Source organism: Myodes glareolus, chromosome 5 (genome assembly GCF_982192425.1).
Source record: "Myodes glareolus chromosome 5, mMyoGla1.1, whole genome shotgun sequence".
In the NCBI taxonomy this organism is placed as follows: domain Eukaryota; kingdom Metazoa; phylum Chordata; class Mammalia; order Rodentia; family Cricetidae; genus Myodes; species Myodes glareolus.
The window spans coordinates 28,705,309-28,766,475 of record NC_142030.1 but is presented as its reverse complement, the minus strand read 5'-3'; the positions used below and the strand labels follow the sequence as shown (position 1 = coordinate 28,766,475).

Below are 61,167 nucleotides of genomic sequence, written 5' to 3'. Positions count from 1 at the left end.
TAGCTAGGACCTCAGCCCAGCAGACTTATCAATGCACGGTAGTATCCAGAGGGTGTGTGCCCACTTTTGTGAGCTTTCGTCCCACCCATGCATCGGAGGACTCCTTCTACAATTCTTTCCACCCCTGGCATCTAGTCGCTACTCAGTCATATTGCTGGACTAACACAGCCACGCCATCAGGATCTGGCCAACCCAGTCCTAACTCAACACGGAGAGGACTGGCATGCCGTTAGAGCCTGGCTAGCGAGCGGCTGGATATCTGGAGTATGTGCTGAGTTAGCTAACACTAAACACATGAATGGAGAGCGAATGGCACACCGATGGCATCTACAGCCATGTCTTCTCGCGGGTTTTAAGCTGCTCTGTGATTTATGTTTCTGTATCCATAATACAGCCCCAACAAACTGCCTCACTAAATTTATGATTTGCTTTTATGTCCTGTTGCTGAATTTTGAAATAGAGGCTGGCTTCCTATGCATTGAATCCTGTTTTCAAATAGTCAAGAGATATTTTCAAACCTCCCTGAACAGAGTAGGCAAGACAAGGGAGGGATGGCCCTTACGTACCAGCTAATCTCTGTTATGACATATCTGCATGAGTAAGGAGTGGGGGCCATGGGGGTGGGATCGTGCCCCTGGGCTGAGTAGAAGAGGGTTGTCCAACGATGACACATGAGCGGAGCCATCGTGTTCCTGTATATACTCGGTAGATATATGTACCCGCCGGAATAGGTAAATCTAATCCTTTGCCATTTTTCACTTCACTTTCTTGAATTCTGTGGTCTTACCAAGGAGCAACTGCTTTTCTTCTGGGTGAAGTAGAGATCTTTGCTTAATTCAAAACCACTTACATTAATACATGCAGCCACACAGGGATCTTTTGCAGAGGGAATGTTATTGATGCCTTTCAAAGTCAATGAATCGTCACTTGACCTTAGTGGATACGTAGAGATCACTGCATTGGAAATTAAACTAAGTGAGAAAAAAAAGCAGCGTTAACTCAAAATTAAATTGTTTATTGATATATATTTGGGAAGTCATAACAGAGTCTCATTTTTGGACACGACAATGGCAAAGTATACAAAATTAAAATGACTCAGGATCCACTCTGCTACTTAGAATTATGTGACATTCCTCCAGAGTATGCTGGAAATCTTCATATAAACTAAAACTGCTATTAAAATAACTCCGCCTAAGATTCAATTAAATAGGAACTTGATGTAATAAATCATAATTTTAAAGCTGGGCAAGTTTTAAAATACAGTCCACTTCCTGGATATTTTACATAATGTTGGGGTCAAGAAGACCAAATATTTGACCCAAATGTTGCTAGTGTGTGGCCCTTTTTTAACATTTTTTTCTACAATGGACTTGGTACCAAAAATTAAAGGTCAGGACTAGAAAGATGCTCATTCAAACATGAGGAGCCAGGTTCAATCTTCAAAACCCATTAAAAGCCCAGGCACCATACACCTGGAATCCTAATGGATCCCAGTGCTCACTGGTCCACCACTCAGACTAGCTGAGGTTTAGTGAGAGACCCTTTCTCAAAAAATAATGTGGAGATTGAGGAAGACCGCTGTCATGTTTGGCCTCTGCATGAGTGGACCCATTTTCACACACTCCTGCATGTACTACAACAATAAACACGTTTTAGATGTGGGCCAGTCAGGTGGCTCAGTGGTAAGAACACATGTTGTGCTTGATGAGGACCTGGGTTCAGTTCCCAGTACCCACATCAGGCAGCTCCCAGCTGCTAGAACTATAGTTCCAGGGGATCTGATTCCCTCTGGCCTCCCCAGGTACCTCTACAACACAGCAAGCACAAATCCATGCAGGTACACATAAACACACTTTTAAAAAAATGACCTTTTCCAAAAACTTGAATGAAAATTGGTGTGACCAGTATAGACAGTATGGACAAGGATATTTCTGAAAAAAGACTAATAGGAAAAGCTAACGTGCTGTCTTAGTTACTTTTCTATTGCTGTGAAGAGACACTGTGACTGAAGTATCTTACAGAAGACCAGGTTTATCAAACTTACAGTTTCAGAGAGTGAAATCATGACCCATGTTAGGGAACATGACAGCAAGGAGACAGGCATGGTCCTTGAGCCGTAGCAGTAAGCTTCTATTCTGATCCGTACGCAGTAGGCAGAGAGCCCTTACTGGGAATGGTGGGAATGGTGTGGGCTTTTGAAACCTCAACCACACCCCACACCACCATGAAACACCTCTTCCAACAAGGCCACACATTCTAAACCTCCCCAAACAGTTCCATCAACTGAGATTCAAGTACTCACATTTATGAGTCTATGGGGGTCATTCCCATTCAAACCACCACACATGTGACCTAGTAAACACTACACATGTGCATGCATATGCACACACACACATACACACACACATACACACACACACATTGAAATTAGTAACTGGAAGAGATATCAGAGCAGCAAAAATAGCCAAGATACAGAATCAATCTAAGTAGTTATCAATAGAAGGGCTGGGGATGGTCCCCAAAGATATAGCTCTTGCTTAGTATGTGTGAAGCTCTGGACCTGTTTCTTATTTTCTGTAAAGTAAATAAGAAAGAAAGAAAGAGAAAGGAAGAAAGAAAGAGAGAGGGAGAGAAAAAGGAAGGAAGGAAGGAAGAAAGAAAGAAAGAAAGGGAGAAAGAAAGAAAGAGAGAGAGAGAAAGAGAGAAAGAGAGGAAGGAAAGAAGAGAGAACGAACATAGGGTGCGTATGTGCATATGGATTACCTTTCTGTCCTTAGAAACATTGTCGTTTAGCACAGGATGAACCTAGAGGACACGCTGAGACCTGAAGTCAATCAGCCACAAAAGACAAATAGTACATGATCTTGCTTACATGCATATTGCCTTTGTAAAAAAAAAAATCAGATTTCTCGAAGTACTGTAGAGAATAATGGCCATAAGCTCTTATAATTTGGCTCCAAAGGCTCATGATCCCCAGTGCAACAGTGTTCGGAGGTGGCTGGACCTATCAGAGCTCTGACTACATCAGTGTATTCATCGGTCATGGTCACAGCGAAATGGACCATAGGGAATAGTACAAACTGTAAGAGGTGAGGCCTTATGGGGGGAAGTAGGCCACTGATGGCCTGCCCGTTAGTAGTGTATCTTGTCCTAGCCACCTGTGGTGGCTGAAAGAAAATGGCCCCCAAAGGGAGTGGCACTATTAGGAGGTGTGACTTTGCTGGAGTAGGTGTGGCCTTGTCGAAGGAAATGTGTCATTGTGGGGGTGGGATTCGAGATCTCCTATGCTGAAGCCATGCCTAGTGTCAATCACTTTCTGTTGTCTGAGGATCAAGATGTAACACTTTCAGCTCCAGCACCAGGTCTGCCTGTGTGCTGGTACACCCTGCCATGATGACAATGGACTAAACCTCTGAAACTGTAAGCCTCCCCAATTAAATGTTTTCCTTTATAAGAGTTACTGTGGTCGTGGTGTCTCCTCACAGCCCTGGAAACCCAAGATCCCACCCTCTCCACCAGCAGCTGTGATGTGAACAGATTTACCTCGCCACTCCCTCCCTGTGATGAAGTTCTTCCACCTTTCCTCAGGCCTAAAGCCAAAGACCCACCCAAATATGTATGGCGACCCCTGCAAGTGTGAACCAAAGTGCACCTTCCTCCTTAGTTTTCAGACAGTTTGTCCTCACATTGAAAAGTTGGCCAACTTATCAGGCTTGAGAAGAAAGAGTAGCCTGGGGAGATGTCAATCAAAAGACACAAAATTTCTATTATACTAGGGAAAAAATTCAAGAGATATACTGTATAACATGTCAGTTATAGTTAATAATGTATTTTATGCTTTAAAATTGCTGAGAACGGATTATTTTAGAGGCTTAGGCTGAGGTTGTAGCATAGGGGAGAACACCCAGCTAGCATGAGTAGAGCCCTGGGTTAGAACCCCAAAAGACCCAAAGGGAAACAATGATGTTTCCTACACAGGAGAGAATGATCTCTCTGTACCTGATACATGGCTTGACTTAGCCATAACATACACACACCACAACATGGATGCACTGCAACTGTGCACAATTTCTATTTGTCAATTAGGAATGAATAAAATTTAAGTCTAATATTTAGAGATTACGTCTCAGGGACGGGACTGGTGAGGAGAGGCGCTCATGTTCATCAGCACTGGGGAATGCCTGTCTCGCAGGCTGAGTCTGTTTCAGAGCCCGGTTTAGCATTCACTTCAGCTTGTCTCTAAGTCACCTTGACAGGCAACCCTGAAAAGGCTGGCCATTGCGTCCTCTGGGGAAGGGGACGGATTTGACCTGTATGAAAATCTAGTTAGAACCAGACCGGCAGAGACACAGCTGTTTCCCAAAGAGTTCTGATGCTTCTGCCAGCTGGTGTCACGGCATGTTCAAGTCAGAAAAAAATGTGAGATAAGCTCCATGTATCTCAATTTCCCTTCTAAAGAGGGAGCTTAACGAAATGGTAGAGCAACCTGCTAATACCTACCCAGAAGTGGCTATGGATTGGGTTTTGGGGGAAATGAACAGAATTTCTGAAAAAAGCTCGCCCCGACTTCCAAAGCCTTGCGGCACAGATTTAGACATACAACACTCACAACAGGCTAACAACAAAATAGAACAAAATAAAAACCCAGCCTTTCGTTCTCTCTCTAAGAAATCCAGCAGAGAAAAGAACCACCCCCTGCCTGGGAATGGTCAGTCTGTGCTTTCCTCAACTCAGCTGGTGACTTCTTGGTGGCCCCCAGTGAATATGGAGCAGGTTGCTTTCAGTGGCCTCCCAGTTACAGCCACGGTGTTTGCCTTTTAGAAGCAAATGCCAACTCAAAGGACAGACTCAGAGGTCAAGGTGATGAGACAAGCAAGTGGGATAGCACCTATCTGTAGAGGAAAATTTCTTCTCTTAGTGGACTCTTTGCACTTCAGGGAAGGAGGCTGAGGGAAAAGCGGGTAAACATTTAGGGTTTTGGGAGCTCAGTGGGCTATCTTTGTCCTTATAAGGAAGACTACAGGTAGATGACCTGTGCAGTTATGTCCTTGTCCCTCAGGCCAACAGCATGGGAAGAACAACTCCTTCATTCATATTTCAGGGCATGTTCACCAGGGCAGTCATGGGGAATCACAGCCTTGAGCAATATAGAGACCCCTGCCCTCCTGCATTTATTTACATTCTAGTGCAGGCAAATGGAAAGCAGGCAAATATGCATGCAAATTAAATGAGGTTGCTTGTGATCAGGAGGGAGGGAAAAACCCATCCCCAGAGCAGGGACAGGGGTGGGAAGTCCTGAAGACAGAGACAGAGACTGCTTCAGATCAATAGTTCCTAGAGGAGGTGACCCCAAAAGAGTGAGGGAATCCTAATAGGAAGCCACAGGATCTCATGCATGTGGGAGACCAGACACAAAGGGCATGCCCAGAGGAGACTTGTAACCTAGTAAACTTGTTTACAGCTGGTCCATAAGATCTGGGGAGGCCCTAAGGAACTTTAAACAAGATAGAGACAGGGCCTGAACTGCAGGATGAGAGCAAGCATCCCAGCCCCGGCCCCCTCCCCGCGTCTCCAGGGTCACTTGCAGGATTGTGTGGAAGGAGTCCCCATCTAAGCTGTTTCCAGAAAGCAAGGAAGAAAGGTAAGAACTCAGGGGTGGGATGGGGGAGGAGACAGCTGGATCTGGGTGTGGAGAGGGAAAGGGAGTCCTGGCTTTCAAGTCAGCTAATTCCTGATGGAACAAAGCTCTGACACTGCCATAAAACTCAGCTGGCATGGGGGTGTGTGGCGGTTCTGGGGTGGCCGATCCGGTGTCGCCTGCAGTGAAGCGTCAATCAGAAGTTTCAAACCCTGTCCCTAAAAACGTGGACTTTGGGGATTTGTGACCTTCTTTGACTTTCCCCTTTCTTCCTTCTCAGCTACTATGATCTACTTCCGGAAGGGAGGACAAAGTAAGGTGATAAGTATGAGCTGAGGCAGGCAGGACTGGCCTCTGGCAGGGAGAGCTGGGTAAGTGTTCCCGATAGAATTGTCATTCAGTCCTCACCAGTGTCCCAGCACCTCTGCACCGGCCTTAGAGACGCCCCCCACCATGTAGCCAGCCACAAGATGCTGAAATGCCTGCCATATCCTGCTCTACCTTCCTCAGGATGTCACCCAGTCACCATGGTGGTGCGAACTCACAGCATCTGCCATGCATCCGCAGTCACCGTTGGCAGAGTGGGACCGAGGTAGACTGTGGCCTCTGTACAGTCGCAGTGGTCGGACCAACCTCAGTCCTGTTCTTTACTATTCCTCTTTACACGTGAGGACACTGAGACTCACAGGGACATGCAGCCACTGTTGGATCATTTGGCCAACAAAAACCAGAACAGAAAAGTCACACTTTTTTTCTTTCTGTCCCTGCTAGCCCCTAAAAACCAACAAGCCACAGTAACAAACAAACAGCAGTGATGTATCTAAGAACAAAGTATCCATTCAAGGCCAGGGGAACGTACCATGAGTATAAGAAAGGGCTTCTGGAGAGGGCAGGCCCGGGGCATAGGGAACATGAGATTCTTCCTGTTCTTTTTGTTTGTTTGTTTGTTTTATTAAATAAGGGGTGTGTGTGTGTGTGTGTGTGTGTGTGTGTGTGTGTGTGTGTGTAGCTCTGGTTGTCCTGGAACTCTGTAGACCAGGCTGATAACGAACACAGAGATTCTCCTGCCTCTTCCTCTGCATCTGAGTGCTGGGATGAGATGTGTGTGCCTCCATGGCCACCAAGCCTGGCTGGGCTTGAGATTCTTAAGACATGCCCTTGAGTCTGCCCAGAGACCAAAATGGCCTCTAACCTCAAGGGAGCCTTTGTCCCTCACAGGCCAGTGGCCAGTGGCAGCATTATGTGAGGGGATTACTTTGACTGTGGCCATGTGGTGCTGAGGAAGCCTCCTGGCTCCTTCCGGCCTCTTTGTCCCCTCACACAGCCCTCCTGCTCTTGACTCTGAAGCAAAGAGGTGAACATCTTGGGGCCCTTTATTAGTTTATTTCAGAAGATGGAGCCTGTTTGTCCCTGGGGCCCAGCCCTCTTTTATGGCCTCAAGGCCCTCTTGACAAATTCTAGGGACTGGAGAGAAAACCAGCTTTCTACAGCAGATCATTAAAACACCCGCCATAAACCCAGGGCCATAAAACATTATTTGCCAGGCATAAAAGGAGGGTAGATTTTCCCAGAATGACAACCCAGGTCCCGCTTTCCCCTGCTGGGAAAGGCGGCACACGGATGCCGTCCTTCATAAATTCCTTATCTTGCACTGTGCTTCAGGAAAGGACCCTGTTGGGAAAGCAGCCAGAAAATATTGATTTATTTGTTCCACGGAGTCCAAAGCATGTTTAATGAGAGAAGCATGGTGATGCCCTGCCAGCATATCTTCAGATGACTTAATCTGAGAACACACGCCCAGCACAGGCCTAGTTTGCCAAGAGATGCAGGACTTCCACACGGGCTTTCCTTCCAGAGCCTTCCCAGGTCTCCACAGGTCTTCCCAGGCATTGATTTCTCCGGGTTCTGTTTCCCAGTAACACCAACCAACAGCACCCACAGTGGAACTGGCTCTTAGGAGATGCAACTTCCTACCCTCAGGCTCAAAGGGTTTGAAGGATACAGCTGAGGTCCTGTGTACTTGGAGCTCAGTGTTCCAGTGGCCATAGCTCTCTGTGCGACCATTGAGTCACCAGCTTAGAAACTCTCATCCCTTTATCTGAAGTCATTGGGACCAGATAGACTTGCTGGAAATCTTGCCAATTTTTTTCTTCAGCAATAAAATATAGTATATAACTCAAATAGCATGGGTGATGTCTGGGGAAATAGCCAATAATCAAATGTGTTGTGTTTCTTCAGCGAAAAGTATGAACATTCTCTGGCAGTGAAGTAAGGAATAGCTAGAAATGGCCCAGTCAAAATTTGTATGCCACAAAGAGGGTTTGGAAACCTCAATTTCTCAGAGCTGATTTTTTTTTTTCGAAAAGAGTCATTGTCTAGCAACAAGTCCTCTTGGTGTGGTGCATCCTTCCCACCCACTAATTGTTAAAGCCATCATATCCATTCTAAGTGCCCTTCGAGTGTACCATCAAACTTCTGGCTGGTTTTGTTTGGTGTGTGTATGTGTGTGTGTGTATGTGGGGGGTATGCCTGTGTGTCTCTGTGTATATCTCAGAAGCTATGGAGGTGCTTAGAAGTCTTACGAGCAACAAGAAAGTAGCAGAGGAGGAACTGGGACTCATCTTCCACCAGAGGATCAAGGCATGATCCACTGAGGCTGAAGCTAACCCACAAAGGCAGCTGCAGAGAATCAAGCCATTATCCAGGTAACTCAGACAATAGCTAAGGAAAATAAAGAAAATGCGCAGGGCTGGGAACCAGTGTTTTTGCTTTGACCCTGTTCATTTATGTAGCCTGTGTCTGGAAATCAGGGCACTAGGGTGCCAGGTGGCTTCAGTGCCCTTTGGGAAGCTCTGTTCACAGTTCATAGTTACTGTCTGCTTGTTCTCAGCAGCCGCTGGAGAGTTATATCCTGGAGATGTGCTACCCCAGGGCAGAGCTGGGGACACCTGGGATGGGGGAGGGGGGGCATGGGAATATCTTTGCAGCTGCTACAGAGTTGAATAGCTGGAAGGGGAGTGAAGGGAGGAGCGGGCGCCTGGAAGCAATTCTCCTGATGTAAAAATCCCTCATTTTTATTCCTTTTCCTCAAGTGTGCAAATCTAAAGCTACATGAAAAAAATTGCAAAATGCCCACAGATCAATATGGAGTGAAAGCTTAGAAAGGGTTGGAGGAAAGGAAATCCAAGAGGTGAGGGGAGTTTTCAGAACCTCTGACTTTCCTTAGGGTTTCAAGCATCCTTAGCAAAAGAAAGCCAGGAAGGGGCTGGGGGTGGAGCACATCCATCCATCTCAGGCAGTTTGCATAACTTACAGAACAATGTTTGCATTCCCAGCAAAAGGGACAGGGACGAAGTGATGGCGAGGCAATCAGTGGGTACAGATATGACTGGACTGATGGAGGTGTGGTCACCTATCTGAAACTGAACATCTCTGGCTTTTGTATGCGCTAAGGTGGGCTGGCAGGGATGTGGGCTGGGTGTGGAACCAGAGCAGCAAACTCAGACTGCCAGTGCCAAGTGCTCAGGTCAAGGGCAAGCCTGTGGATGAAGAAAACTGACTCTGCAGTGTGTGTGTGTGTGTGTATGTGTGTGTGTGTGTGTGTGTTCCCCCTTGGCCTTGGGGAGGTGGGAAAGATGGAGGAAATGGTTAACACTATCCCCATGAGGCACTGATGGTGACACCCATGGCATGCTGACGGCTAGGGTGGAGCACATCCACCAACTCTGCTCCGAAATCTTAACATTTCAGGTATCTAGAAGGGTCTAGAAGTTCCCGAGTCCAAATCCCGGTTCTGTTCAACTTTGCGGTCTTCTCACCTGAAAGCAGCTACGTGGGCGGCATGACTTCTCATTCTTGCCCGGCCGCGCAAGGGTCTCAGGCCGAGAAGCAATCCCGTCTACCAAACCTCGAGGACACCCGGGACTTTGCTGGATGCGCGAACCCACCCTACCCTCCTAGCCCGGTCTTTAAGTACCCTTCCCCGGGGCGTAAGGAGACATCCCTAGGAGGGTCTACACCAGGGAGGTCTTCTCTGCAGAGGCCCCAGTGAGTGCAGTTTGGGATAGGTGAGCCAAGGGTCTGGCTCGGAAAGTTGGGGTTCAGGTTCCCAAACTGGTCGATAGCTTTGGAAGAAATAGTCAGGAGGCTGGCAGGCAACAGCGGCCGAGTGGACGTCGTTCAACAGATGCCTGGGGGATGGGGAGCCTTGAGGAGGGGGCCCAAGGAGGGAACGTACCCCGCCTCCCGGCACCCCGGGCCCGTAGTACAGCTTTAAAATCCTGCGAAGTTTGTCATAGGACAGCCTCACCACGCATGCGCATAGGCAAAGTTGACTTTTTTCTCCCCCCACCCCCCTTTGCCTCTCCAGCCGGGTTTGGTTCTGCAACTTTAAAAAAGTATATATATTTTTTTTCCGCTGAGTACACCAGGGGAAAGAGGAGTCTGGAGAGAGGGAGAGCAAAAGTGAGGGAGCTGGCCGGGGGTGGGGGGGACACGCAGTCCCCGAGCTGGGGCAGTCAGTCTGCGGGGCACCGCATCGCATGGAAAGTTGCTGCAGGCTCCGAGGCGCCGCCTCCGCCGTCCGGAGTCCAGTTTGTGCGGCCGCTGCTTCTTGAGCTCCTTCCGCCGCCTCCTCCGGGCCCCACTACCGCCTCTCGGACCCCAGCCGCGACCGAGGAGGTGAGCAGCCTCGACCGCCACGGACCTCTGGAATTGAGTCGCCGCCGGCGAGCTCCTCGCTCGCCGTCCCCTCACTCTTCTGGAAAGGCTGGGGTTGGAAAGAAGAAGGCTAACCCGAAGAAAGAAAGAAGGGGACCAAAAGGGGGAAGCCAACGTTCCTCACCGGCTAGCTGTCCATTAACGGCTCAAGCCACCACGCGGCGGAAAGTTCAGGGCGGACTTGCACCCATTTTACGCCCGGTTTGTGCCAGACCCTAAAATGAAAGGACAAAATTTGGCACTGACTCTTGCAGCTCTGATGGCGACTTGTGCGATTTCCGCGGCATCTCCCGGAGAAAAAGCCATGCGTGCCTGATTGTTCTGTGGCCCCAAAAGCTGCTGCTGCTGCTGCGTGTGTGTATGTGTGTGTGTGTGTTTGCGCGTGTGCGCGCGTGTTTGTGTGTGTGTGTGTCTGTGTTTGGGTGTGTGTCTGTGTGTACATAGACGTCCACTAGCTAACTCAGCTGCAGGAACAGCCCCTGGAAGCAGACGTTTCGGCCACAGACCCAGAGAGGAGGAGCTGACGATCAGGAGGCGTGAGCCGCCAAGAGTCTGCAGAATTCGTGGTGTGAATGAACTGGGGGCACCTTGGGCACAGGGATCGCCCCCCCCCCTTCCCGCCTCGGGCCACAGTTGAGTAGTGGGGCATTTTTTTCACCCTCTTGTGAAGAATTTTTTTTATTATTTGTTGTAAAGTCTTTTGCACAATCACGCCCACATTTGGGGTTGGAAAGCCCTAATTACCGCCGTCGCTGATGGACGTTAGAGAGGGAGCGCCTAGCCGCGGAACAGTCGCCTGCGCGCCCTCGTCGGACCCGCGGCTCCTGCACCGTGTACCGGCTCGGCCCTGCGCTTGCTGCTTGCCCGCGCGCTGCGCCCTCTCGGTTCCCGGACGCATCTCCAGGCTATACCAGCTCGGCAGCCTGAGCCCGGGCGCCAGTGCTGGCTTCTGCTTCGGGTCGCTGCGCCCACCCGACGCGCCCAGGAGGACTCCACAGCTCTGCTCTGGTTCGTCCCCCTAGGCTTAACCCGGCGTCTTCGCTTGGATTCCTAGGCCGCCTTCGCTCGGGTGGCGACTTCCTCCCCGCGCCCCCTCCCCCTCGCCATGAAGGTAAGTGTTTTGTGCGCACCGACGCTCGCTACTTTTTTTTTTTTTAAAGTTAACTGAACTCCATCCATTTATTCCTATCCCCTCCATTTCACCGACCGCCTAGAGAAAGCTAAACCCCAACATCGTTGGCAGGGACGCCTGATTCTTCGTCCCTTGCCCTGGGGACACTGCCTCTGCGTCCTTGGAGACTTTTCGCACGGGCTATTCTTCAAACCTTTTCAACTATGGAGAAGAGCAAGGGCAGGAAAAACAGTAGGGGTCACAGACTGTGTTCCTTTTTATCCCTAGAACCTGGAGTGTAGTTTACTTTGTGTGTTTCAGCAACAGGATAATGATTCGATTCATCAAATATTTATCAAACGCTCACTTCACGGGCACGGGGAGACTGTGGCTGGAGAACTGAGGGGAAGAGAACTCCTGGGTTAGGAGGGCTTCGGGACTAGGGAAACTAGGGGCCACCAACTCCCCCTCCCGAGCAATGCACTTCCCACCCCTAACCTCCGACCAGGGCCGGGTTCTGGGCTATCCAGGTCAAGTAACCCGAGCGTTCCAGGCCCCTGTGCCTTTAAGAGTGCCTGGCGGGGGGCCAGCGCGCACCCTGCGCGGGGAGCGGGGTCGCGTTATTAGCATTATTAGCGGCCTCTGGGTGAGCTCAGGCCCTTTACTGTGGCAGTGGGGGCGGGGAGTAGTGGTCCTGGTGGCTTTAATCCTACCCCCAGAGCGGAGGCAGCCCAGTGCTTTAGAGACTCTGGGGCTACAGCGTTGCGAGAGCGGGCGGGGGCTAGTTTGTGAACTCGTGTTTGTTTTAATTGTCAGTTGTATGTTAAAGCCGAGTCACACACTCTGAGGGTCACCGAGAGTTCACTTTTACCAAAAAAAAAGTTAACGTTTCGTCTTGGAATATAACTAGCAATTTTCCAAACAACTTTTACTCTGTCTGCCCTCCATATCTCAATAACAAATTCCATTTATACTCCTATCTCTCGTTTCCAGTGTACTAGAGAATAAGATGAAAACTGGAAGGAAGATGCTTCCTAAAAGCAAGTAGCTTCTTCCCTCAAAGAAAAGGGCTTTAAACCCTGGTGCTCTGAGGCCCCGTTTTACTCTCCGTGCCCTGTCCGAACCACTGCTCCCGGCTGTACTTTAAAAGGACTACACGCTTTTGGGGAAATAACTTGGGCCCTGTGGCGAGGTCGCAACTCCTCTCAGCCTTTGCCCTCTGACTGATATTAGCACATCCGCTGCTGTCCTAGCCAGATTTGGTTTCAAGACCGTTTCCATCAAGGGAGATGTTTGGGGGGCAGTAGGAGAAGACAATTGAGTACCCAACAACTAGGGAATGATGGAAAGTGGACTTATGGGTGGACACGTGGGGACCCTTGCTCTGCTTTAGAGGGTGTGTGTGAAGACACTGGCGATCAGTTGTTCTAAAGTCTTGGACAAGCTGGCTTTAGTCTTTCTCTCTGCGGTTCGGCTCAAGATCCTCCGGAGGAGGCCCAGCCCAAGCCCGTTGTTTTCCCCTTCAGAGCGCTCCTGTGCATTAAGGGGTGCGCTTTGCGCCCGCAAAAACTCGGAGCCTTAACCCGGCCTTTTCTAACCGACCGCGCGGTGCCGGCTGCCCCCTGTTGGCCATCTGGAAGTAGGGCGCCTCCGAGTTCCATTCCTTCAGTTTGCATCCCTGGCGACCACTAGATCCCTCTCACCCACCATGACCCCTCTAAAATATCCGCCAGGGAACAATTTGTGTTGCTTAGAGCTGCGAATAGGAAAGGGCCATAGGTGTGACCCAGCAAAAGGGCCTCAGGAAATTGTACGAAGGATTTCTACCCTTTCTGGTTACCAGAGAGGGAGTGTCACAGTGAGAGGCCTCGGGTGTGGCCTTGGTCGGTTCACCAATTCTTTCTGTGGTGCTTCCCTCTCTCAGCCTGTTTCTTAGTCTGTTAAAAATAAATCCTGTCTTTGTCTTTGCCTATAAACTTTGTCTATTTTAAAAAAAAAATCCCTGTGAAGATTGGAGATTGAACTGATCTCACTCCGGCTCAGGTTTGGACCAAGTCCTTGTTGAATTAGGAGAGGTATTTGTGTATTGGTCCTGAAGAGTTCTGAGGTGCATCGCTAAGGCTCAGGAAATGGAGGAGAATCAAGCTAGAGTAATCTTCTTCTGTATTGTCACTGTTCCCGACCTCCTAGCCAGTCTTGGTGGCTCCGGAACTGTACAAGTTTCCTTGCCCTATCTACAGCTCCAGACAACCTCCAGACTTATAATATTGGCTATTATTGCCTGCTGCACGTGTGCAAACACATACACATGCACACACACACACACACACACACACACACACACACACACACACAGTGCCATGGTCACACGTTCTCGGTGTGGGGCAGCTATAGCTCAGCTGGGCCCTGGCCGGAGAGGTGGGGAGCTATGCTTCCTTTGTCTACCCCTCTTAAGTAGACCCCCTACTGGTCATTCTTCAGGGTCTTCTCTCTGGCTGCTCCTGAAACGCAGGAACCAAATTTGTGTCTGCAAGTTTCTCCATCCCTCATCTTGCGTCAGAGAAAGAGTAAACCGGGAAACACAGTTCATTTTCCACCTCTTCAAGAACGGAGATCTTCTGGGAGTTTCCCATCTTGCTTTTCGCCACCCAGAGCCTGGGTCACTCTCTTCCGCCTAGTTGGCATATCTCATCATTTCCACTCCCAGATGTGGCCCCTAAATGTAGAGTCTAGTAGAAGGCGATGACCAAACAGTGAGGTAGGGCTACTGCCCCCCCCCACGGGGGGGGGTGGCGAGACTCTGCCTAGCCTCTTCAGTGTTTGTCTTGAGGGACCGCCTGTCTCTGCACTTGATGACTGAAGCTTTTTTGCCCTTGTCCTGTATCTCTAGACCGAGGAAGTCTCTTTTTCCTTAACTTTTTTCTCCCTCTCCTGTTGGCACCTTTAGAACAGCACTGCAGTCTGCACCTTTGATCTAGTACATCCTGAAGGCTTTGGGGTTTGCTTATGGGGAAACGGCATCATCGAGATTCAACTGTCCTGGCTCCGAGACCAGCGAACGCCTTTCCTTTCCTTTGCTTCAAAGACCCCAGCTTCCTCTGCACGCGCATAAGAACAGATACCCTGGCTTCTCAGTCTGCTTTCCCGGGGAGCCCCTGTTGGAAAACATTTTGCTCATTCTCTGGATAACTCTGACCAGAACTTTTGTTTTAGCCCCGCTGCGGCAGTCTCACGAAAGTTCTCCTTTCACACCGTCTTCTTCGCTTCCGATCTCTGATAAACACACCCAGACGGATGTTTTACTCTCTAACGTGGAGGTGTTCATTAGTGAGTTCGCTGTGAGTTCCTTGAATCGCTCAAATTTGTGGGGCTGCGACAGAGTGGAGAGGGAAGAAAACCGAGGTGTTTCCAGGCAAGTGCAGGGGGTCCAAGGCAGAATCTGCTCTCGGGGTTTCCTGTCGATCTCATTGGGACACCCCTACTCTGGAGCCGAGGAGACAGGAGTTGAGGAAACCGGGAGGCTCCACTCGCAGTTGGCGAGGGTTCTGGGAACTAGTGGATTTGCCCTGGGGGCGTCAGGCCGGGAGAGGGTTCGGTTTGTGTGGTTTCGACTCTAACAAAGAGATTCCCTGTAATCCGCCGAATCTGTTATCAATTTCTCCTCCACCCCGCCCCGCGCGCCCCGCCCGCTGTGAAGCTCCAAAAGTGAGTGAGGCCCGCCGCGATCTGAGAGCTGGAGCCCTTCGTGTGTGTCTATGCACGCGTGTGTGTAAGTGTGCACGACGGTGTGTGTGTGTGTGTGTGTGTGTGTGTGTGTATGCGTGTACGCGCGCGCACACTCTCGAAAATGGTTTCTGCCTCCACTCTATCCTGTGTAGCGGGGGCTGCGCGCAAAGACAGACCCCGAAGCCCACCCCTCCCCTGGAGGAAACTTGACACTTCAGGCGGGGGTAGGGAAGGAGTCTGAACCTTCTCTCTCCAAGACTGGGGAAACTCCAGATTTCCATTCTCCAGGATGCGCCCCCTGCTTTGCGGTGCTTTGGGGACCACCGGGCCGCAGTTTGGAGCACTGGTTAGCCGGAGCTGGGAAGCACATAAGCATTTCCTCTACCAGGAGCCCGGAGGTGTCCAAGCCAAAGGGGTGGCCCGCAAGGGAAAGCTACCGCGTGTTCCAGGGCTCTGTAGTGTTTCTACTGTCGACAGGGTCCCCTTCATCCGTTTCACGGAGCTGACCTCGACAGGGCCCTTCCATCGCCTGGAGAAGGTTCACCTTTCTTGCCTTTCCAAAGGAAGGAGCTCCTTCGGTGGCTGCGGGCATCGCTGAGTTACACTTATCAGAGATGTGAAAAGGGACGTTGGAAACCTGCTCCTCCTTCCCACACTCTCCTTTCTCCGCCGCCGCCTGCAGGTGGAAAAGTCACCAGTGGGAACAGCAACTGAACTTTCTGCCCCCCGAATATCTTCAGGAAGGGAACGTTCTCCGCCCGGCTTCTTGCGCCCTGGAAGTCAGGGACACCGCTTATGCTTCGGAGCGTATGCATCTCTAGCTCCACTTGGGGACCTGTCCCTTCGGCCGGTTTACCGAAGAGTCCGACTTGGGCCAGAGAGGCTAGGCTGGAGAAAGGGTGGCGGTGTAACTTCAAGGCACAGGCTCACAGTGGCGCGATGGAAACGTGGGGGACAACTCCAAGGGAAACACCAGGCCCTCTGTGGTCTCCATCCCCCGCCCCCAGCAGCTGCTTGACCTGGGGGCCAGAGGGAGAGGAAAACGTCAGAATAATGGGGTACGAGGGAAGGACCGGCAGGGAAAAGAACCGAAGCCGGACCATTCTTTTCGCGGGAGACCTGTATCCCTCCTCTCCGACTGAGAGGAGGCCGCTGGCTGGCCGGAGGGGGCAGGCTTTCCGGTTTCCCTGGATGGGGGGGAACGGACCTCTCTTCCCATTCATTATCCCTTACCCCCAACCCCATCTACTTCCCGCCCCAAACTGGCTGAAGCAGAACCTAAAGGAAACCCAGGCTGCTCTTCCCCATCTGGAAATGGCTTTCCCAAAATCGGCCCGTAAACTGATTATGAAACATACGATGTTAATTCGGAGCTGCATTTCCCAGCTGGGCACTCGCGCGCGCGCTAGTCCCTGGGGCCTCGCCCCCACCCCCTGCCCTTCCCTCCCGCGTCCTGCCCCCACCCCCACCCCCGTGCCGGCCACCCCGCCTCCTCGGCAGCCTCCGGCAGTGCGCTCCACTCGCCTTCGCTCTCCTCTCGCCCATGGAATTAATTCTGGCTCCACTTGTTGCTTCTGCCCAGGTCTGGGAGAGGACGAGGGTGGCGGTGGGTTCCAGAGTCTATTCCCGAGGAGGGACCCAGCGCAGCGGGAGACTAGAGGGAAGCTTGCGGGGGCGGTGTGCGGGACTGGAAGTCGAAGGAAACCTGGCACCCAGTCTTTGACTCAAACAGCATTGAGACATGTTTGTAATCGCTGGCGTGTCCCGTGCGCAGGATCCCAGCGAAATAAGATTTCCTGGTGAGGTTGCGTGGGTGGATTAATTTAGAAAAAGAAACTGCCTATATCTTGCCATCAAAAAACTTACGGAGAAGCTCAGTCAGTCAACAGTAAACTTAGGAGACCTCGGATGTTTCCGTTGTTTAAACTTGTATGCTTGAAAACTATCTGAAGGCAATAAACGTCTGCTCCTTTCTTCCCTCTCCAGAAGTCCATTGGAATATTAAGCCCGGGAGTGGCTTTGGGGACGGCTGGAGGTGCAATGTCTTCCAAGTTCTTCCTAATGGCTTTGGCCACATTTTTCTCCTTCGCCCAGGTTGTAATAGAAGCTAATTCTTGGTGGTAAGTTGATTCTGTGTGCCTACTCTTTCCGTTTTTAAACTGTAACAAACATTATGCTACAGTGTTGAACTTTGGAGAGTGAGCATTTATCTAATACAGATGCATATATGTTCTCTGTGCCTTTTAAATATGAATTTTCTTGTAACCTGTTAATTTTACAAATCACATACTCAGTTCCACGGGGGAAACCCGAATCTATAAATCTGAACTTTTTTCTATGAGGCCCTTGTTGAGCTGTGGTCTTCCAGTACCTCGTGTAATAAAAGGGAAATACACTTCTCTAATAATTGTAAGCGTATCTATAAAGTTGACTTTTTGCCACCTCTAGGTAAAATAAAAAATAATTAGCTTACCTTTTATTTTTCTGTCATTTGAAGTTATTAATCCCCAGTGTCAGAAGTAGAGTCCTAGAAGACAACTAACCCCCAAGTAGAGGCTTTTGCTTTTGAAATCTGATCAAAAGGCAATGAACTTGAAGTAGTCAAATGTCCCTTAAATGAAGGCTTCTCTCTGGATTGCAAGCTATGTGACGGCTTACTGGATATTTTCTCCCGAGAAAGCAGTAGCATTTCTCTGAATGTGACCTCTGGACATTGGATTTTGTCTTAGCTCCTTCCCTTTTAATGTGTCTGAAAATATGGGTGATTTTCCTCAGTCTGTGTAAACACCCCTCTTTCCTTCCACTCATCGGAAGGTGCTGCTCTCTCTCCCCTTTTGATGTTCCTGCATTTTAAAGGCAGATCCATCCACTCTGTGGGGACTGAGTCACTTTCTCTTAAAGTCAGTGGCCGGTCTCTGACAACCTTCATTTCCCCCCTTTTCTGAGTGACTCTTAGAAATATTGGTTCAAATATGTGGTGACCAGAAAGGAAGGCAGTGGAGGGAGCCAGATGGCCGGGTGGGGACTACACAATACCTCTGTTTTCTTAGTGCAGTTTTAACAGAGGAGTTTTATGAAGCCCTTCTCAGACTTTGTCATGCGGACACACAGAGAAAAGGCATCTATATGCTTCAAGTCCTGTATTGCTGACATGCTTTCGGGGAGGTGGGGGGAGCTACCTCCAGAATTCACGTAAATCTTGGATGCACATCTCCCCCTCCCCTTTGCAGGTCTCTAGGTATGAATAACCCTGTTCAGATGTCAGAGGTATATATCATAGGTGCACAGCCTCTCTGCAGCCAGCTGGCGGGACTTTCTCAAGGACAGAAGAAACTCTGCCACTTGTATCAGGATCACATGCAGTACATCGGGGAAGGCGCGAAGACAGGCATCAAAGAATGCCAGTACCAGTTTCGGCATCGGAGATGGAACTGCAGCACAGTGGACAACACCTCTGTCTTTGGCAGGGTGATGCAGATAGGTAAGGAAGCACTTGAGATGCCCACTGGCTTTGTCCTATGCCCTTGTGTTTGCTTGAATGATCGTTGGGGTGTCTGCCTTTACAACTCGGTGATGGCTTGAAGATTTCTGTCATTCTCCAGAACAGTATTAGTTCTGATCCCACGTTTGACCGTTAGTTTCTAAACTTCTTGAAACAATTCAGGAGGGGAATGCCACAGATACCACCATTCCCTACAACACTCCTCCTCCTCCTCCTCCTCCTCCTCCTTCTGCTTTACATTTTATTTAAAATAGAAGCGGGAGACTTGATTTGAATTATCAAAAGTAGATGGGGGAAGCCAAGCCATTGAAATCCTTTTAAATCCAGAGGCGCTTGGGATGGTTAGATGTGTCTGAAGCACAATCAAAATGCCCCCAATTGTCAGTTTTCAGAACGCTGGCAATGCTGGCAGTAAGGTTTTAATTTTCCTAATATAGACATTTCCTGAGGCTACAGAGATATATAAAGTTAAAAGCTTTATTTTTAGTCCCAAAAAGAATTTTAATAAGTGATACAATTTATGTGTGCGATTTTCGACTATCGGCAGACAAATACACACTTGAGCTTTCAACCCAGAAACTTTGAAATAGCAGTTTAAATGTTTTGCTTACAGCTTGAGTTTTAATGTTAAATATGGTGTTGAACTTGTTGATCCATTCAGGGAGGAGACAACATTTAAATTTGACCAAGAGAAAAAAAAAACTCAGTTTGTCTGTGGTTTTCTGCAATAGTCTAGAATCCTACTTGACAGATGGGCCCTGTGTGTTTCTAGTGTGAATATTGTGGGTTTCTTTAGTTTTATGCAAACAAGCCCTTATAATTAATATGACGGCATTGACTCCAAAAGTAAGAAGCAATTTATCAAGGCACTTAACTGTTATATATTGACCGGAGATAAAAAGTTGGCTTAATATCCATCACAGATGGATAAAATACTTTTGAAAGAAAACTCTGAAAAATGCTTTCATTGAGAACAAAAAAGAGTTGTCAGTGGATGCATGAGCCAACAGGCTTCATAAACTAACACAGGTTTGGAAGCCACTGCTCGGGCTAGTGGGAGAACAGCCTGTAGCCCCCAGCCTGCAGGGTTCATGGGGCTTTGTTCTTTCTGTCAATGATTAAAATGTGCTAATGTATATCCTGGGGTTCAACTGGAGTTGCTAAGCCTGGGGGGACTAAGAATGGTCCCTGGACATAGGCTGTCTTAAGGTAGACACATGGGGCTATGGTGGAGACATTCCTACCTTCTGATCCTGTAAGAAAGGAGCAAAATCCTCCTTCTAAACCCTATCACAATGTCAAGTTTCAGCATTCCCTCCTGTATGCAGGGCAATAGCCTTTTTAAAGCCTGGGAACACTGCTTTCTCACAGGGATAGTAACTAGGAAAAGCCAGAGGAAGAGGGCAGTTGGAAGTTCTCTACTGTGCGCTCACTTGCATTCAGATCTGATTTACCATCCCCTCCTCATCCTCAACACATGGCCTGCTCTGGCCCAGAGCATACTGAATAAACTCTCATCTGATGAACTAATCTCATTACTGATGGAGATTCATTTTAAATGTGGCCCAAGATTCAAAGTCTTTGATACTTCAAATACCTGCATTTAATTGTCCCTTGCCAGTGTCCTCTTTGGTCCTTGCCTTGTGGCACTCAGTGGTGGGGACTGGGTGGTGGGGCTTGTGGGAGCCCCATCCTCTCCTAGCCTGGTGGGGAAGGAGCAGCTGGTGCTATGAGTAGGTCATCTAATGCCCCAGGAAGCACAGACTGCATCCTCACTGGCCAGAGGTCCCCTAGGACCTGGTTGTCCTAGAGAAGAAAGCCACCTGCAAGATTAGGTGGGACTTTTTTCTCCTTAACTCTTTGAAACAAGAGAAGCAGAGCAGGAAGATTAGAATGGATTTTTTTTCGATGAGAAGGGACAGGGGTTGAACTCCAGGAACAGAAAATTGTCTTTACCTTCTTTTTCCTAACTCAGGCTCTGCTTGAAGTCAATGCTCTTAGGGAAAACTGAAAATATCTTCGGTGCCCAAGGTGTGCCCATGTCACTCCCGAACCCCCAGTACTCCAGGGAGGTGGACAGGGACTGTGAGAACGTGACCCTGTGAGAGGCCAGTGTCTGAGCAGCTCCTGCTGCCTCCTCTGACCCTTTGCTCAGCTCATTTTTCTAAGGTGCCACTTGCCCTGGAGGCCCTGCGCAGTCGCCTCCTGGAGGGCCTGGGCTTCGTGTTGGGAACATTCTCATTTTTCATCGTCTTCCCCTTTCCTCCCAGCTTTTGTCTCTCGATTGTCTTTGTTTCTACACTGTGAAAAGATGTCAGGAAGGCACCGTTTTTAAGGGACATGAGGATTCAAGTCAGAATAGATTTCATGCAGAGGGAGACCCAGTCAATGAGCCAGCAGGATGACGAGATGGATGCTCGGGCAGCAGCCAAACAGCACTTTTTAAACTGATGTTCCTGCACACTCAACAATTAGCTGAGAGAGCCCTACCAGGTTTTGTATTCTGGGTGAAAATGGAAATGACTGAACAAGACTTATGAGAAAGAGTTTGGGTGGTTTGTGTTTCTAAAAGGGCCCTTTATGCCCTATGTGCTCCAGGACAGTGCCGCACCCCTCAGGATCACTTTATCTCCTCTTCCTCTCTCCACAACACTTTATTCCATGGTCCTGCCCGGGCCACAGCATTTTATTATTATCAATGTTAACCTGCACAATACTCCAATCTGTCCACCCTCCTCATTTATTTCCAAACCCCATGAACTCTACTGTCTAATTTGAATTAGACAGATAGAAAGTCCCACTGGAACTTTCTGCACGGATCCTCCTACCAACCACAACACACTCCTGAAGTTATTTATTTTTTTTAAGTGCAGGAGGGAAGGGTCTGTGTGAGTCAAAGCCATGGTCCTTCCTGGGGAGTCACAAATGGCTCCAGTGAGCTGTGGGGCAGAGCTTCTCCAGGGAGAGGGTAACCAGGACAACAGGACCATCACTCTTGGACAGACCTTTTCCTTGGGGCTGGCTGGGTCCTGCTGAGATCTGCTGTCTTTGTGCTACCCCTACTCCAGAAAGATGCCAGCAAGATTTCTCACTGTACAAAAACCCAATCTGGTACATGGGCTTTGAGCATCGGAAGAGACCTTTATTTTGTGGGCATCAATTTCAATCCCCTTATTTTACAGTTGATTTTGAAAGGAAGGCCCTAGCTTCCAACCCAGGCCATGCTTCATTCAGGGAACAGAACGCTAACCCTTTCCCACTCATGGTGCAGTTGTTTAGCAAGTTGTTCTTGTTACATGAAATATGGAGAAATTTCTCGGTATGCAAGTCAAACTTAAGCTAGTCTCTGCTAATGGGGCTCCTGTGAGTGTTTTCTGGGGAGGGAAGAACTCTTTTTGTTCCCCACCCCCATTTTTCCCCAGTCTGTTTGCTCAGGAGGCAAAGGCTATGCATGGTGCTCTAAGGCAGGAGAGCTGGGGACGGTGGGGTAAAGGTAGACAGTAGAGGTGTGCCAAGGCCAACCAGGAGGTTGCTTCAACCACCCATTTTCAAGTGAGAGATTTCAGGGCAGGGTTAGAACCCTTGTAGGGGTGATAGAGTAGCTAGCTTAAAAGGTGGTGCAGGGGAGGAGAGGTTGTAGCTACAGGGGGGCAGTGCTAGGTGACAAGTAGCTATGGTCCCTCAGGCAATGTCTGGCGGAGGATGGGAACCTGAGATTCTCAGAAGCTTTTGAGCCTAGCAAATTCTGCTCTGTTCAAGATGAAAATAATATCAACATTAGAACAAGGATAAGGGAGTCTGGCCCGGTTCTGAGCTTTCTTTTAGTGGCTTCTTTTCGTGTGCATTTTGGGAAATAAGAAGTACTGAATATCTTAAAAAGTGTTTAGTGAAAAATCAATCCAGCAGCACTGAAGTCCTGAGTAGGCTCTGAAATGTCCCATGAGATGCAGGTATTTCTGTCTCCTTTGTTAGCTGGTGCTTCTGTGTGACCTGATCCATCCTTCTGAGTTTGCCTCAAGGTGGGCCCAGGGCCTGCATGTGTGTTTCAGGGTGGGGTCCAGCGCAGGGCGTCAGCTTGAGGTTTATCTCTGCCTGTTTGCTGCAGGAGCAGCTGAGAGGCATGCTGGGATGCTCTCTCGTTTACCAGATAATCCCAGTTTGCTGTGTGTTGGAGGCTCCTCTTCTCTCTCTCATGGGCTGTTATGGGGGAGAGGGGTTCCTGCCTTCAGTGATCCTGAGAATCCTTGCTCCTGTGTTTTGACAAGTGGTTTGCCGCAGCCTCCACAACTGGGTCCAAGGCCTTGTGTGCTGGGGCATCCATCTCCTCAAGAATTGGTGTGTGTTGAGCTCTCTCAGTCTTCTCCAGCTGCTGCATAGGCCAGGGGTGATGGAGGTCTTCTTAGTACCGCCCCCCCTCCACGCCGGCGCACGTGCCCCCCCCCCCCCGCACGCACACGCAGACACACAACAAGATCCAGGCCTCTGCATGGGGCAGGCAATCTGGTGACGCCGCATCCTCTCCCGCAGGCAGCCGAGAGACCGCCTTCACGTATGCGGTGAGCGCAGCTGGGGTGGTGAATGCCATGAGCCGTGCATGCCGCGAGGGCGAGCTGTCCACCTGTGGCTGCAGTCGTGCTGCGCGCCCTAAGGACCTGCCTCGGGACTGGCTGTGGGGCGGCTGTGGAGACAACATCGACTATGGCTACCGCTTTGCCAAGGAATTCGTGGATGCACGAGAACGGGAGCGAATCCATGCCAAGGGCTCCTATGAGAGCGCACGCATCCTCATGAACCTGCACAACAATGAAGCAGGCCGCAGGGTGAGTACTTTAGTCTCCCTGCCACCCCTCTTCTCTGCCTGTGCACAGGAACTGGGTTCTCTCTCCTGGCACCTTCACTCAGCTCAGGTTTCTGGGAGACACCCATACCTTGGGTCTCTGTGCAGGCTTGACTTCCTCTGTCTTCTTCTGCATCCTTGTCCTCTCAGCCTCTTTATTTTTCCTTAAGTCAGTTCCCTCATGGGGCCCCTTTGGAGAGAGGTGAACATTCCAGAAAGGCCTCCTCCTCCAGGCGCCTGAATGGTACCATTAATGGGTCCTGAGTCCAGAAGCTCCAGCTGTGCACTGAGAAGTATGTTGTGTTTCTTTGTAACTGGTCCCCACCAATGGTTATCAGAGCTCATCCATTCGTGGCCGGCTTTCATTAGGTGCTCCACTTAGCAAGACCTTACCCAGCTTTGGACCCTACTTTCTTTCTCCTCATCTGCCATAGATAAAGCAGACCTGATGGGTTCAGAGTATTTCCAAAGGGCTTTTGTTAGGGAAAAGACAGAAGTTTTAGCAGTGTGGCATTGCTTCAGTCTGAGTCCAGGGTGGCTCTTGAGAGTCTAGACACAGAAAATCTGTCCCCAGCCTCCCTGAGCCTCTTGTTCCTGCTCTTTCCTTATCCTGCTGGAGATATGAAAAGCTACTCCAGGATATTTTTAAAAAGACCCCCTTTTTCCCCCTGCGGTTAAACACATGGTACTTTATGGCCGCTTTAAAATGAAGGGGTGAAAATGTTTCTTAACTTTGGCAGCATTGAAAACCAGGATCATTATTTTTTTTTCTCTCACAGAATCCAAGGTAGGTGCCAGGAACTTTCTGGTCACAGATTTCACTCTTCTATATTTTGGGGTGAGGAAAGAGGAAGATAATCACAGTGTAGACCCAAGGACAGGAAGGAGGTTTAGAACGCTCTGGTCCCACAGCCTCATCTCACAGACTGGGAAACTGAGGTCAAGGGGAACTCTTAGTGGCCATGTAAGACAGTCAGTGGATCTGTGTTATAAGTCTCCGTTAATTTGCCGTAATCAGAGCTTAGGGCCAAAGAGCTGCACTGTGGTACTAGAGATGCTGCTGTTACATCAAGTCTGTCTCTCTTGGTTTCTGAGCCCCAGTTTCCACATTTCCACACCTTCCCATGGCCATGGCAATGGCTCCCACTCGGAGTCATTGTGAAGACACAGTGAGGTCAGGTGTTCGGGTATACCATGGGAAACCCGGCCTACAACAATGTTGCCTTTGGTTCCTTCTCAGGTTTTAGTTTAGTGTCTGTCAGTGGTCAGTGCTTGACAAATGATGAGTTAATTATTAAACATTACAGAATAATTGGACATAGAGAAGTCAAAGATTGTGTAGATAATTCCAGCTAACTTCCTCTCAAATTGGAGGGTAAATAGTTAAGGGTGACAGGGAGGACTAAGTGTAATGTGATTTTGCTTATGCTTTCCTGAGGGGACGTGTACTTGCTATCCTTGCTCAGGTCTTCCACCTCAGGGACTGGTCCTCTCTCTAGGTTGTGGTTGTCATGGGTCCACATGTCATTGAAGGGGTGGGGTCCAGCTCCATTCTCTGGAAGCCCCTAAGAGTCCATTCCCAGGGTGCCACCCTCCTGACACCATTCCCCTGTGTAGGATCTGAATGGCACATCCAACCAGAAATGTTCCAGGCCATCTCTGGGATGTCCTTATCACTTCTTTCCTAGAAAGAAATCCTGCAGGGCTTGGCCACTGACAGAAGAGGGTCAAGCATTTCCAAGTGGCGAGAGGGACCCCTGGAGAAGTTGAGAAGTGTGTTTGCTATTTTTGTTGCCCTTGATATTGATACTTTGATATTGCCATATTTTGATGTGTGACATTTATTTGGTTGTACTCTATCGTGGGGATGATGAGCTAAAGGAAGTATTTTGGTCAGTGAGGTGACACAGGAACCAGCTCTTCTCTAACTTAGGGGTTGGGACCTTTGAAAGTTGTATACTATGCCAGGGAACCATATTAAAATTTCTTTAGGTCATTAGCTTTTGGTTTTCCTTAAAAGGGAGCAAAGAGTAAATATATTTACAAAACCTTCCCCAGACTGAAAGTCTTTATGGCATGAGAATGTGCTGGGGCTCCTTTTCAAAGAAAGCCCTTGTGAGCCCTTAGAGGCGGAAGGTGGTCGTTTGAGCAGAAATGACTGGGTACTGGACAGGCCCTGGCTAGCACTGCCACACCATGATGACTTTGGAAGGTTGCTGGCATGAGGAACTGTGGGCAGTCAGGACTATAAATAGGCAGCCACCACCTCCCAGACTGCTGGGCATAGTGCTGCGGGGCCAGACCTACGAGTATTGCTCCTGCCCGAGGTGACTGGGCAAAAACCCAGGGCCATGGCCCCATCACCTTGGTAAAAGACCAGGTTTACCGAGTGGGTTTGCAGTGCCAAATGCTTCCTTGCCTTCCTCATCTTTATCCTCCCAAGTGTGTAGGAAGCTGGCACCATCCGCAGGTGGCAAATAGAAAGAAAGAGCTAGCTGCCTAAGTTCAAGGGCAAAATCAGACATCCTACATCCGTGACTGCAAGGTGGTCCTTGAGTCCTGGGATGGGACAGGACAGAATAGGGGCTATAAAGTGAATGGAATGAGCGTAACTGAGACCCAGACCAAGTTCTCCTACACCCTGGTATGTGACTTGTGTGAGCCACCTACTCGCCATGCCACGGTGCTATCATGTTTCTGTACATGCTGCAAAGCTGCTAGTCTGAGTGGATGAGATCACAGGTGTCAGGGCTGTTCTGACAGTAGAAGGACATAGTAATATGGTAGGATGGGGGAAGTTTGGAACACTGAGCCCTCTAGGGATGGATCTAAGCCATTGTAGGAAGGCCTACTGTCTGGATACAGATCCTAACACTCTCTATTTTCCAGTGGCTGGGCAGGAACTCACCTCTCTAGCTCTCTATTCCCTTCTCTGTGAATGGCAGGATGACAGCACATCTTTTGGAAGCTTGGGTGTAGGTCTGCATTCAGGGAAGACAGGGAAGAAATGGACTTCATATGGTACTGGTGACATTTCCCTGCAAAAGTGGAGGCCACCGGAATATTGTTTTTTCTGTCCGCATTTGAATGCCATGGTTGCAGACAGAATGATGAAAGCTAAGGAGTTGTAGGGTTTTCAACGAAGGTAACAGTATTTCCCGTGATGGGGAGTGAAGGAGTTAAACACAACCCTTGATTCAGCCAAGAGTCATGGCTGCCCCTAGAAAGCGGAAGACAGCTTCGTTCACCATGCTCATGCCCGAATCTCAGCTCCTCCAAAGAATGTGCACAGTAACCTTCTCCCTTTCCTCCTGCAGACCGTGTACAACCTGGCAGATGTGGCCTGCAAGTGCCACGGAGTGTCTGGCTCATGTAGCCTCAAGACATGTTGGCTGCAGCTGGCGGACTTCCGAAAGGTGGGCGATGCCCTCAAGGAGAAGTATGACAGCGCCGCCGCCATGAGGCTCAACAGCCGGGGCAAGCTGGTCCAGGTCAACAGCCGCTTCAACTCCCCGACCACGCAGGACCTGGTCTATATCGACCCAAGCCCGGACTACTGTGTGCGCAATGAGAGCACAGGCTCGCTGGGCACACAAGGCCGCCTGTGCAACAAGACCTCAGAGGGCATGGACGGCTGCGAGCTCATGTGCTGTGGCCGTGGCTATGACCAGTTCAAGACAGTGCAGACTGAACGCTGTCATTGCAAGTTTCACTGGTGCTGCTATGTCAAGTGTAAGAAGTGCACGGAGATTGTGGATCAGTTCGTTTGCAAATAGTGGTGTGCCTGCCCATCCCTCAGCCCGTTCCCAGGACCCACTTATTTATAGAACGTACAGTGATTCTGGTTCTTTTTATTTTCCCCCAGGAACTGCAGCTGGAACCATATTCTTTTCTGTTACCATCTAAGAACTCTGTGGTTTATTATTAATATTGTAATTAATATTTGGCAATAGCGGGGGGGGAACCAAGAAAAATATTTATTTTACGAATCTTTGCAAAGTTAGTACAAAATTTCTTTCTTCTGATGCTACAGGATAAAGGGGAAATAACACATATTCTGACTTAGCTGCATGGTTTGGGTTCACATCTAGAAGGTATAGGAACTATTTTCTTCTCAAATATGGAGTTCTATGGGATGGGTGATACCCTAGTGAAAGAGGTTGGTGCAGACCTATGAATGACTCAGTTCCTATGGTCAAAATGAATTGTAGATGCTCTGCTACAAGACAAAAGAGCTTAAATCTAGATACAGTAAATACACACACACACACACACACACACACACACCACACCAAAAAATACAGACTATGAGACACTCCCCCTTCCAGAGGTTAGCAGCCTGCTTTTTGTATTTTCAGAATGACCTCTTAGAATGTAAGAACAAGAATCTCCCATCTTCCTAAACAGGCGTATCATGTTTTTTATTGTAGCCCACCTACAGATACTCCGTTTACGGATATGCCTTTTTCTAACAGTTCATGAAACTTGGGGAGCTGGTAGGCTGCAGGGGCAGGATGTCCCCAGAAATTAGAAAACTTGAAATTTCCTACATTGAGGCCACATCTAATTCTAAATACCGGACTTTATGTCTGGGAAGGAATTTTTACTCAAAAACTGTCTCAATTTGGAAGCCATCTTACTGTCTTAAAGATGAAAATTACCCATGAATTCCATTTGCAGACCCTCTACCCAGACAACAAAGAAATCACATGTAGTTGAGCACTGCAGAAGGACAGAATACCTCTTTGAGGAGAAACTGGCAGCCACTTTCCTAGTTGACCCCACACTCTCTCTAGACTCTGTGCCCTTATGGGATGGGATGCTGGCCATGCTTGAAGTGGTGACTCCCGTGGATGCTCATGGCTTGGTGGGCAGGAAATGCACGTGAGGAGTTATGCTCAAAACAGCTACTTGGGGATTGCGTCTTTCTCTAATAGCTTTTCTTTGGAAGTACAGTAACTTCCTGGGTTTTGCTGATATTACTCGGCCCAAGGAGTCCACAGAGATGTTGCAACCATTATAATCCTGTGTTTAGACTATCCGTTTGTGCTTTTCCTGTCATCCTGCAGGTGGACGCTTAACTGTTCCTAGTGTACTTGAACAGTTGCATTTATAAGGGGGGAGGGAGTGGTTTAATGGTGCCTGATATCTCAGTCTTTTGTACATAACATATATATAAATATACATATATAAATATAGATATAATTATATCTCAGTGCAGTCCGTGGTTTAGATTTACAGTTTGCTCTGGGCTTACACTCTGCCTGGAGTATTGCCCTTCATTGAAGTACAACTGGGACTTCTTTTTTCCAAAATTTTGAGTCTTGATATTGGCATGTGACTCTCTGGGATCCTACCATGAACACCAGGAAGCAAGCTAGACTCTGAAGAAGCCTTCAGGGCTGGTGTCCTGAAATATATGTTAGTTAGAAGGTGGCCCTTCTCCTTCCTGCCCACCCTCAGTTCTCCACCCTCTCTTTGGTATCCTGTGCGGGGAGGGCATTGTTGGCTCGTCACAGCTGTGGACCTTGAGAGGCGCTCAGAGCCCAGGAGCACCCACCTCGTCTCCATTTGCTTAGCTCATTTCTCAGTGAGGACTTGTGCTTGTCCTGTCTGACAGGACTGACCTGAGTCCCTGAAGCAAATCAGCTCACTGCAGAGTTAGCTAGTTTAAACAGTGTTTTAAAATGAGGGCACCTCTATTTCCAAAGTGACATCTGCTGTGTTGTTGTAGGGCCTGATGCTATTTTTCAAGGTATGAAAAGATGTATGTCTCCCTTCGTTGGCTTGGGGGCCTTCTGGTCACCTCAGCCCCATGGCTCTTAACTTATTGCCCCCAAATATTCATTTCCCCTCAGCCACAGTGAATCACAAACGAAAGATCTTGAAATGAAAAAGCACTAATTTAGTTTAAAATGTCACTTTTTTGGTTTTTATTCTACAAAAACCACGAAGTACGCTCTTTATGTTTGCTAACTAGGTCATGTTCTTTTTAGTGACTCATGTTCATGAGCAGAGTGGAGTTTAACAATCCTAGCTTTAAAAAAAACTATTTAATGTAAGATATTCTACGCGTCAATCAGATATTTTGTATATCCTCTATGGCCTTTATTCTGTACTTTTAATGTACATATTTCTGCCTTGTGTGATTTGTACATTTCACTGGTTTAAAGAAACATTGAAAGGCTTATGCCAATGGAAGATAGAATATAAAATAAATTGTTACTTGTATATTGGTAAGAGGTTTCAGTTGTCCTTTAGCTGATTCACGTGGAGAGATGTTTTCAGGGGAAGCCACAGGGGTAACTTAGGACTGCTATGTGTTTGAATAATAGAAGAGAGGACAAGTTTACCAAAAGCAAACTATTTGGAGGCTTCAAAAGAGTTCTCTATATGCAACAGAACAAAAACGGAATTCTCTTTTCCTATATATGTTCCTTCAAAAAGAGAGAGAGAGAGGAGTCGAGCAGATGGCGTAAAGCTGGTCACAGAATCGCTCACATTCTTTCGGCATTATGCATGCGACTTAATTGTTTTAGAGTGCGCTGCTCTTGTAACATCCCAGAGATGAACCAAAGAAGCTCACGCTTTCGTCCATGTCCGCCAGATTTTTGAGCTCTCTCCCACACGTATGTGCACGTGTGTGTGCATGTCTGTGTATATCATTGTGTTTGCCCTGCAAATGTAAACACTATGCGAGTTTACCGTGGGCCACGCGGGGCATCTCTGTTCTCCGTTTGAATGGGCACAGTTTTTATGAAAAGAAAACTGCAGCGAGCAGGAACTAAAGGTTCCTTGTGTGACGTGCAATTAATAAAAGGCCTCCAGCTTTCTGGAAATGAATCCCAGAATCTGTTCAGGCCTGTGCAGACTGATACATTAGCTAGCCTTTTGCCCTTCTCTTTTTCTTTCTGGATAACCTTGTAACATACTGAAACCTTTAAAGAAAACCAAGAATGCATTATTCCACCAAAAAAAAAAAAAAAAAGCAAAAAAAAAAACCCAGTAGACCAACATATAGAGTGTTTAAAATAGCATTTCTGGGCAAATTCAAAGGCTTGTGGTTCTAGGAGTCACATCTGTTTCCGTTTTTCTTCAGTTGTATATTGACCAGTGTTCTTTATTGCTAAAACATATACTCAATGTAGCAATGTCAGCATCTTTTTTCTTCCCATTCTGGAGAGCATTCAAAACCTTCCCAGTACAGGAACATCAATGAAACAATTATACACAGGCTGTGGCAAACAGAACTGTGTTTAAAATGGTCCATCTTGGGCTCCAGGTCAAGACTGTATTGTTCCAGTCCTGGTTCTTTGTGCTCTTGACCTTCCCGGCTGCCACTTCCTGTGACAGCAGCTGCCTGCCCACATTCGTTCTCAGAAGATTTTCCTCAATAGCAATTTCCAATGTGTTTTTCCACACCATCATTCAGGCGAATGGAACCTTCAGATAGGGGCCCGAGAGCAGGATAACACACCCTGTGGACAAGAACCGTATTAACTGACTAGAGCCACCACTAGCAAAAGCTACCCAGCAACACTGAAGTATAAGCAGGGAAGGCGGATGGCAAAGTTGCTTGTGACCAAGTACATATTTCACGCCAGCAAGCATGGCGGCCCCGCTCCGAAGCGCTGCGCTGTTACTGTAAAACGTGCTCCAAAGTACTGGTTTTCTGGAAAGGTCTTTTCTGGTCTTCACCTCTCGGTGAAGTAGCCAACAAGATGCCATATTGTGGAAGGGAAGAGGATTTTTTTTTTAAATTGCAGAAACATTTAGAGACATTAGATTTAAAGTTTATAAAAAGGATCTTTGAATTTGCCTGCTAACGTGGACTTTATACTTAAATCTGATGATTGGATGATGTTCTGTGTTGGAGAAACATCTTGTTAGCCAACTTTATAAAGAAGATGTAATGAAAAGTTGGTGTGAGCCAATCTAGAAGGCTGAATAAAAGCTCTTACAGTGTTGCCAAACCAAGGAGGGACTTGCATCTTAGATCGGTTTTTATATGATTTTCAATTTGGCGGAGATAGAAAGGAGATAAAGATTATTTATTTTTGTTCGTATCTTGTACTTTTCTATTAAAATCATTTTATGAAACCCAGCCTGCTCCTATGTGTGTGTGTATATTTAGCAGAGAGGGGCTGAATTCATTTGAGTCTGCTGTGGGCTTGGATACTGGTTTAGAACTTCAAGGAGGAAAAACCAAAACAAACAGCAACAATAAAAAAGAACACTAATATCTCCGACGTGAGAGGTCATTACGCTTGGACCTCAAGGATTTATTCTGTAGGTTTGTGCTGGCCTTTTGTTGGCCTCCTGTTAATTGTCCTCTTTCTTATTGGTCCCTGGAGACCCCTGCAAAACGATTCTCCCCTGTAGACATTTAGTATGGAGGGAAGGAATTGCCATACTGTTCTGGGGGGGGGGGGGATGAGCTGAAGAGAGAAGTAAAGGGGTGTTTAAATGAGCAGATGGGACCAACTGGAACGTTTTGCTGGTTGCTTATTTCATGACACAAAAGCTGTCATGAGTTTCTTAGCTAGGGGTTCCCCCAACCCCACACCACTGGAATTTCAGACTCCGTGACTCTCAGGAGTAGATCTTCCCTGTGCAGGCTTACCAGTACTTCTGGCCTCCACTTACTCCGTTTCCAAGGCCACTTCTCAGTGGCTGAAACGTCAGACAATGTCCTGGGGAAGAACACTTGCAGTGAGAAAACATGGCTTTAGGTGTGGGACTGAGGTTCTGAACACTTAGGGAACTTGGGGTGACTAGACCACAGTGGTGTGCTGATGCTTGCGTGTGTGACCCCAAGAATGAACAAAATCCCTTTGGATGTCTCTGTAGAGACACCGGAGCTCCAGCAAGCTGACTGTCTCCTTAACAGATCTGAGGCTCAGAGGCGGGCTCAGATTCTAAGGCTCAAGTTTTCTTTGCCACCTGGAAAAGCTGTGGAAGGCGTTGTGACTCTGAACCCCCTGCATGTATACCGTGAGAGTGCAAGTTACTTAGCTCTTGGGGCTGTGCAGGAAAACCCACACAAACAGGATTCTGTTGCATCCTAATGGCATAGCAAATGTTGTCTGGGAGGGGAGGAGGTTAAGGTGAGGGATAGTAGAAGCCTGAGGGTTCTCTAAGGCAACCTTAGACTTGCTCATGGTGGGGCTGCCTTTCTCCAGGCAAAACTGCAGCCCTGGTGTCAATGCCTCCAAATTTGTTTTGTTTAACCTGCATGGTAGACTTTTTTTAAAGAATGCAGTGTAACTGTGGACTCTTAAGGGGAAGCAGTTTCGCATTCTGGCTTGAAAGCCAGGAAGAATGGGGGCTGGGCTCTTGGGTAGCAGCTGTTACTCCTGTGGCCTACCTGGTTCCTCAGTGTTGTTTATTTTTCATTCTTTTTTTTTTTTTTCCAACAGAGCGCTCCCCACCTCAGGGACTCTTCAGTTCATCACGGTGACATTTTGGTCCAGGGGATTCCTACGAGGGTCTCTTACACAACGCAGGATGTTTTCCTCTGCTAGATGACAACCGTACTCTCCAGCGTATGACAATCAAAGTTTTGTCTCTGGACATTGCTAGATGTCCTGGGTGGTGGGGCACCCAAGGGTGGAAGCAACGGTAGTTGCTACTAAAAGTGTGTGTTGAGATGCTTGCCAATGAGGTTGAACGTGGAAATGCGCCAAAAGCACTGGACTCCCTGTGCGAACAGGCCTCTGGTGTGCCACTTAGCAGATGTCTAAGAGTGGCCAGAGGACCCCCTTCCCAGGCTTGGCCCTGCCACTACCCTGCAGTGTCTTCTAGAACCTTGTGATCGCAGCCCTCCTGTGGAATAAGGAACAAAGGCAGCTACCATACTAGAGTTGATATGTAAGTGATGGCTGCCCCAAACCCATTACCACCCCAAGGCGGCCTTACCACCCTTTCAGAAAGGTGGGATTACTTGAAAAACAAAGTCGGTATTGTCCAGCCAGCCTGCCCCTCGCCCATCTAGCTCAATGTCCAGGCCCCTCTAGTAGCTGAGCAGAGGCACCTAAAGCACATTCCATTACTCAGGCTGTAGAGAGCTGGGCAGGAAACGCTCCTGGCCAGGAAAAGCCCTGGCGCTTTGGAGGACTCACAGTGTCATTAATGTCGGAGAGGGCAATGCGGCAGCTGGAGAGCAGGTGGGATGGGGGCTGCTGCTTAGCTCCTTTTGGTGGCATTATGTCTCTGTGTAGTAGGGAACCTGTAACTGTTACCTGGGCAAGTGGGGAGGCACTTGCATTGGAAGGTAATACTTAACTCCCTCCCTCCAATCCTCCCTCTCTCTGTCTCTCCTCTGTCTCAACAGACTCTTATTCATTATGTAGCTTGGGATAGCCCCAACTTTGCTGTCCTTCTGCCTCCTCCTCCCAAGTTAGAATTCTGGGGTTATGGGTATGTGCAGCTATGCCTGACAGCATTTACTTTTGTCTGGCACTAATTTTTTTTTCTTTACTTAGTTTAAGACTCTCAAGGGCCATTGGAGTTAGTACTTTGGTTTGTAGATGAAGGGATAGATAATTCAGGGAATTTGAGTCTGAACCAAGTGTGCCTCTACCTACCACCTTCTCTTTTGCTGTAGTAGGCTGGTGGTATGATGGGAAGATGGCCTCCTAATGGGACACTGCTTTGCCAGAGCCTCTGCAGGGATGACCAGAGAACTTTTGTTCTGTCTAATGGCGGAGACCGGGAGTGTTGTGGACTTCAAGATGAGGAGCCTGAGGTCTTGAAACGTCACTGTGAATTCTCTCTTTCTGTCACCCACCCTGAATACCAGTAGTTGATGGAGCCCCAGTTTGGGGAGGTCTGGGACCCCGGCTTACCCTGTGGAGGAGAGTCATGCATCCTCCAGGCGTTCTCTTTGTGGTTTGCTTGGAAACTTCTACTGAAAGTTGTTGTGGTTTATTGTTTTCGCTGTGTAAAGGTGTGTTACATTGGCTGATGCTGCAGAAAGTGACTGTGCTGTGTCAAGGTGTGTTACTTTTGTTTAATTACGTAGAGATGTGTTGCATTTGTTTCACCCTGCCTGCCCAAGGCCCCTGATTGGTCTAATAAAGAGCTGAATGGCCAATACCCAGCCAGAGAAAGGCGAGGTGTGGCTGGTGGGTGGGAGAATAAGTAGGAGTCGAAAATTCTAAACTCGAGAGGAGAGGAAAAAAAAGAAATGGGGAGAAAGAGAGGGACATGCCCGGGGCAGAAGTCGGGGAGAAGCCAGACAGCTGCCAGCCAGATGTGGAGACAGCAGGAAAGTAAGATACACAGAAAGAATGAAAGGTAAAATCCCCAAGACAAAACGTAGATGAAAAAACAGATTAAAATAAGAGCTAAGCTAAGGTCACACATTCAAAATTAATAATAAATCTTTCTATCATGATTTGGGAGCTGGTTTGTGGCCCTAAAAGTAAAAGCTTGGTACAGTAGGTCACTGGGATTTGGAATTAGAAATTACATCCAACATGTTGGCTCTCCTGCCAAGGCCTTCACTCGATCCCGAGACTTCATGTGGGTCTTCTAGTCAGAGGAAATTGCAGACAAGGTGAGTCCCTGGTACATACTGGTATCCCATCTTCAGGATATATGGCCCCCTGATGACTCCAGAGGAAGAGACACAAAGGATGTCTGCTTACCCCCTCAGGAGAGGCATGGATAGACCTGAGAAAAATGCCATCCATGTCCAGCCTGGTGGGCTGATGCCTGGGCGGGGGCAGGTTTTGCAGTGGCTCTGGCATAGGTAGATCCTGCAGAGAGGCCAGAGCTGACTATAGACACGGCTTCACTCATAACTGGGCAGGTCATGAATTGAATGTGCTTTTCTCAGAGTGTGATCTTCCATCTCCAGTGAAGCAGCCTGGGCTCCTGGAGACCTCTTGAGGCCAAAATTATGGCTTTCGTTGCATTCGCAGACCTGAGGATGACTGGTATTCAGAGACTAGGGGGAATGACTCATTTACTCCCACATACCCACCATAGGCACGGTAAAAGGGAAAGACAAAAAGCTTAAAGATAAAAATAAAAGACCAAACAACCAAACAAAACCAAAACCCCAAAACAACCTTGCCTCCAAGATTTGCTCATTAGCTGTGCATCCTTTGGCCATGTACTTAACCTCTCTGAGCTTAAATAGTTTCATCTATAATGTAGGAGACTGTGGTCGTGTTATGGGTGATAGTGAGCACTGAGCACTGACAATTCTGCTAGCCTAACCAAGTGCTTTTACTGCGGCCGCCACAGGCAACTGAGAAAACAACCGCTCCTCACCAAGGTTAGGCAACTCAAGAACCTCTGGATCCCACAAACTTGGGGTGCTCAATTGAAATGACTCAGTGGGGGTCCACAGGCATTCCCAGAAGGCCTTTCCCTGTTCCAGGAGAGACCACCCGCACTGGGCAGTATGAATTCATCAACACAGTGCAGGGTGGAGGCTGAGAAGTAGGAGATGAGGTCACCAGGAATGGAGCGTAGCAGGGTCCCAACCCTGGCCCTAACATCCTAAGCATGAGGTACAGCCATCAGTTACGGCCCTTGGGCAGACTCTCAGCTTCCTCCCGGCTTCAGTCTCTTCCTCTGCAAGCCCAGGAACAGCGGAACAGGCTTCTGGACCCCAGTGGCTTCCACTCACTATGCCCAGGCTGTTGGGCCAGGGGAGAACAGTGGAGATCACAGCCTGACCTTTGACTCTTGTCCAGGAGGGGTCACATGGCTGTTCCTCCTTCTTCCACCATTGGAGGGTGCCATAATCAGCAGGCAGGGAATTCTCCTCTGCATGTGAGTCAAAGGACATTAGAGCTCTAAACCCAGGCCATCTGGTCTGCATGCTGACCTACCACTGCCTGCCATTTTGCTGTGTGGCTCTGGGTATGTTTTGTGTCTTCTCTGGGCCTCATTCTTCAGCATGTGAGCAGCAGCTTGCATGGAGTCACTAAGCATTTGCTTTCTCCTCCAATTAATTAGCCTTTCTCCAAGAAGCCATCCTTATTCTGAGATGGGAAGCATCACCATCCAATGAATCAAAAGGAACCTGGGCTACATTGGTTGGCCCTTGTCCTTCTACCCTTCTGCCCTCTGCCCATGGGCCTTGCCCTCCCCTTGCCTTTTCCAGGTTCTCTCTTTCTCTGTAATAATCTGAAATTCTGAGTTTCAAAAGCACCTACACAGTCTTGGCCCACTTTTGTTTGGTTTTTCTGGGATCCCTCCTGCCCCATCTGCGAAAGGGGTAAGTCCCGTCCATTGTGCAGATGGCCCCAGAAGTGGCTTTCCGGTGACTAGCCTGGATGGTGATCACTCAAACACTGATCAGCCAGAGGGACTGCGGCTGACCCATTTGGCAGGGCAAGCACAGCTGAGGATGTTACTGGAGCAGGCTGCTTGCAGCATGCAGTCTCCAGGCTGTTTGCAGTGTAGTGAGCACAGGTCTTGCCTAACAGGCTGGTTTCCTGGAGGATTCCTTGGCAGGCAGGTGAGTTTCCTCTCTCGGGGCCTCTCCTGAAGTCCTTGATCCAGGCTGGCACCTATACTCTCTAACTTTGTTTTTTCCCCTCCGCATTGCTTCAGGGTCTCTACCAGCACAATCTTTTGTTGGGTGAAGAAATCACTAAGACGTTCTCTTGTAAGGAAGGGTTCTGACTTAGTACCATTTGGGGTGGAGCATCAGAATGAAAGAACTTAAGAGGGTGCTCCTAGATAATGGGGAATCCATACTCCCTGCTTTTTTAATTTTTTTCCATGAGAAGCTTCAACCACTTGAATTTGGGACTTGAAACCCAAGAAACCAGCCCTAACTGTTTGCACCTCTCCTGCTGCTTCCCGCTAAATTTCATTAGGGCTAACAATTTGTAGCACACTTACAGTGTAATGTGATTTGAATGTCTGGCCCTAGCTGCTAGAGATGGAGGCTCCCCTGAGCGTGGGAGCCCAGGCAGTGGTGATGGGGCCTCCCTGAAGTGGGGTGTGGCGCTGTGAGCTGCGAAGGCAGACAGCATCTTGCCAGCCAGGGTGTCCACCCTCAGAGTCAGGAGGGACGGTCTCCAGCCTCCCTTCCCTCTTGGCCCTGCAATCACTTTTGTTCCTGGAGACTGAGCAATCTTAGAGCTTCGGCATGCAATAAAACATGCTCAACCACAGGCCTCCGTTGAACCAGGGCTGCTGGAGCTGCCCGCCAAGCCCGCTGGCCAGCAGTCTACATGGGTAGGCGGAATTGATAGTGTGGGTCCTGCCTCTCTGGCTTTGCTTTCTGTTTTGGCTTTGTAACTAAAACAGACCTGATGCCCGAGCAGGGGGACGGTCCCGTTTTATTTTTATCCCCTATCAAAGTTTCACGCCCATGTGTGTAAGTGTGGGTAGTTATGGTGTCGCAGACTCAGTGTGCTTTTGGATCCCTGCCCTGCCTCATCCTGTGACCTCAACCATGTCGTTTTCCATCCCCGAGTATCAATTTCCTGGTTTACGAAACTAAGCCGGTGTTTCCTACCCTGCACAATTAATTAGGCAAAGGATCTAAAATAGCGTCCTCTACAAGAGCCATCACCAGCTGTGGAGGGTTCGCTTGTTGCGGTGAAGTAAAGCATTCTGTTCTCCAGTGCACTGAGCCACATATCAGGGGTTCAATATTGCTACACTAAATGACGGTGTAGCTCTATGATTTCCCATCAGCATGGAAAGTTTGGGACTGTACAGGCCTAGAACCACACCTGCACACACGAGATGCTCAGTAAGTGTCCAGAAGGGAACCAGGCCTTTGTCACCTTCCACTAGCAGACGAGGCCTGGGGACCAGTGCTGGCTTCAGTGAGATACATGCATGACAGCAGTTTGCTTAGAATTTAGGATATGGAACTCTGAGAGCGGCTGTCTTAGTACTGGGCATTCTGCTGTCGCCTGACCCCCACCCCTACCCCATCTTCCTTTTATTTTCCTTCATTTTTGAGACAGGCCTTTGTTATGGAAGACAAGCTGGCTTCAAGCTCCACTATACCTGGTTCCCTTTGACGGTGAAACATTGAAACAAGGATTTTCAAGGAGCTGGGAGGCAATAGCCATCAGGTTGTAGAACCTTGGATTCTGCAGGCCGGACTCTGCACATTCTCCCAGGACCTGCTATTCAGGATGCCTTACTTACAGACTGCCAGTAGGGGTGAGCTGGGGGGCGGGGGGCGGGGAAAGGGTGCAGTTACAAAGTGATGGGAAGGTCAGTCTGAACCGGAGGAGCAATGACGGAGGCTCTGGGGAGGATCCCAGAGCAAGGAATTCAGGAATTAACCTTCACCACAGTTTCTAAGTTAACGGAGGACTTCAGTGAAATAAAGATCTAGGGCTCTTCCTTGGTTATTCAGATTTATTGTTCAGGCAGATATTCCCAGGGAGTCTGTTTTTCCTTAGGCTCCTGGGGGACCCTAGCACTAGAGAATGTTAATAGGCTCAGCTTGGGCAATCACAGCTTCTCTGATCTCAAGATGATAATGGGCCATAGGGTGCCTGGAAGGCAGTCATTGGCTCTTGCTGAATACACACAAGTCCCCAGTGAGAGGACTTGATTGTCCATTGTCCAATCAGCGCACTTTGACTGGGGTGGTAAAGTGGAACATTGGGGCTGCAGCTTGGCTCCCAAGGGAAGTTCCTTCAGCTAGCCCATCGCCTACCTACTCTTTCATATTCAATTCAGATTTTTGCCAAGACTACTGAAAACAGCGAAGACACAGAAGCCACCTCTGTGCGGCCGATGGACAGATGGACAGACCACGGAGGAGGGGTAGGTTCAGACAATGGAGTATTAGTCAGACTCAAGGCAGAAGGCCATCTTTCTGTGGGAAGGGATGCACATGAGTCTGGAGGAAATTAAGCTAAGTGAAATAAGCCAGACGCAGAAAGACAAATACTGGATCCAGTTCCACTTAGAGAGTCTAAAATTGCCACATGTGTAGCAAGGGTACTAAGTGGTGGTCACTAGGACTTTGAGGGTTGGTGAAGAGGAAGGGGGTGCCAAGAGTGAACAGCATGATAACGCGCTTATGTTCTGAGGCAGAGGGAGGAAATGGTGGGGGGAGGAAGAGGAGAACCGAATTTTAATGATTTGCAAAGCCATCTCCTTTGGCAATGTCGTTTTTTGTTGCTTTGTCTAGGGGAATTTGGGGACCAGGAAGGTCTTTTGTTCTGAAGTTTCTTTTCCTTTCCAGAAGGCATTTGCCTTAGCCATTAGTGTGTGTTGGTTGTGTGGTGGCTAATAAAGACTTTATAGTTAATCTGGTGACTGTGGGATGTTTAAGGGTAGTGTTAGGCATTTGACTTGATGGTCCAGGGGTCTTCATCCTTTTTTGTACTCAGATTTTATCTCTTACTTTATAATGGAAACAAGCAGGACAATCTTGTTCCATGTATTTATGAAGAAAAATCAGTGCACAGTGTTCTTAGCCATTATCTCTAAGTGACAAAATTAGTGTTTATTTTCATTGATCTTTCTGATGGCTATAAATTGCTTTTGCATGAATAAAAGCCTCTTAAAAATATAAATATGGATCATCCGGATACAAAGTAATGATCAGCATGTATTATGTGACTTGTCCTGGGGGAGATGTGAATCCTACCTCCTCTAGGACAAGGCCAGTCCTTTTCATAACCCCTTGTCTCCACATTCATCACGAATGTTCACTTCTCCTTATGTCCCTGCAGGCCACCAGGACCCAATTAGTACCTGGACCCTGAATTTACCCAAGCACATGAGAAATGGACCAATAAGTCTCCAGGTGAACAAGGAGCCTTTGGTCACTCTGCGTGGTTACCCAAGGAGACAGCTTTGGCCTCCCTGTTAGGGAGGCAGCTGGTCCGGCGCCTACCCAATGAGATCGGCTTCCATAAGCAGCTGGCCACAGCGATCACCTGCACTTCTTTTGTGAACTGTTCAGGCTTTAAAGCCTTCCAGAAACTCACAAATGCAGGACTTGGCTCTCTGTCAGGTTTTCCCTAGGAAGCCTGGCTCCATACCAATCTTGCCACATTTGCTTTCAAGTGACCTGGACAGCCCCCTTCATCTGCCTTTTCTTTTTCTCTTCTCCTCTTGATTGCTTTAGTAGCTTTACAAACCTGATTTACACGCTGGTCTAAGCCACTCAGATCCACCAGAGCCTTTCCCACCTCATAAAGATCATGACCCACTAGGGGTCTTGGACCCCCTTGCCAGTCTGAGGTCTCTGCTGAACATTCTCTTTTCCTCAGTCTCCGACAAAGAGTTCTGTCAGGGCACCACACAGAGGTTCTCTCCTGCTCAGCTCACTCACTCTCACTTCTACCCATTATCCTGGTTCCCGTGGACTCCAACAGTTTTTGGATCCTAGGAAGGGCTATTTAGCACAGATTCATTTGAGGACTCCTTTCCTTCATCACACCCTATCTGTAAGAAACAGCAAAACAAGATCCTCCATCTCTCCCTCTCCTTTATCTAATTTACTTACCAAACCATAGGCTAATGTGGAGAATGATCCCGGTGGTCTTTTCCCCATAACTGCTTCCTTATGTGGACCAACTCTGGGCAGATAGCTAAAGTTCAGCTGTAGTCTTCTCACCCGAAGCAAGGGCATGACTGCCTCTTCCACAGCTCCAACAATCCCATTCCTCACGAGCTACTTTAAGGGAATGCAGGATGTTCTCTGGTCCTCAGCCATTCTTGGGATCTCAGCATGTTCCCACATTGTCCTGGCAGAGCACATTTATCAAGGGGATGTGCCATTCTGGCCAACACAGAAGAAGATGGCCCCCATGGGATTCCCACTAGGGACACTTCAATGTCACACACAACAGCCTCAAGTGAGAGTCTTTTCACTTGGAGCCAAGGCAAGGCAGCATGGAAGCTGGCCCATACCACCCAGGGAGGGACTGCTGCTGCATTGGGATTGTACCATGGCCACTTTACCTTCCATTACATGCCTTACTACCCACAGTAGGGCAGTGTGTCTGCTCTTCCAAAATGCATCTTTTATTCTGCTCTATCCCTGTTTGGGTATCAAGTGTTATGTGCTTTTTCGGGGAAGACACAAGTGAACAGCTATTCACCTAAGATTGAATAACAATGACAGACCAAAGAAAGGAACCCACACAATTCCAGCTTGGTGCGCCAATGAGCTCATAGGACTTACATAGAGGAACATGGAAGATTGTTTAGAAGAACATGGGTAAACTCCTCCCAATAGTTGCTTCTTTGAAGAATGCCACCCTAGAGGTCATGAGTCATGGCTTTCTCACAGCTGCACAGATAGAGTTACCCCTGTCATTACCACTCCGACTGACAGGGATCATTCATCTTTGGCCATGGTGACACGAAGTTGGACCACATTCATAGCTATCCGAGGACACACACGGCCACCCTGAGCTGCAGACTGAGTACACCTGCTAGTACCACGAGAACCCCCACACAGCTGGGCAGAATTACATGCTGCTGAAATGGGTGAGCTGCTGTAGCCTTGGGTGAGACTCGGATGACCCTCCCCTCCTCTAGGGAATAGTAATCGACCTCAGATCTTGTGACACTTGCTTTCAGGTAAGCACAGTTGGCCTGATTTCAAAATAATAATGACCATAGAGTACACAGAAGATGTTCCACAATGATGGCAGTGGGCAGCCCGTGCTCCTAGTACCACGATGTGTCTTCAGCCAATGTGTAAGATTCTGCCTTGGTGCAGAGAGAGGTGTCCTTTTTCTATGATGACTTTTCCCAGTGACACAAAGACACAGATAATTGCTGCTCACTTGGGATCTTTCTACTGAAGGGAAATTTAACATAGTGTAGTCTTCACACCTAATGTGCACATAGCAAAGTTGGCTGGCTCTAATGAACATGTCTTGATAATCTTCTTTGGGTTGAGATTTGTCTCTTTCAATCTTGTTACTCAATTGCTTTGTGTCTTTAGGTTTTTAGCATTTTCTTTTCAATATCTAGAGTTTGGGTCTTTTCCTCTTGACTGATTATGAGAATTATATCAGTGCGAGGATGATATTATTGGCTGTGTTTGAGTTTTGTATTTTTCCAGCTGCCTGGATGCTTAACAAAACGAACCAGCTAAAGTCAATAGCAGCCATCTCCCATTCATTCTCCACTGTTCAGCCCTTCCTAAGTTGTTGCCAATAGGGCTTTCTACCCAGTCTCTCCTGGGAGTCTGTCTTTTGTATTCCCTGAATGTAACTTTAAAAGACAAAAGATTTATTTGTCTGAATAGAAACCAGTGTATTGCATGTAGCTTTAAATCACTCCAATCAAGTGCCGGTTGGCAATACTGAATGGTTTCAGATAGTTCATTCATTACTTTCCTCTGTGCCAGGGCTTAAGACATTTTGGTATATTGAGAGCAATCCCATTTGTGTGACAGAATACCTGGGACGTTCATACATCATTTATGTCCTGGCGTACTGCCGCTGCCCTGGAGTTCTGGCTGTGGGTGATGCTCCCTTCAACACAAGCTTACCCTTTACTGGGAATCTTTTATATGCAATTTTAAGTACATTTTAAGAAATTTGGTGCACACAAATGTACAAGATAATTTATGAATCCTTATCATCTTCTATAGCTGTAACAACAATGTAGGTAAATGCTGTAAAGGTGCCCTCCTATACTATGGGGGAATATCCTGATAGACCTGGTAAAATGAACAGATTATATTGGGGTTCCTGGATGAGAGAATTGCCTTGACATGATAATAGAGCTCTGTGCCAGAGCACTTGGCTAGCCTGGGCTCTGTTCCCAGCATGGCAAGCAAGGAAAAATAAGCCAGCATTGGCTACATGTCTGATGTCACTTGTCCTTTAGACTGGGGCTTGAGCCGCAACAGCAGATGCTTGAATGATTAGGATTAATTCCCAACTCTCTCTCAGTCTCAGTTTCCCTGCATGAAGACCTAGGGGTAACACTGCTTGTGGGATTAGAGAATGGATAGAAAGCCTCCTTGGAGGAACATGTTGCCTGGGCCCACCTCCAGAGGAGTGCCCTTTGTCTCATGGAGGAGTGTTCTGTGAAGAGATGTTGCTCAGATCTCCACCCCAACTGTTTTGCCGGCTATAAGTCACTATTACAAACCACAGTGCTACGAATAACAAGCACAACATTTCTTGAAAACTAAGTATTGAATCCTGGCTGATAAAGAATTTGATAGCACATTCTGGTTTTGTATTCTCTCAAAGCCAGATGATCAAAACCTAAGTCCCTGTGACTAATATAGCCATGATAACGCACAAAGGCACACCGTGGCACATCACAACATGCAAAGAGCTAACGCCCAGTGCTGGTAGGCACGTGGTGAGATGGCTTACACAGATGCCACTCAGTGTGGGGAATGAGCCATAAAAGCGCTCAAGCAGTTACCCCAGGCTTCTACAGCTCGGGAATCCCTCATAAGGGAATAATCAGGGATAGGTGGGTGCATGAAAATTTATGTAGCAGCATGTTTGGAGCAGCATTATTTATGGCTCTGTGATACCAGAAACTGCCTACATGTCTAACAATAGGGAAATGGTTAAATAAATTATGGCACAACCCAATGGTAAAATATTATTCTGCCCTTAAAATGTGGTTCACAAAGAATTTTAATGACAAGGAAAAACAGCTCTGATATGACCTTGGAGGGAAAAGGCTGGCCACAGCCTAGCAAATGTAGCATGAACTGAGTTCTGAGGGGATTGCACAGGTTTCTCTTTTCAGACTAGCCCTCAACAATGGGGAACGATCCACAGAACAGTGCTGCCCTTTGGCCTCTGCCAGAAGTCTTTGCGCATATTGTCTTTATTTGCTTTTTGTTGATTTTTGCAGTACATGGGGCAAACGAAGAGCTGTGTACCCACTAGTCACTGGGCTATGCATTCATTACTTCGTACTTGCATCTGTGTTGTTGCTACCATCACTTGTTGTCTTGTGGTCCAGAATATTCTGACAGCAAAGTGGTGGTTTGGTAGAACACTGTCTAGCCTCCATGGGGTGTGGTGACTTTATGTATAGCATCACACATGGTCAGTGTCCAGTGTGTGTAATTGGGCCCCGGGCAGGTAGCAGAAGGCTGGTGTGTATTTGTCATGGGGGTCCCTGTGAGGAGTCAGATGTTTGCAGTTCTTGTGAGACTCCCTGGGCAGCAGCAAACCCCACCTTCTGAGCTTCGGCTACCTTAACAAAAGACCACGAGTTCGGGCCTGGAAGAAAGGAATTACCTTCTCCCAGTTTAAGAAGCAGAACCTTTGAGACCATGTGACAGTAGGGTTTGTTTCTGGTGAGGACTTTCTAACTTAGAGATGGCCATCCTTATGTGGGGACAGGGATGAAGTGGTGGAATCTGAACTTTCTGTTGTCTCTCTTAATAAGGGTATAAACCTCATCACAGGGCCCCCACCTTTATGATCTCATTTAGCTCTAGCTGCTTCTTAAAGGCCCCGTTTTCAAATACCATCAATAGGCAGGCTAGGATGCTAACACATCAATTCTGGAAGGATGCAGACGCCCAACTTGTAAGATCTCTACCCCCCTAAATCTGTCTTGCTGTTTCATACCTTGTATACTTACAGATCATCACTAGAGACCTAGGTTGGGGGACAGGGAATGGCTCAGACCTTCCTCCCATACCTTTAAGAGTCCACAGTGAAGAAGAGGACTTACCATTATAGATAACTACCATTGATTGGTGGCTCATGCCATGGTACCTGTAGGCATTACTCTAAGTGAAATTCTCATACCCGTCCCCTGAATTTTCACAGTCCAAAGACAATTATTTTTACGAATAAATTAACTGAGGTATGGAGGCATCCAGAAGCTTACAGTGAAATGGGCTCATTGAAGAGAGACTTGAGCATGCACACACAGTGTGGATCAGCTCTGTCAGGCCGTGGACTCAGCCTAGGTGCACACCCATGGAGCTGGATCAAAGAAAGTTGAGAGGCACACACATATAATAGAAGACCATCTAGAAATAAGAAAGCACACACTTTCTTTTGTATCTTCTGTAATAACAGAGAAATGCCGGAAGGACATCATGGTGGATGAAATGTCAGGCAGCCACAGGACAAACTGCCTGCCCTTATTCATGTGAAATCTACACAAATTGTTGTACAAAAGTTGGGAGAATGGTGCTTACCAGAGTCTGAGAAGGGAATGGGGCATGGTTGGCCAGGAGGCAGGACAGTGCTTTAGTTGGATAGGGGAAATATGTTCTAGTGTGCCAGGCACAGCAAACTGACTATGCTAACAGTCTGGCATTGAATATATTAGCACAGCGGGGAATTTTGGGTGCACTCACTGTGCAGAAATGATAGAGTTTATGGTGATATATATATGTTAGTTGCTTTGAATTGATCATTTCTCTGTGTATGCAAAGTAACACTTTATCTTAGCCTGAAGTCTGAAAGCAGTGTATACATAAAGGGAGACTTCACACGGCGTTTCATAAATATACACAAAAAACACATCCACTAAAAAAAGGCAACTGCGTGCACAAAGCCACAGACTGAAAGCAGCACTGAGGTTCCAAACCTTGTCTGTGTGTGCTCTTGGGACACACTATGACCTGGAAGCAGGGATCATCCAGACGATCCCTGTGGGTTCAGAGCCAGGCTGAACGATGCTGAACAGACTTCTCAGCCTGTTATTCCTCTAGTTTTGGTCTCGGTCTGTCTAGGCTACCCAGGATTCCTGCAGGGTTTTAACACTCCCATGAGCATCAAGTACCCTCTGAGCGGGGGTTTTCTGTACCTCTGTGAATGCACCTGGTAAAAGATGGGAGCACAGGATGGAGAGGAAAGAAGCCTGATTTGGCAGGAGAGTCCAAGGAGGCGGAGCGTGCGTCACCAGAAAAGAGGAGATGACACCAGCAAGGAGCTCTCAGGAGCACTTGCCGCCACCGTTGGAGACTGGCAGGTGTGCAGCTCCAGGTGTGAGGATAGACTCTGGGTTCACATTTGTTGAGCATTAGTGTTAGGGCGAGATGGGTGTGGCTGGCCAGTAACCAACTTCAGACAGGAGCAAGTCTGGGCCCATGTACCCTGCACCCAGGAGCCAGCAACTCATTAAAGAGACAGGGTAAAGAACAATTATGCAGAGATTTCTGAAGGGCATGAGCATGGAGAGCGGGGGGCAGAAGTGGGAGTTCTCTCCCTGGGACCCTGGCATGCCAGGAGGGTGGAAGGCATAAAGGGAGACGGAAAGAGCTCCCGGGGTCACTTGTTAAGGTCAGGACAGTGCTGTGACTCAACCAGGGTGGCCAGGAAGGAAGAAAGGAGGTCTGGCCTTGGGCTTGATGGAACCTGAACTGGGGAGCCTTGGTGAGCTCTGGATAAAGGGAGGGGCAGGCTTCCAGAAGGATAAAGGTAGCAGCAGTGGCTGTTCGGGCTGCGTTTGGGGTGGAGGAAGGAACAGCAAGGTGTGACTGTATCCAAAGTCTGTCCTTCATCCAGGATGGTGCTATCACTGACAAGGATGGTGCCAACCATCCATGCACTTTAACTTTTTCCTGGTAGCCTCTAATAAACAGCCAAAGAAATTAACCTGAAACATTTATTTAGCCCAATGTAGCAAAGATATTTCCATGTTTAACATGAAAGTGATTATGGCCATAGTTCGCATTTACCTTTGAGAAGTGCTGGATGTCACCCAGCTCATCTCAGTTCAGATGAGCGATGCCTCCAGAGTTCTGCGTGGTTCCCGGCTGCGGGCTGGACAACATAGCCTATACCCACAAGCTGACTTTTGTAACCATCTTTCCCCATTTCCACTTCTCTTTATTTGTTTCTTTTCTTTTTTTTTTCATTTTATCAAGACAGGGCTACTCTTTAGCTTTAGAGCCTGTCCTGGAACTCACTCTGTACCAGGCTGGCCTTGAGCTCACAGAGATCCGCCTGCCTCTGCCTCCCGAGTACTGGGATTAAAGGCATGTGCCACCAGTGCTTGGCTTCCAGTTCTCTCTCTATCTGTCTGCCACTGCAAGTTGGGCTTGGATGGAGGACTGTGTCTTCACTGGACACGGGGACAGGTTGAGGGACCAACCTAGCCTTTCTCCCCATGACTTTGTTGAGTCCGTGGCTGGTTACTGTTGTTAGGATCGGAACTAAATGGTAAACCAGGAATTCTTTGAGGAGATGGCCTAGTGAAGGGAGATTTTAAAAAACAAAACAAATGCCGGAATTTATGCAGTTCCTTCTGCTCTGAAGGACTTCAGTTTTCAGGGGTGGGTGGCTGTGGAGTGACCCCATTGTGGCTGCTTAGGTTGTGTTAATTTGCAAGGGTGCTGTGAGATAATTTCATTTGAAAACTAGATTTGGAGCTATGGCAGCAGGCCGAGGAGACTGAATTAAAAACACAGTCTCTGGATGTCCCAGGGAGGCAGGTACCATGTCTATGGTTCACCTCTCCACCCCAGTTTCAAACTTTAGATCCACTTGGTTTGGGAGAAAAGGATTTCATGTCTAGAGACGGTTAGGTGTCCTTGGAGACTGGTGGGCTCTGGGGTTAGGGAGTAAAACTGTACCGTTCTGGGTTTGAGTTTAAACTCTGAGCACGGGAACATCATGCCTATGATGCGCGGACATGGACATTACAGTCGGAGGGGTTCTTAGGGTACAGTAGGAGAGGATGTGTGAGCATAGGACGTGAGCATGGGAGGAGGCCTCCTTTCCGGAGATCTGAGAGGTTGAATCAAAGGTCTCTAAAAGACAGGGCAAGGAGGAGCAGCCTGGCACTTGTCCTAGACTGCAGGTTCAGCACCCAGGCCATACCCAAGACTCCATTGAGTACCATGTTTGTGGCCACAGGTGTTTAGCTCCACTGTCCAGGTCCAGAATTAGCTTCCCCGCTGCCTTTCTGATATGTCCAGATGCACCTGTAACAAAAGAGAAATGACGGCTCAGTGGAAAGTAGCGAATTCTGTACACATTGGCCCTTAGAACCAGACTACCCAAAAGGGCAGGTTCCAGGAGAAGTGAGAGACCTTTGTCTCCAAAAAGTGATGATGGGGGGCACTAAACGACACTCGAGAGCAACTTCTGGCTTCCATATGTGCACACAGGGGTACATGAACCAACACACAGAAGTGCATACACACACATACACACTTACACCCCATACACACAAAAATTAAAAAAAATAAATTAAATTAATAAATAATAATGCTTTTTTCGGGGCTTAAATTTCTCCATCTCAGCCAGGGTGGGCACCGCGGGCCGGGGCAGGCGGTGAGTGCAAAGGGACGGGAGTCCCTTTGTTCTGATAGCCGGCCTGCAGAGAGCTAAGACCACAGGCAGGGAGTCTTCTGACCAGCGAGGGGCTCTGATCCTGTGGAGGGGTAAGTGTGTTGACCTCCATACAAGTCTGGTTAGGGAACACACAATATTCCAGCCATCCTTATCTCCCTGGCTACTCCAAAGGGGCAGCTTCCCCCAGCTAATCCCTCTCTCCTGCTACGCCATCCCAGCTTTCGGCCTCGAACCCCTCCCCTCCTCTCTCCCTTTTTCGGGGCTTAAATTCCTCCATCTCAGCCGGGGTGGGCACTGCAGGTCGGGACAGGTGGTGAGTGCAAAGGGAAGGAAGTCCCTTTGTTCTAATAGCCTGCCTGCAGCAAGCTAAGACTTCAGGCAAAGTGATTCCTGGATAGGAAGGGGCACTAATCCAGTAGAAGAAGACCCAGTGGAGGGAAGAGCCATTGGAGAGCATCTGAAGGAAGAGATGGGCAGGCGCCAAGGCAAGAATTCCTCCAACAATCTGAAAAACAACATGAAAACACCAGATCCCAGCAATCTTACGTCAGAAGGACTTGAACACCCTATTCCGGAAGAAGTGGAAAACAGTGTCATTATGAAAGCAATAGAGTCTCTTAAACAGGGTATAAATAACTCACTTAAAGAAATAGAAGAGAAATATAACAAAAAGATGGAAGAAATGAGTAAAGAAATGGAAGACAAATATAACAAAAAGATGGAAGAAATGAGTAAATTCGTAAATGATACCCTGGGAAACCAAGAAAAAACAATCAAACAGGTAATGGAATCAGTTCAAGAATTGAAAACTAAAATGGAGGCAGTGAGGAAAACACAAACCGAGGGCCGGCTGGATATGGAAAATCTAGGTAAACGAACGGAGACTACAGAATCAAGCTTAACCAATAGAATACAAGAGATAGAAGAACGAATCTCAGATTATGAAGACACCATAGAGAAAATAAACGCCCTGACCAAAGAAAACAGCAAATCCAACAAATTCTCATCACAAAACATTCAGGAAATATGGGACATAATAAAAAAACCAAATCTAAGAATAATAGGAGTAGAAGAAGGAGAAGAATTGCAGATCAAAGGTCCAGAAGATATATTCAACAAAATTATAGAAAAAACTTTCCCATCCTAAAGAGTGATATTCCTATGAAGGTGCAAGAAGCATACAGAACACCGAATAGATTGGATCAGAAAAAAACATCCCCTCGCCATATAATAATCAAAACACAAAGCAGTCAGATTAAAGAAAGGATATTAAGAGCTGCAAAGGAAAAAGGTCAAGTAACCTATAAAGGTAAACCTATCAGACTTACACCACACTTCTCTATAGAAACCATGAAAGCCAGAAGGTCCTGGATAGAGGTACTGCAGAAATTAAGGGACCATGGATGCAAGCCCAGACTACTTTACCCAGCCAAGCTTTCGTTCACTATCAACGGAGAAAACAAAATATTCCAGGATAAAAACAAATTTAAACAATACGTAACTACTAATCCAGCCTTACAGAGAATATTAGAAGGAAAATTACATCCCAAGGAATCCAACATTGCCAACACTGACTACAATAATTCAGACATCTAGCGACCCTTCACTAGCACAATTCAAAGAAGGAAAACACATACACTCTATTATCACCAAAAAAATGACTGGAGTCAACAACCAATGGTCATTAATATCTCTTAATATCAATGGACTCAATTCACCTATAAAGAGGCACAGACTTAGAGATTGGATACGAAAACAGGATCCAACATTCTGCTGTTTACAAGAAACACACTTCAACCACAAAGACAGACACCTACTCAGAGTAAAGGGTTGGGAAAAGGTTTTCCAAGCAAATGGACCTAAGAAACAAGTGGGTGTGGCCATTCTAATATCTAACAAAATCGACTTCAAACTAAAATCAATCAGAAGAGATGGAGATGGACATTTCATACTCATAACAGGAACAACTCATCAGGAAGAAGTCTCAATCCTGAATATCTATGCCCCTAATGTAAAGGCACCCACATATGTAAAAGAAACTCTTCTAGAACTCAAGGCAGTCATCAAACCACACACGCTAATAGTAGGAGACTTCAACACTCCTCTCTCACCAATGGACAGGTCAATCAGACAGAAACCAAACAGAGAATTAAGAGATTTATTGGAGGTATTGAATCAAATGGACTTAACAGACATCTATAGAACACTCCACCCAAATAGGAAAGAATACACCTTCTTCTCTGCAGTTCATGGAACCTTCTTGAAGATTGACCACATACTCGGTAACAAAGCAAACTCCCACAGATACAAAAAAATATTAGTAACCACCTGTGTCTTGTCAGATCACCATGGATTAAAATTAGAATTCAACAACAATGCTACCCCCAGGAAGTCAACAAACTCATGGAAGTTGAACAGTCAACTACTAAATCACCCCTGGGTCAAAGACGAAATTAAGAAAGAAATTAAAGTCTTCCTTGAATTTAATGAAAACAAAGACACAACATACTCAAACCTATGGGACACTATGAAAGCAGTGCTAAGAGGAAAGTTCATAGCAATAGGTGCCCAACTAAAGAAAACGGAGAAAGCACACATTGGAGACCTAACAGCACACTTGAAAGCTCTAGAAAAAAAGAAGCTGATTCACCCAGGAGGAGTAGAAGACTGGAAATAATCAAACTGAGGGCTGAAATCAACAAAATAGAAACAGAGAAAACAATCCAAAGAATCAATGAATCAAAAAGCTGGTTCTTGGAGAAAATCAACAAGATAGACAAACCCCTATCCAAACTAATCAAACGGCAGAGAGAGCACATGCAAATTAATAGGATCAGAAATGAAAAGGGGGATATAACCACAGACACAGAGGAAATTCAGAGAATCATTAGATCTTACTACGAAAGTTTATATGCCACAAAGTTGGAAAATGTAAAAGAAATGGACATCTTTTTAGATAAGTACCATATACCAAAGTTGAATCAAGAACAGGTGAACAATCTAAATAGACCTGTTAGTTGTGAAGAATTAGAAGCTGTTATCAGAAATCTCCCTGCCATAAAAAGCCCAGGACCAGATGGTTTCAATGCAGAATTCTACCAGAACTTCCAGGAAGAGCTAATTCCTATACTCCTTAATGTATTCTATAATATAGAAACAGAAGAGTCATTGCCAAACTCCTTTTATGAAGCTACAGTTACCTTAATACCAAAACCACATAAAGACATAACCAAGAAAGAGAATTACAGGCCAATCTCACTCATGAACATCGACGCGAAAATTCTCAATAAAATCCTGGCAAACCGAATCCAGGAACACGTTAGAAAAATTATTCATTATGATCAAGTAGGCTTCATCCCAGAGATGCAGGGCTGGTTCAACATACGTAAATCTATCAATGTAATCCATCATATAAATAAACTGAAAGAAAAAAACCATATGATCATTTCATTGGATGCTGAAAAAGCATTTGACAAAATTCAACACCCATTTATGATAAAGGTGTTGGAGAGACTGGGGATACAAGGATCATACCTAAATATAATAAAAGCAATATACAGCAAGCCGACAGCTAACATCAAATTGAATGGAGAGAAACTCAAAGCCTTTCCACTAAAATCAGGAACACGACAAGGCTGTCCACTCTCTCCATACCTCTTCAATATAGTGCTTGAAGTTCTAGCAATAGCAATAAGACAACATAAGGAGATCAAGGGGATTCGAATTGGAAAGGATGAAGTTAAACTTTCGTTATTTGCTGACGATATGATAGTGTACATAAGTGACCCCAAAAACTCTACCAAAGAACTCCTACAGCTGATAAACACCTTTAGTAACGTGGCAGGATACAAGATCAACTCCAAAAAATCAGTGGCCCTCCTATACACAAAGGATAAAGAAGCTGAGAGGGAAATCAGAGAAGCATCACCTTTCACGATAGCCACGAATAGCATAAAATATCTTGGGGTTACTCTAACCAAGGAAGTGAAAGACCTATTTGACAAGAACTTTAAGTCTTTGAAGAAAGAAATTGAGGAGGATACCAGAAAATGGAAAGATCTCCCTTGTTCTTGGATTGGGAGGATCAACATAGTAAAAATGGCAATTCTACCAAAAGCAATCTATAGATTCAATGCAATCCCCATCAAAATCCCATCAAACTTCTTCACAGACCTTGAGAAAACAATAATCAAGTTTATATGGCAAAACAAAAAACCCAGGCTAGCCAAAACAATCTTATACAATAAAGGAACTTCAGGAGGCATTACCATCCCTGACTTCAAACTCTATTACAGAGCTACAGTATTGAAAACAGCTTGGTATTGGCATAAGAACTGAGAAATCGACCTTTGGAATCGAATAGAAGACCCAGATATTAACCCACAAACCTATGAGCACCTAATTTTTGACAAGGGAGCTAAAGGTATACAATGGAAGAAGGAAAGCATCTTTAACAAATGGTGCTGACATAACTGGATGTCAACCTGTAGAAGGATGAAAGTAGATCCATACCTATCACCATGCACAAAACTCAGGTCCAAATGGATTAAAGACATCAACATTAATCCGTCCACTTTGAACCTGATAAAAGAGAAAGTGGGAAGTACTCTACAAGATATAGGCACAGGATGCCTCTTCCTAAGCAGGACCCCAGCAGCACAGACAATAAGAGAAACAATGAATAAATGGGATCTACTGAAACTGAGAAGCTTCTGTAAAGCAAAGGACACTGTCAGTAAGACAAAAAGGCTGCCTTCTGACTGGGAGAAGATCTTCACCAACCCCTCATCAGACAAAGGTCTGATTTCCAAAATATACAAAGAACTCAAGAAACTAGGCACTAAAACTCTAATTAACCCAATTAAAAAATGGGGTACTGAACTGAACAGAGAATTCACAACAGATGAACTTCGAATGGCCAGAAGACACTTAAGGTCATGCTCAACCTCCTTAGCGATCAGGGAAATGCAAATCAAAACAACTTTGAGATACCATCTTACACCTGTCAGAATAGCTAAAGTCAAAAACACCAATGATAGCCTATGTTGGAGAGGATGTGGGGTGAGGGGAACACTCATCCATTGTTGGTGGGAATGCAAACTCGTGCAGCCACTGTGGAAATCAGTGTGGCGGTTTCTCAGGAAACTGGGAGTCAACCTCCCTCAGGACTCAGCAATTCCACTCTTGGGAATATACCCTAGAGATTCCCTAGCATACTACAAAAGCATTTGTTCTACTATGTTCATAGCAGCACTATTTGTAATAGCCAGAACCTGGAAACAGCCTAGGTGCCCCTCAATAGAAGAATGGTTAAAAAAGGTGTGGAACATATACACATTAGAGTTTTACTCAGCGGTAAAAAATAATGACATCTTGAATTTTGCATGCAAATGGATGGACATAGAAAACGCTTTACTGAGTGAGGTAAGCCAGACCCAAAAAGAGGAACACGGTATGTATTCACTCATAAGTGGATTCTAACCATAATTAAAGGTCTTTGAGCCTATTATTCGTGATCCTAGAGAAGCTAAATAAGAAGACGAACCTGATGAAGATTATTTAGCTATCCGCCAGGAGGTAGGAAATAGTCAAGAGTCCCAGGTAACCTTGGGTGCATGGGGATGGGGTGGGAGGGTTGTTGGAAGGGGAGAGGGTTAGAGAGAAGGGAGTAGGGGAGGAATGGAGAAAGCTCGGTTGACCGGGATGGGGGGAAGGGAGGAAGGATGAATATGGGATCAGGGAAGAATATATTTCAACTAAGGGAGTCATTTTAGGGTTTATAGGAAACTTGATTATATATGGGATCCCAGGCCCAAGGAGAGATCCCCAGATTGTTCTCTGGACAGAGGAGAGGGTGCCTGAACCGGCCTTGGCCCATAACCATACTGATGAATATTTTGCTTATCACCATAGATCCTTCATCTGGCAATGGATGGCGATACAGACAGAGACCCACATTGGAGCTCCGGACTGAGCCCCCCAAGGTCCAAATGAGGAGCAGAAGGATGAAGAAAATGACGAAGGACTGCGAGGGATGCTATTACCCACTGATACAAGGGGTTGGATCAAATGAGAGTTTACCAAGGGCAGTTGGACTGCGACTGAACGAGCACGTGATCCAACCAGATTCTCTGAATGTGGCCAGATTCTCTGAATGTGGCCGGATTCTCTGGATGTGGCTGGCCCGGAGTCTTTCTGAGAAGCCATTGACAATGACACTGGGACTAGTTTCCTCTGCATATACTGGATTTTTGGGATCCAGTCTGTTTGGATACTCACCTTCCTGGACCTGGAGGGAGGGGGGACGAACTTGAACTCCCCACAGGGCTGGAAACCCTGACTGCCCTTAGGGACAAAGAGGGAGGAGGAGAGGGGGGGGAGTGGGAGGGTGTTGGGAAGAGGGACGTACATGGAAACTTTTATAATTTAATAAAATTACTTTAAAAAAATAAAATAAATAAATAATAATGCTCATAAATGGGCGAGTCAAAGTCCCGAGGATGACTCCAAATGGCAGTGTGCATTTTGAATAAACCTTGTCTTACCAGGGTAGCTCTGAGGTTTGTGCTTGGCAGAGAACTCTGAAGGGCCCTGGGATCTGTCTGTCCCCTGACCCTCGCTGCTGGGGTCAGAGAAGCTGACTGCTTCTCATGGCCTTTCTGTGAGTGTTGTGGATCTGAATTCAGCTCCTCATGATTTTGCAGCAAGGACTTTGCCTGCTGAGCCATCTCCCCATGCCCTAGTAACACTCATCAATTGTGACTTGATTTGCATTTTCTGAATGTTTAGCGAATTAATGATACTTACGATCTTGGAGATTCTCCTAAGTCTTGGGAGCGGAGCTGTCTGAGGTCCTAGGACTATACTTTGGGAAGTGTTTGTTTCAGAGGAAATTTGCCTGTGCTATGTTGTTTCCAGGTAGTTGGCCTCTAAGCCAAAGAACTGAAAACAAGGGCTCATATAGATCTGAAAAAAAAAGCAAGATGAATTTATGTGGAGCAAAGGGATACTGGAGATTAAAGAGAGGTACAGCTGTCAAGATTGACAGCAGGCCACGTGAAGGAGGATACTCAAGGGCCTCAGGCTACAGTTCCAGGGTCTCCTTTTATGGGCTCTAAGGGAAGAAGGGGCTAGTGTCTAAGAGAATGTTGTTTGTGTAGTTCTCGACTTTGATTCTGATCAGTCTAGGCTATATAATTATTTTATGTTGCATGTCCCTTGCCATGAGCATCTGATTTTCATCTTGTGCACACTCAGCTGTGCATAGGCATAAGACAGTAAATAGGACACTCTCGTTAAAAGGTTACTAGAGGACACATTTTTTACTTACTGCACATACAGGCCAGATTGACCTCTCTATTCCTTATATCCAGGTTCATGGAATATACCTGAGTAGAAACTGTCTAAATGTGATTGTTGTCAGGGGCAGGGAAACCCAGTTCACTGTTCAGCGAACATGTATCCTGGGCAGCTGGGAGGTTGAGAGGGTTTTGAGTTTTGCTAGCGCATTGTTCCATGTGGGGTCCCCAGACCTCTAGGTAGCCGTCTGCCTCTAGCCCAAACAACCTTCTTTGTTTTCCAGACCCAGAGACTATGAAGCAAAGGCCGAGCCACAGCTTCTATGAGTCTCCTCCAACTGTGTGAAGGTCATAGGTGTTTTGTGTCAGCTCAGGGAGCTGGGAGCTGAATACATTGATATTTAATTGGAATTTGTCAGTGCATTGACATTTAAATGGAAAATTGTACCTGATCTTTAAAAATGAAGATCCCCCTTTAATTCCTACCCTACATTTATAACATCTGCCTTCATCCAGAACACGTCTTACCGTGGCCCTCAGGAAATAATCACCTGCTTCTCTGTGACATTCGTCCCTCTGCAAGAGCTTTGGGAAAAATGCTTTTCTTAATATTCTCAGAGGGAAAATATCTGGTTCTTTGTTTCATAACTTTGATGGAGCCCGTTTGTTCCCTCGTGGTCAGTCCACTGGACTCTGTGGATCACTGAGTGAGACCCCTTTTGGGTTGTTTATTTCATGGATGGTCACGGTGATTGGACTCTGTGGATCATTGAGTGAGACACCTTTCGGATTGTCTCTCTGGATATCAGTGGGACCATTTGGAGTTAAGAAAAACTCAAGCAATTGGTTGAATTCAAGGAGAAATATAACTAGAACCCATGTTTCATCTCATTACAGAATTCATGATAAGTCAGGCTTGAAGAAACAGCAATTGATGAACATTTAAAAGACAGAATTTAGAGAGTGCAACAACTCCAGACAGAACTGAGACAAAAATACAAAGAGGAAGCTGATTTAAATAATCAAAATAAAATGCCAGGTCAGACCTCCCTCTACAATAGGAAATCATAAAAAATAGAACCAACGCAGAAATGTTTCTTGGCAAAGCACAGAATACATAGACTGTTCTAATCACCCAGGGTGAGGAATCCCAACCAAAAACCATGTAGAGGATCTGTGGTGAATATGCCTATGTGTATGTATGCATACATGTATATGCATATATGTATGGATTCTAGTAGATCTAAGGGGATTTCCCAAGCAATAAATGCCTTTAAACAGGAAATACTTGGAAAAATCTCCAGTCTTATTAGTAATAAAGTAGTACAAATGAAGCATCCCGAGAAAACCATGTTCTGTCAAACTGGCAAAGATAAAAGGCAAATGAAAGTGAAATGTGTGCCCAGATGTCACGAGGACAGCAAAGTCACGCAGCTCTAGAGCACCAGTTCCCAACCCGCTGGGGGTTGCACATCAGATATCCCATACTTCAGATATTTCCATTGCGATTCATCACAACAGCAAAATTACAGTGATGAAGTAGTAACAGAAATGATTTTACAGTTGGGGTCGCCACACACGAGGAACTGTATTGAAGAGTCTCAGCAGTAAGAAGGTTGAGAACCACTGACCTGGAGTCTACAGCTCTGTTTGAGGACTTGAGATTGTTACTGTGTTTAGATTTCCCATTATCCTCTTAGGGTGAGGACCCTGACTGATGGAGCCATGACTACGCTGCTTGGTTGAGGGAGGAGATTGATGAATGAAGGGTATGCTGAGACAGAGGAAACATGGCCAGGGTGTTCTAGCAGCAGGTCCACGGGGGACCATTTCCACTTTCATGTGTAGTGTGTTACTTAAATACCAAAATTCCAGCGGGCCAAACCACCAGTTTCATGAATTGTCCAACACTTGGTTCATAAAATTGACATTAGTGGTCAAAGAGAAGCCATGAGGGAGGATGCTGTGCCACGCGTTCAGTGTTTGAATTCCATGGGCACCTAGAATAGAACACTGATTTTCATGTTGTGTTTGGGTGGAGGCTTATCAAACATTTTCTATGCTAAATAATTAAAAATATTCTTTATCATCAGTTATGGGATTTTAAGACCTTAGTAGATTAATTATAAATATGAAATCAATTGCAGGTTCTTTTCTGAGTCTTTTCTGCAGTCAGAATTAATTACATAAATACATGAGTAAATAAATAAATTTAAAGAAATCATATTACGTCCATTTACAGAACAAATACAGTCTTCCACCTGAGTAGACACTGTACCCAGGTAACTGGACTCAAGGCCAAGAGTTAGTTAGTCAAATGTCTTGGAGAATGGCATTCTTGCTTGAAGCAATCTAATTAAACTCCATGTTGACTTGATGTGGCCCCCAGTGGACAGATCAAAACTATTTTTAAGTTGCAAGTACTTCAAGAAGAAATATTTAATTAGAATGGGGGTGTTTAAAATAGCTTTCTCCCTTAATGTCAGTGCTTGCCGGCTCGTTTCCCCCATGCCATTAATCACCAATGAAAGGTGTCAGGAGTCACAGCTGAAATCCCCGTCGGTGGGCTGTGTGTCTTGTGACTCAGAAGGCCAATTCTGTCTGGATTTGAGCATTTTCCTTCAAGTGAATGGCACTGAGAGTTTCAATAATTTAATTTAGATCATTTCTTCAGAAAAGCATCCCACATAGGGTATTTCTCCCACTGTGTTCTGTGCGCCGCAGGGTCACAGTCGATCTGAGGGGGTAGAGAACATTCCATGGTCCCCAGGCTATGAAGAACTTGAACTGCTAAGACCTTTATAAATATTGGACTAAGTAGTAAGTGATGTGAGAGAGAGAGAGAGAGAGAGAGAGAGAGAGAGAGAGAGAGAGAACTCAGGTTCGAAGGATTGGGATGGAGCTCAGTGGAGGAGCATTTGCAAGAACCTGAGTTTCCTCCTTCCATCAAAGCCTCCGAGCAACAAGTATTTCAAGCTTGCTTAGCTTGCCAACCTAGCATGCAATGACTCATTCTATTTTTTTGGGGGGGGGAGATCAAAAGATTGAAATTATTTTTTAAGTTTTTTTACTTTTATTTTATGTGAATTGGTTTTTTTGTCACGGGTATCAGGTTCCCTGGAACTGAACTCACCAACTGTTGTGAGCTGCCCTGCGGTTCTGGAAACGGAACACGGATCTTCTCGAAGAACAGTCAGTGCTCTTAACCACTTAGCCATCTCTCCAGTCCCTAAAATTATTTTCAAAGTAAGACATTTAGACTTTATTTATAAATTTATTGTAAAAAGTGACAGGGATTAGACTCTGCTCTAAAAATAACCTACTGAGTGCTTGGGAAATGCTGAGCAATCTTTTTAACGGAGTTGTGTGTTTTCTACCCTGGGGACTGTATTTTAGCTCTTTAATTATTAAGTCCATTTTACAGATAATGGAACTGAAGCACAGAAAGGCTGTAGAACTTCCCTAAAATGACTCCTCCTGAGTAGACTTAGGACTGACAGCATGGCTCAGGAGCTGGACATACAGTCGGGCTCTGATTTATTTGAGGGCTTTCTCTACTCTTGATATTTCAATAGGGCATATCTCTTGGAACTTCACTTTTAGCTATCTTTCCCAAAAATTATTGCCCATCCCCCAAACTTATAAGTTGTTAGAAATTCATTATTTGTGGCAGAGAAGGACACTTTTGTACTGTTTTTTGGGGAGTGAAAATACACTGTCCGATCCTTTAGAGCAGCTTCTTAAATTGAAATTATTTTTTACAATTTATTTGTTTGTATTTTATATGCATTAGTGTGTTGCCATGGGTATCTTAAATTGCTTTATGATTGTTTTGGGTGTGTGCATATGTGTGCACATATGTGTGTGCCAATGCGCAGTGTCTGCGGGTGCAGAAGCCTGAGGGTGTCTCAAGAGTCCTCCTTGCTTCTCACTTCATTCATGAGTGCATCTCACTCATACTGCACCCTTGCTTCCTCTCTCCCCTCACTCCATTTTCCTCTCCCTTCCAACTCATAAAAAGTTACAACACATTTCCTTTGTGTGATAGCTACATAGCTGTATAACCAATTAAAGCCCCTCTCCACACCCTCCCACCCAGAGCACACCAAAGCGCACACACGGGAGCACATGAAACTGGCTCTCCAGCCACCTCCCTTTCTCGTTGGCCTGAGTAGTATTCGTAACACATCGGCTCAGCTCACCTTGGAAGTGAGGCATAGCAAGCCTAGGGCCTCGGAGACTAAGACATGCCTCACAGGAAGTAAGTTACTGGAAGTGACTTAGATCAGGTTCACCTACCTGCTGGAGAACTAACCCTCTGGGCAGCAATGGTGAGACATTCATGTTTGCGGACATTCCCTTCTGGAGGAAGTTCTCTTAATTGACCCAGAGGCCATCAATATGGGAGCGCCTGACATTTACATGGGTGACAGGGATGTGAACTCCAGCCCTCAGGCTTGTGCAGCCTGAACCATCTCCCCAGCTACGGCATTTTTACTGTTGCAGATGTACCCTTGGGAAATAGCTCAAGCTCCGTACAGGAAAACAGTAACTAGAGATATTTTCTACTCTGCTTCAGAACCTCAGTGGTTCCTGACATAGAGTGGACCCCCAATGAAGCAATATTTAAACGAATAGATTACAAATTAGAGATCACACCTCTCCACACCCCTCTTTAGTGTCCACTCAGAGGATGAAATCATCTTACACTCTCTCATGTATGCTCTGCAATCACAAACTGCGCCTGCAGAAGAATTGCGCCTGAGAACAGCTTTTGGAAATTTAGTGAGTGTGACAGGCTCAGAACGACACCAACATGGGGTTGGGAAGACGGTGCCGAGGTTCAGAGCGCTTGCTGCTCTTTCTGAGAACGGAAGGTCAGTTTCCAACACTCATGTTTGAGAGCTCATGTGTGTAGCTCTCCAGTTCCAGGAGATCCAATGCCCTTTTCTGGCTTCCACAGTCACTAGCACACATGAATACATATAACCTCTCCACATTAAAAAATAATAAAAAGTTTAAAAACTATTTTCTTCATTCTTACAATGAAATTACTAAAAGCCCTCCCTATTAGTCAAGCAGTGTATTTAGAGTTTTAAGTAATGGTAGAATT

The 61,167-nt window shown here is 46.8% G+C and overlaps 1 protein-coding gene and 1 long non-coding RNA gene across 5 annotated transcripts; one reads left to right on the top strand and one right to left on the bottom strand.

Moving 5' to 3' along the window:
* Positions 1–10,026: 10,026 nt before the first annotated feature.
* Positions 10,027–10,863, bottom strand: LOC146894860 (uncharacterized). The gene is made up of 2 exons (XR_015001270.2): positions 10,482–10,863; positions 10,027–10,397 (listed from the first exon to the last, which is right to left on the bottom strand). It is a non-coding gene; the product is annotated as an uncharacterized LOC146894860 (long non-coding RNA).
* A 22-nt stretch (positions 10,864–10,885) lies between these two features.
* Wnt5a (Wnt family member 5A) lies at positions 10,886–31,637 on the top strand. Of its 4 annotated transcripts, none has more exons than XM_048421146.3 (5): positions 10,886–11,468; positions 17,181–17,314; positions 18,425–18,675; positions 23,224–23,516; positions 26,851–31,637. In XM_048421146.3, the coding sequence occupies exons 1-5, from the start codon at positions 11,463–11,465 to the stop codon at positions 27,307–27,309; spliced, it is 1,143 nt and encodes a 380-aa protein (XP_048277103.1). In that variant the 5' UTR covers positions 10,886–11,462; the 3' UTR covers positions 27,310–31,637. The 4 variants fall into 4 exon arrangements, with proteins under 4 accessions (XP_048277103.1, XP_085543903.1, XP_048277104.1 ...); XM_085687777.2 differs by lacking the exon at positions 10,886–11,468 and adding an exon at positions 14,740–14,880; XM_048421147.3 differs by lacking the exon at positions 10,886–11,468 and adding an exon at positions 15,978–16,252.
* The last annotated feature ends 29,530 nt before the right edge of the window (positions 31,638–61,167 follow it).

Coding starts and splice junctions, on each gene's coding strand:
- Wnt5a (XM_048421145.3), top strand. CDS start 16,738: ATGGAATTAATTCTGGCTCCACTTGTTGCTTCTGCCCAG. Junction 16,777..17,180: donor CACTTGTTGCTTCTGCCCAG/GTCTGGGAGAGG, acceptor TTCCCTCTCCAG/AAGTCCATTGGAATATTAAG. Junction 17,315..18,424: donor ATAGAAGCTAATTCTTGGTG/GTAAGTTGATTC, acceptor TCCCCTTTGCAG/GTCTCTAGGTATGAATAACC.